The 71,728-nt window shown below is 34.2% G+C and overlaps 2 protein-coding genes across 4 annotated transcripts; one reads left to right on the top strand and one right to left on the bottom strand.

The window, feature by feature from the left end:
- The first annotated feature begins 1,882 nt into the window (after positions 1-1,882).
- Positions 1,883-16,979, top strand: LOC108366522 (ornithine decarboxylase 1-like). 2 transcript variants are annotated; one of them, XM_017620943.1, is made up of 8 exons: positions 1,883-2,109; positions 3,312-3,403; positions 3,471-3,628; positions 11,415-11,538; positions 11,623-11,796; positions 16,313-16,558; positions 16,634-16,702; positions 16,770-16,979. In XM_017620943.1, the coding sequence occupies exons 1-8, from the start codon at positions 1,935-1,937 to the stop codon at positions 16,908-16,910; spliced, it is 1,179 nt and encodes a 392-aa protein (XP_017476432.1). In that variant the 5' UTR covers positions 1,883-1,934; the 3' UTR covers positions 16,911-16,979. The 2 variants fall into 2 exon arrangements, with proteins under 2 accessions (XP_017476432.1, XP_017476433.1); XM_017620944.1 differs by lacking the exon at positions 1,883-2,109 and adding an exon at positions 2,544-2,663.
- An 8,759-nt stretch (positions 16,980-25,738) lies between these two features.
- LOC108366521 (slit homolog 1 protein) lies at positions 25,739-61,949 on the bottom strand. Of its 2 annotated transcripts, XM_017620941.1 has the most exons (9): positions 61,853-61,949; positions 60,794-61,086; positions 46,066-46,596; positions 45,777-45,999; positions 41,194-41,330; positions 40,955-41,107; positions 31,713-31,893; positions 31,515-31,654; positions 25,739-27,597 (listed from the first exon to the last, which is right to left on the bottom strand). In XM_017620941.1, the coding sequence occupies exons 3-9, from the start codon at positions 46,463-46,465 to the stop codon at positions 27,317-27,319; spliced, it is 1,515 nt and encodes a 504-aa protein (XP_017476430.1). In that variant the 5' UTR covers positions 46,466-46,596; positions 60,794-61,086; positions 61,853-61,949; the 3' UTR covers positions 25,739-27,316. The 2 variants fall into 2 exon arrangements, with proteins under 2 accessions (XP_017476430.1, XP_017476431.1); XM_017620942.1 differs by lacking the exon at positions 60,794-61,086.
- Between the last annotated feature and the right edge of the window lie 9,779 nt (positions 61,950-71,728).

Genomic DNA, 71,728 nt, shown 5'->3' with positions numbered 1-71,728 from the left:
CCATAAGTTTCTCGGCAACGGCTCTAAAGTAGCAAAATGAAAAATCGTTTTAAAAAGACTTTCGAAGTTGTATTTCTTCCAATTGTCAAAAACATTTTATTTGTCGGGGGGGAAATACCGTAAAAATTATTTGTATCGTGCGAATATCCATAGAAATTATCAGGGCTTGAAAAACTGTTAGCCAAGCGACAACAGCCAAGCATTTGCTTTTTATAAATTGTTGTTGCTTTGCTAGCCGGCAATTGCAAGTACCTGATGAAGATCTTGCAGAAGCAATGAGCTTAGCCGACAAGATGCAGAAAAAAACTTTCATTTGCTTTTCGAACACGTAGAAGAAGTATGCACCAACCTAGGTACAGAAATCAAAGTACCGCGATACAGCAGTCGCCAAAAGAATCGCTTTAATGTGAAAACCGGAGACGCCGAGTCATACTATCGCATTGCTTTTTACATTCCCTTCATTGATACATATATTGCTCATTTTAAAAGCCGGTTTTAAATAACTTTAGTGTTTTGTTTCCAAAGTATGAATTTACCGAAAAATACTGAAGAATTATTTGCTTTCTATGAAAAAGTAATCGACTGCTCGAAAGNACATTTTATTTGTCGGGGGGGAAATACCGTAAAAATTATTTGTATCGTGCGAATATCCATAGAAATTATCAGGGCTTGAAAAACTGTTAGCCAAGCGACAACAGCCAAGCATTTGCTTTTTATAAATTGTTGTTGCTTTGCTAGCCGGCAATTGCAAGTACCTGATGAAGATCTTGCAGAAGCAATGAGCTTAGCCGACAAGATGCAGAAAAAAACTTTCATTTGCTTTTCGAACACGTAGAAGAAGTATGCACCAACCTAGGTACAGAAATCAAAGTACCGCGATACAGCAGTCGCCAAAAGAATCGCTTTAATGTGAAAACCGGAGACGCCGAGGGATAATATCGCATTGCTTTTTACATTCTCTTCCTTGATACATATATTGCTCATTTTAAAAGCCGGTTCCTAAACCATAAATCAGTTTTAAGTAATTTTAGTGTTTTGTTGTGGAAATGTGGAAAAAACGAGTTTCACACGAACATTTTCGAAATGCTCTCGAAGCAGTACAAGTAGCTAATAGAACGTCTTTTGGGAATGTTTTTAAGATCTTACGTATATTGGCACTCTTGCCCGTTTCAATAGCCACACCTGAACGAAGCTTTTCATGTCTGAAAAGAATTAAACCTACTTCAGAAATACAACATGTCAAGAAAGGCTCAACGGTCTAGCATCTATGAATATTCACAAAGATATAAATTTTTCAGTTGACGAAGTTCTAGAAGATTTTTTCAAAAAACCACGAAAGATTTGAAAATTCTGATTTATAAGTAAAAAGAAAAATTTACTGTGTTTAAAATCATTAAAATGTTTTATAAATAAAGCGAAAAATTGAATATATGATTTTAAAAATTCGTGTTTTGAAACTTTATTACGCATACTTTCTTCTAAAGAGCCTTTTTTTCTAGACCCATATTAGTGAAATATTATTCTTTGACACGAGAGGTGGTGTTAACCCCCAAAATGCCCCCGTGTATCCGCCACTAGTCCGGATCAACTGCTATTAATTTCCGAGATAATTCCGAATTAACGAGTTGACCCGTATTACATTAAGTTACATTTTTAACGCTGCGGTCTCTTTATGTTTTTGTTCTCTTCCTGTTTGAGCCAAATACATTTGTGATGATAATAAATATGTATATACCATTAGTTGAGGCTTTCCAGCTGAACAGATAAACGCTGTTCTTCATGATTCGTAGACTGTACATATGTATGTACATAGATTCAAATATGTGCATATGTAAATGGGGAGATTTAACTGATAAGAACACATGATTCTCAATTAGCAATTCTTAATTAGTTCCCATTCGGATTTTACAAAGAAAAGATTTAACGTACCAATTATGTATAAGTTCGAGGAAATAAATTTGTACCAAGAAAAGCTAGACCTCAAAGAAATCGTTAAGGAGGTCAACATTGAAGAGATGGATGAACCAGTAAATATTTGCGACCTTTCTGTTTTGGCCAAAAAATATACGACTTGGTTAAGGTTCATGCCGCGTGTTAAGCCCTACTATGGTGATTATGCAATAAATAATAATGTATTCCAAGTCGTGTATTGAAATACTACAACAGGTTTACAAACTATTAGTAATAAAGTGATCATAATTTTTCAGCAAATATTTTAGAAAATAGTAGATTTGAACTTTCTTTGCTTTTTTTTAAGCAGTCGCCATGCTGTCGTGTGCGCTGCCATTCGGCAGGGCCGATTTCAAACTCGGTTTATTTGATGCCAATGTCCATTGCATCTAATATGAACATTATATTTGAAAACTTTACAAAGTTATTAAAAAAAAAAACAAATGTGATTTTTTCGAGTGATGATAAAAAAAGAGTGATTTCGGTACTTTTTCACGTATATAAACGTGTTAGAGCTAAAGGGCTGCTTCCAGCTGTAAAGAAAAATTCATATAAAATAAGAATAAAATTGTATTTGATATACGTATTATTGTACCTGTTTCTGGAACTCCATTGATTGAAATAAATGCAAGTAGAAAGCTTTCGCGATTTTATTTCTGCTGAGAGAAGGGAGTAATACTAAAAGAAACCACTCGTGAGATTTGCTCATCTGTGTAAGCGATAATCTATTACTATTATTTTAAAGCTGAATGCACATAAATATTAAAACATGGCATAAAAAATGCATACGTTATACATGCATAGATTGCAACAAATACTATTTATTTATTTATTTTATTTAATAACACACACTAATATAAACTAACGTGGTGGAGGCTTATGCATGGATAATAGCATACCATTTTTATACTTTGTATAAGTCAAATTTTCAAAGTTTGTACAAAAATTAGGAAAATTCGACAATGTTTCAACAAAATGTTGAACTTTTTAACTCGATTCTTCAGAAACATTCTGATTATGCAGTTTTGTAGTCTATTAAATTTTAGTGGTGAAATTATAAACAGGTGAAGTAATAAAACAGCTTTCTCACTTTATTTTCTGTATTTCTTGACATTTGGCTATCTTATTGAAATTTTTCAAGGCAAATTTTCAAATAAGATAGTATCAAATCTTTATTCTGAATCTTATTACTACGCCTGGTATAATTTCACCATGCGATATACCGATAATTTTGGGAAATTTTTGGTCACGTATTTTTTTCCATGCAAGTGTATTCGAAATCTTTTTTGTATGGAAAAATAGCGACACCTTCATATACATATATATGAGCATGTACAAATTATCTTGCACTTTTTTTAAAGCCGTTAAATGTAATGATGATGGAAGAATTGTTAAGGAGTTAGCTAATTTGGGAACTGGATTCGATTGCGCCTCCAAAAACGAAATTAAGCTGGTATGTAAATATATGCATAATCTCAACAAATCAAGCGGACAAATGATTATGGTATTATTTCAAAAAGGCACTAGAAATGGGTGCCAGTCCCGAAAGCATAATTTTTGCAAACCCCTGCAAGCCAGCGAGTCATCTTCGATATGCTAAAGAGAAAAGGATTATGACAAGCACGGTGGATACGGAGTACGAAATTTATAAGATTGCTAAGCACTATCCCGAATCAAAGTAAGTCATCATATAAAAAAATTGTCTTTGCATGCTCTCCAGGTAAGATATTTGATAGAAAAGTTAAATAACTTTAAATTTCTATTAGCGTTCAGCCATCACGGACGATAATACGCCCACCGCTAATGGCGGTGATAGGTATGGGTACAATCGACGGCCCTGAGCTGCTTTATCTCAACTGGCCGATAGTCTTCAATTGGTTATCTTAAAGCAGAGATAGGCAAAGTGGCTCTCAGGAGCCTTCNGGACGATAATACGCCCACCGCTAATGGCGGTGATAGGTATGGGTACAATCGACGGCCCCGAGCTGCTTTATCTCAACTGGCCGATAGTCTTCAATTGGTTATCTTAAAGCAGAGATAGGCAAAGTGGCTCTCAGGAGCCTTTTGCACTTAGGAGCCGGCTTGGCACATTTAGGTGCTAGATGAGGGGTGATATCAAGAGCCAGCATGAATGGGGAAGAAGAGCGTAATAAAATTTCTTTTACTTCAACTGTCCTTACAAATAAATATGATGGTTTTAATATATTTTTTACATACCCTTTACCCTGAGAACTGCTTTACTTCTTGCTGGCTCTGTGATTTCTTTAAGAGGCATCCCTGTCTTAAAGCATAGACAGACGTCAGTGTTGATCGGGATCAACTCGCTAATTCGAAATTATCTCGGGAATTAACTTAACTCGGATCAAGGGAATATTCGATGACAACCAGAGCTGGGTCGTAATGATTCCTTTAGGAATTAAATTACTCCCAATTAAAAATTACGAGGAATTGTAATTAGGAATCAGTTCTTTCAGACCACAGCAAAGGAATCGATTACTTTCTCAATTCCTTGAAGTAATTTCAGTTGCAATTGTTTTTTTTTATCCATTACATTACAAGGAATTTCATATTGTTATTGGAATAAATTACGTATTAGTAATGTATTTTTTTCCCATTCCTTTGAAAGGTATTGAAAATGTAATTGATTTTTTTGTCAATTCCGTTACCTGAAATTGAAATAGTACTTTTAATTTTTTAATTATTCAAGGGCCGCGTAAAAGTAATCGAGAAACTGAAAGTTCACTCACGAATGTAAAATGTGGAATTTTTGTTGTGGTCAAATATTAAATTCGAAAGCACACATTGGCCATCTTCTATCTATATCTATGTATAAAGAGTATGTATATAAACAAGCGCAAGTACCGCTATATGGTAAGCCGGGGTGTATTAATTTTGAGTAAATTGGCATCCTTAAATTTCGAAATATGGAAGTTTCAAGCATTTCTTAAATTTACCGCTATATGAAAAGCGGCCGTAATTAAAGTCCGATTTCAATAATTTTCAACGTTTCGCTTTTACGTGGCAAGCACAATAACCATACTGAGTTTGGTACAAATTGGAAGAACGGTTATCGAGATGCATATATGTGATCATAATTGGACGGTGCCATACCCATTTTCCAAAATTTTATCATAAACGTATTTCTTGGTAAAGAATAGTTGCAAACATCAATTTTGAATAAATTAGCTTTAATATGTAATGATTTATCGAAGATTTCGTATTTCTCTAAATTATATGAGATGTGGGCGTGGTTATTGTCCGTTTTTTTAAATTTTCGGCCATTTGGTATGCTGTAGCAAGGCTAACAATTGTGCCCAGTTTGAAAGAAATTAGTGCAGCGCTTACCAAGATATACACATGTAACCATGTAAGTCGGCGTAGCTACGCCCATTTTACAAAAATTTGTAATATTCTTATTTCTAGTCTAAATAATATTGCAAATATCAATTTTGAGTGAATAATCTTCAGTAGTTACTAAAATATGGCAGTTTTCGTATTTCTGAAAATTACCGTTATATGGGCGGTAGGCGAGGTTATTGTCCGATTTTGCCCATTTTCAATTCCATCCGTCCTACGCCCGAAAGAAGTGCACGTACCAAGTTTCGTTAAGATATCTCAATTTTTACTCGAGTTATCGTGTGCACAGCCGGACGGACGGACAGATAGTCACCGCTTAATCAATTTCTCTTCTCATTCTGTNTCGTATTTCTGAAAATTACCGTTATATGGGCGGTAGGCGAGGTTATTGTCCGATTTTGCCCATTTTCAATTCCATCCGTCCTACGCCCGAAAGAAGTGCACGTACCAAGTTTCGTTAAGATATTTCAATTTTTACTCGAGTTATCGTGTGCACAGCCGGACGGACGGACAGATAGTCACCGCTTAATCAATTTCTCTTCTCATTCTGCGCTCGGGTATAAAAATGGTATACAGATTCGTAACCTACTACCCAAAATTAATTTTACGTGTCTCGGCGTTTTTGTGTAATTTTAACGACCGTACAGTGCTATCATCTATATTTAGCCATAGCAATGCAATTTGTTTATAAAACTCTTAGGAGTTAGGATCTCCAGTCCGACAGGGCTCGTAATTTAAGCGGACTCTATCCTCATTTGTAACGCAGAATACCAGGCCCAGAAGGCACGCCATTTTGGGTAGCATTTAGGGTGCCATAATGTACAGAATTAAGTCAGCGCATTTTTATAGATGCGCAGGGATTAGTCCAAGAGAACAGCAGTGCCCAAGGCAGCAACAGTCCGGACTGTTCTTTACTGAAACGCGAGCATGAAAGTATTCAGGCGGGTTATACCTGCTTCGAAATTTACGGGTTTCATCCATAAACCAACGACTGCAGATCACTTAATCAGCCATCGTTGTATTTGTAATCGATTTTCAGAAAAAAGTTTTCGAAGCGTTTTTGACGTTTTTCGGTTTTGTTTACACCGTTTTCTACCCCTTTTATTTCATATTTATGATATAAAATGAAACGCTGTGTGATCGGAACAACNGCAGCAACAGTCCGGACTGTTCTTTACTGAAACGCGAGCATGAAAGTATTCAGGCGGGTTATACCTGCTTCGAAATTTACGGGTTTCATCCATAAACCAACGACTGCAGATCACTTAATCAGCCATCGTTGTATTTGTAATCGATTTTCAGAAATAAGTTTTCGTAGCGTTTTTGACGTTTTTCGGTTTTGTTTACACCGTTTTCTACCCCTTCGTAGTGATTTTCTAGCGATTGAATGTGTTTTCTGCAGCGATTTTAATTATAAATTTTGGTTTATTTCATATTTATGATATAAAATGAAATGCTGTGTGATCGGAACAAGTTTGTGCGTATTTTTGGTTTGCCAAAAGGCGTAACTATGCGGAAAAGTGGGTGCACGTTTGTGGCCAGAACGTTGGAATTGAAAAATCGACCCGTGGTAATGATATGCGACTGTAAAATACTTTCAATCATGAAAATCATATTTTATGAACTTTTTTTGCTAATTGTCATCAAGTTNAGCGATTTTAATTATAAATTTTGGTTTATTTCATATTTATGATATAAAATGAAATGCTGTGTGATCGGAACAACTTTGTGCGTATTTTTGGTTTGCCAAAAGGCGTAACTATGCGGAAAAGTGGGTGCACGTTTGTGGCCAGAACGTTGGAATTGAAAAATCGACCCGTGGTAATGATATGCGACTGTAAAATACTTTCAATCATGAAAATCATATTTTATGAACTTTTTTTGCTAATTGTCATCAAGTTTCACTGTGTATATTTTATAATAAATACCAATTTAATCGCACTCAATCACTGCACGTTTTTCATTTTCTTTGTTTGTTTTCATTCTTAGGCAGATGTCAAAAACGCTCAGAAATATACTTTTTTCTTGCTTCTTTGATTAGGTGATCTTGTATTTTTGGCTCATGGGTCTCATCATAAACTGAACAGTTACAGTTAAGTTATTCAGCTTTCTTAAAGTCCAATTAGTAATGCTACTTAGGTATAAATTATTTATTCAAGGAAGTTAGCAACCAAGAAATTTTAAAAAGCTATTGCAATTCAACAGTAAATTTTTTTTAAATACATTTTTCGATTACTTTTTAAATTACTTAGAGGAATGGAATCCCAAAAAATCAATTACATTGTCAATTCCTTTCAAAGGAATTAAAAAAAATTACATTTTCAATTCCTTTCAAAGGAATTGAAAAAAAAAAAATTACTAGCACGTAATTTATTCCAATTACAATACGAAATTCCTTGTAATGGAATTAAAAAATAACAATTCCATTACTTCAAGGAATTGAGAAAGTAATCGATTCCTTTGCTGCGAACTGAAGGAATTGATTCCTTATTACAATTACTGAGGAATGTAACTGTAATTGTAATGTAATTGCATCTACCCGGCTCTGATGCCAACTCAGAGAGCGTAGAATACAGAGAAAGTACAAAACTAGCATAGACATATACCCTTTTCATCGGTAATGTAATCACGATACCAATTCTGATACGAATCCAATTAAAATTGAATAAGAACTTATTTTGATTAATACGGTGACTGCATTACCGACGGCAAGGTGGATGTCCATTCTAGTTTTGCATTTTATTTTTGTTCTACGCTCCCTGAGCAGAAGCTAATTTCGGATCTCTTAAGAAAACGGTAAAGAAAAAAATCCCATTAATTCGTGTGCGTGAAGAGTAGTATTCTTGTAATTTTTACATCTGATACTTCACAGTAGAGATGCCGAAGAAATTTTAATTGTAGGCTGGTAGAAAAATATAATGAGGCGCAGTGTCAAGCCTTTTTTCTAACTTGAGAGAGCAAAGACCAAAAAATTCAATGACCAGCCTCTCTTTCTCCTCTGATTAAAAGGCTCCTCAGGGAAGCCTCTTGGAAATAACTCTACATATAAAAAAAATGATGGTTAATACCACAACAAAAACTCCAAAAATTGAAATTCCAAACTTTATGGAAATTTTCATAAAAGTTTTGCACTCCTGAATTACTCCTTTTGGAAAAAATTTGAGTGCGTATGCAGTTTTGCAGCAAATTTTTTCTAAAGAGGGTAAATATAGAGTTAGCGAAAACAAAAAAGAAACTAAAAAGCGTCCGTATTATAAAGGAATTTACATATGTATATATATTTAAGCTCCACTGTATTATACCTACATTTTTTCGTCATCTGTGATCAAAAACCATACAAATTAAAAAATTTAAGCATTTTCTTAATAAAGTTAATGATGAATTTCCACTAAGCACAATTTTGGGTATTACGTTCATAAAAATAGCCACAAGTGCGATTCATCAAACTATTTTTTTGCCGACAATAAAATATTAAAAAATATTTTTAATTTCATATTTTTCTGCACACTGCACTAAATCGAAATTTTCACTAGGGCTTTAGTGGTAGTGCATTTAAAATTTCACTACCACTATATGGTTAGTGGTCGTGATTTCAAATTTCACTACCACTATATGGTTAGTGGTAGTGCATTTCAAATTTCACTACCACTATATGGCTAGTGGTGGTGCATTCAATTTCTAGGTGCTCAGTGTTAGTGAAAATGTATGGTTAGTGGTAGTGACAAATTCTTTTCACTGCCACTATGCCCTTAGTGCTAATGCATTTCAAATTTCACTATGCGCATATTATACGAATAACGCTCCTATTCGCAGAGCTCTAAACGAGATTAACTCAACTTAACGCCCTCAAACTCTTCTGCTATCGAATTTTCTGCTACCAAATCTAATTTCAAATAATTTTTAAGTAGTATGCTAAATTAGTTATTAATTTATATTTTNGCATATTATACGAATAACGCTCCTATTCGCAGAGCTCTAAACGAGATTAACTCAACTTAACGCCCTCAAACTCTTCTGCTATCGATTTTTCTGCTACCAAATCTAATTTCAAATAATTTTTAAGTAGTATGCTAAATTAGTTATTAATTTATATTTGATTTTTTGCCAAATAGTCTATGTGAAATGATTTATTTTCTAGATTAATAATAAATAAATAAATAAATATTCTCGATTTTTTAGTGCATGAGATTCCGAGAACTACATATGTATATATTTTATGATTTTTAGCAATATGCATGAAAAGCCATAAATTAATTAATTTATAATTAAATTTTTACTTTAAAACCAACAGCGTTAGTAATAAATACCCATAAATAGACTAAGTAAATCAGAAAAACTTAAGTAATTTCGAAGTTATTAGGCTATGAGGCTGAATTTCGGGTGAACGGTATTTCAATTTCAATTTTGAGCATACGTACGAGATCTGGTACATTTATAAAAATTTAGCAAATTTTTTGCGGTTTTATCTATGCGAGTGACAGTTATTTTACTGGCGAATACGGTTAATGATAGCGTGAAAATGATTCAAAGTAAACTACTTCGCTTGGTGAGTATTTAACATACAATAGGTGAACTATATGCGCGAAATATGAACGAGTTCACACGAAATTAAAATTCATGATAGGCTGAATAAAACAATATTGTTAAATTTATAAAGGGCAGAAGTCTACCGGATATCCGGCGTTTACACATATTTTAGTGTTTGGCCGAGCTTCTCCTCCGATTTGTGGCGTGCGCCTTGATGTTTTCACACAAAGGGACCTACAATTTTACACCGACTCCGCACGANTTTGGCCGAGCTTCTCCTCCGATTTGTGGCGTGCGCCTTGATGTTTTCACACAAAGGGGAGGGACCTACAATTTTACACCGACTCCGCACGACGATTGTATTTTTATGAGAAGCTGTTTTTCATGGCAGAAATACACTCGGAGGTTTGCCATTGCCTGCCGAGGGCGACCGCTGTTAAGAAAGAGCCTTTTTTCTAAATTTTTTTTTTGATGTTGTTTTGACCAGGGCTTGCGGAGTGGGAGCACGCACTGCTTACTACTACCCATNTACACTCGGAGGTTTGCCATTGCCTGCCGAGGGCGACCGCTGTTAAGAAAGAGCCTTTTTTCTAAATTTTTTTTTATGTTGTTTTGACCAGGGCTTGCGGAGTGGGAGCACGCACTGCTTACTACTACCCACAAAAATAAGGAGTTTAACAACAACAACGTTTTGGTTAATTTCTAAAAATATATGTACGCAGGAAAGTGTATGTTTATAACACAAATGAGTCTTACTTACATACTTTGGTCCACGTTTTTACTTTGACATTATGAAAAACCGAAAAACACTCCACTTTTCCTTTTACTCCGCTCGAAAATTATAAAACGGAAACGCTGGGTTTTTAGTGCTTTCTTTCCGATACATTTCGAGTACGCTTCGGTAAAGGCCAGTATGCAGCTCTCATGAAAACGGTCAACAAAAAAATTGCCATTATTTCGAGTGTGTGTCCAAGGAATTTTGACATCTGATACTTCACAGCCTATTGCTTCACCCTTTCCTCAAGAAATAATGGAACGGGCATATATTTATGTTCCAAATATGGGTTGCCTTGTGCCCTTTTTTCTCAAAGAACTTTAGAAAACCGTATGTATTAGAATACGTAACAAATTTCTTAAGAACTGCCTACAGCCGAAGGAAATTTGACTCAAAAAAATTTCTTTGCCATTTCTTGTGCGTCATTTTATATGGAGTTTTTGCTTTTCTTGAGAGCTGCATACTGGCCTTAATCGTCTTCAGGGAAAATTAATTTACACGTACGCACTGTTTGACGTGGAGTTTGGTAACTTGTGCTTTCAATCATTTTTTTTTTAAATACTAAGGGCCAAATTCACAGTGCCCTGAAAATCTGTAGTTATCTGCCGAATCTGAGTTTACTACGCACTGTGAGTTTGGCCCTAAAAGAAACTTATCTAATTTACGTAACTAAACTCTTTTCTCGGTGCATAAGCAGTATGTAAAATTTGAAAACGATTTTACCCATAATCCGAACTAAAATCGCCAACAAATTTCGCCTCCAAACACTTGCCATTGTACTAACCGTATTTTTTCTTAATTCAAGTTTGGTCATACGATTTCTGTGTGAAGCTAAAGATGCCCAATGCCCGCTTGGAGATAAATTCGGATGTAATGCTGAGGCTGATGCTGCGTCTTTGATGCTCTTGGCTAAAAGTTTAAGTCTTAGTGTAAGTCATCCACTAAAATACAAATGTGTGTATGTAATAACGAAAATATATTTAATTTTAAAACAAATGGCCGGTCTTTTGCAGGTAACAGGAATAAGTTTCCACGTAGGTTCCGGCTGCAACGATTTTCCGGCATATAATCGCGCCATTTCTATTGCTAAGAATTTATTTAAATTTGGTGAAATGATTGGATACAATATGAAAATATTAGATATTGGTGGTGGATTTCCGGGAGCTGATGATGATAAATTTGCAACTGTAAGTATCCACATGCACATGTATTTATTTACATGCATTGTTATGTAATCCAGGAAATTTAAACCTACACTGACAAAATAGTTTAGTTACGTCAACTAAATATATTTTTCTCAACACATGATTTGGTTATTGGTGCTAGTTACAAAATCATGTATTGAGAGAAATATATTTGGCTGAATCTTTTCTGAGTGTAACAAATCATGACGCAACAAGGCTATTATTCGCAAAACAATATTTAAAACAGACTTCATTTAGATATTTTAATTTTGCATACATACGAGTGTGTTGATATGAATGTACAAAAATTAATTTCTACCTAATGAGTGACACTTTTGATGTTCCTGAAAATGAAGAATATAATGATTTTGCTCTTCATCCTTGGAAATCGTTTGGTTATATTTTTGAATAGAAGGAATGCCCCGTTCAACACAGTCGTTCACAACTTTTGTTTTTAAATATGTTTCATAAAGTTCCTTATAAATGCATACAAACGTTCAGTTGGTATATGTATGTATGAAAAAAGCTTTTCCAATATAATATATGGAAAAATCTTAAAAGGCGCAGAAATTGGATGTCATTGTATGGAGTCCTAATCCCAAGCGGACACTCGTTACAGTATTTAGCGTACACAAGACTAACAAACGAAGCCATATTTTTTTAATATATCCCCTCTTCCATGGTTAGCTGAAACTAATGTATAAAAATGAATATATTTAAGTAATATATTGCTTCGGATAGCCAGAGATATTAAGTATTTGAAATACAAGTATTTAAAATACAAATAAAAAATACATAACATTTTGANATTTTTTTAATATATCCCCTCTTCCATGGTTAGCTGAAACTAATGTATAAGAATGAATATATTTAAGTAATATATTGCTTCGGATAGCCAGAGATATTAAGTATTTGAAATACAAGTATTTAAAATACAAATACAAAATACATAACATTTTGGCAAGAGTCAAAAGAAGGTAACACTAAAAGAAGGTAAACTCTCTGCTGCACAGTAGTTCAAAACTGGTATTTAGTATTCGTAATTCACTTGAGCTTTCATTTTTCACTTAATTTGATTAATTTTTATTTTATTTTTTTATGAAAGCTTATAATATTGGCCAGAACCAATTAAGCCTGATTTCTGAATTTTTATTTGATTATATTAATTTTTTTTTGTACAAAATGCAGAAAAATTACCAATTTTGAAGGAAATTTTTTCTCCTGCTCCAGTTAATAAATGTTACATACTAAAAACTAGTTGAAAACAATTGTATGGTTCTCCCAAAACAAAAAAATTACACAAAAAAAAGTTTTGAAATGTTATAAAAAATGTTCACCAAAATAATTATTCTTTTTGTTTTTAGTAAAAAATTGGCTAGGAAATAAAGGCTCCGGTGAATTATGAACATTAAATTCAAATTTTGAACCACTGTGTGCTGACTTCGTCGTGCAGTATGAATTATGGTAAACGCATTTTGGTAGCAAAGGATGGCGAAGTCCTTGAAAAGGATTTGACTAAATTTTTCGCTACAGCAGGGAAACTTGGACAATTAAATAATATAATTAACTGGTAAATATTTGATTTAAATTACGAAATGGGTAAGGTACTTTTATCATACAAGTTGTATGTACATGTTATGTATTTGAATAAGCGGATTGTAGAAAAAATGAAAAGCCGACCTTTTACTTTTTGCTTAAACTTTATTATCGAACAAGTTGTTCTGCACACTTGTACCCTTGCGAACGTCCATAATATCAAGCAATGCAGTCTTAAATAGGCGAATATTAAGTCTTAATGTACCGTAATATGAGGTGACATTATTTAGCAAAATATCAATTCTCAAGTTCAAGGCTACGTACAAAATAATTGTCAAAAAGACAAAAGCTTAATACGGACTCGCTACTACATATGTATATACATGCTAAAACAAACAAACAAATGCTAAAAAGTCACCTTTTTAAATGGGTACTTAAGTTGTCACTTATAGTTTTGTTTTTCATTTAAAATTTCCTTTAATTATTCGAACTTTACAAAAGAAATGCACTTGAAACTTGCAAAATAAACCGGTTGCGCAAACAACGTGTCAATAACGTTTTGAAAGTGTAACTTTGATTTATTGCTTTCTAACGGTGTTTTTATTTTATAAAAATTAAGTCAAGTTTCTGTTATTTTGGAGTATTCCCTACAGAATGGCAACACAAAATAATGTAAAACTGCCCTTACGAAATTGGAATTTCGCACAGCCAAATGAATCATTTGACCTAATGTGCATAGGTAGAATTTGCATCTACTATCACCACATCTCCGCAACAGACTTCTTCACCGCGGTCACTGGGATATGAACCATTAGAAACGGCCTCAAACTCAATAAAAATTTTTGAGATTTTAAAATATTTTGTACCATTATTATATTAAGCCGAATGATGACAAATTTTTATGTATATGTATTCCCTCCAATAGGGTGGGGGTGGGGTTGAACCCCCAAAACCGCCCCTTTCGGCCGGGCCTGTATGTATGAATGTATATTAGGGTGCCCATCGAAAATATTTTTTTATTTTATATTTATATTAAATTTATATTTCAAGACCCTACCCCCTAATTTCATTCGTTTTTATGAGAAATATTATTGCCTATTTTTATAGATTATTTAAAGGTCATTTAGAGGTCGCGACCTCTCGATTTAGGTCAGAAAATACGATTTTGTAGATTTATGAGTTTTTGAATGACTTTTTTGGATTCGATTTCAAAGACCGCATATGATCTGAGAAGAGAATATATAGGCCTTTAAAATGCTATATAATAATATATTGTTGGACTTGGCTTGTTGGGATTTTTTATCGGGTAAATTAAAAACAAAACATATATCTCTTAATTTTTTTAATTTTGGACATCGATAATTTCCACAATTTCAACGTATGTAGCACTATCCAAAATTAAATTTATTTTTAAATAAACTGATAACTCATTTATTGTAATCGCATAAAAATTGTCGAAGTTAGGCGACTTGTCTTAAATACACCCTAATGTGTATACATACATGTATGTATGTTGATTTCCTTACTAGCAATTTTTTGTAAGTAAACTGCAGCCTTCAATCACATTTCGCTCTCTCCTACTTAGCAAGTATTTTGGATACGAGAACGCAACACCTTTGAAAGTTTTCTAAAACTTTACTTTCAGTACGAGTACACTCCTAAAATAAACCTATTTATATACATATATAAAAAGATACTTATGCAATACTGTTTTATTAGGAATTTGGTGCGATTAAACAGCAAATTAATTAGCTCTCTATGAAACTTGCAAACTGCCGCTGGTTTTGCGTTCATGTACTTTTCCGATATTTTATTATTACAAGCTTTTATTTAACTTGCTCTTTATGTATGTAACCCGATGACAATGAAATACGAAAGATATAATTAATCTGATTGGTGGCGCAGGAGTCGAGACATTTGAAAATCACATATTTATAGTCCGATTTGGTTCATATTTGGATCGTACATATATGAATTACATGAAAAGGAATCACCCTACTAAAATTTTGGCGATAGGTGGCGTAGGGGTCGATATATTTGGTTAACCCGCATTTATGGTTATATTTCGTTCATTTTAGAAAGCTTGCCATAAAAATATTTGTTTTTAGTTAACTTGTTACTTGTTAAGTTACTGGAAAGTTGCTGGCAAGTTACTGGATAATTTCTACATGAATAAATCTATTTACGTTATTTAGGTTAAAATGTATAAAGGGTAAGGTAAACTATGTGTGTATGTACATTAGGGTGATTCAAAAAAAGTTAAGTCGGAAAACTTATACCCCTATTTTATTATTTTGAAATCAAAAAATATTTAAAGGTCGCTCAAAGCGCTCAAAGTTATTTATTTTATATGGAAAAAACTATTTTTCGTAGAAATGGTATATAATTCTTGAAAATTACTACTTTTCAATTGGAAAACGCCGTTTCTCTTCAGGAGACTTTTAATAATAATACCCAATAGTTTTTCTAAACCATTTTTTATTACTGGCTATTGTTTATAAGTCCCCTAATACCACAAAAAATGCAAAGGGAGGACCCATTAAAAAACGGTAATATTAAGAAATGTTAAAATAAATAGGTAATTAGGTATTAATATTGGAAGTCTCCTGAAGGGAAACATAGTTTTCCGACTCGGATGAGAGGACCCATTAAAAGTCAGTAAAATTAAGAAAGGGTAAAAGAAAAAATTAGGCATTATTATTGGAAGTCTTCTAAAGAGCAACAGAGTTTTCCGATCGAAGAATATTGATTTTTAAGAACTCTATATCGTTTTTCCGAAAAAATTTTTTCCAATACAAAATACATGCGAAAACTATGATCGCTTTAAATGACCTATACATTTTTTTTATTACGAAATAACAAACGTGTATTTTTTCGATATAGAACAATACTAGGGGGTGAGAGCCTGATCTTAAGTTCACTTTTTTTTACATGATTTATTTATACAAACAATGAAAATACAAAAGTGTGTAATTACTTTTAGATAGCTGAGATTGTCAACACATCTTTGGAGAAGTATTTCCCAGACGAAAATGTTGAAATAATTTCCGAGCCTGGGCGTTTCTTCGTAGCCTCAGCATATACACTAGTTTGTAAAATTCATGCTAAGCGAGATGTTCGCTCTGAAAAGAAAGCTGATTTGAGAATGTACTACATAAATGACGGAGTGTATGGATCTTTTAATTGCATCTTATATGATCATCAGAAAGTAACGGCCGAACACTTCTTGGTAATATACATGTGAAGGTTTTTATTATAAATACATATTTGGTATTAGATTTATTAATTTTATACGCATTTGTAGGAGGAAAATGATAATTTACAAAAGTTCAAAACGTTGATATGGGGCCCCTCCTGCGATGCATTAGACAAGGTGAGCAGCAGTTGTAAAACTAATATTGTTAAATTGTATTCAACATTTTATAACTATTGCAATTTAGATTACCGACGATGCTTATTTGCCAAATCTATCATGTGGAGACCTAATAGCATTTCCAAATATGGGCGCCTATACAGTGCCGATTGCAAGTCCCTTTAACGGTTTCCTGGTTCCCAAAACACTTTACTTCAAAGCGAATTAATGAGGTTTCATATTTTAATAAATAATATTTTCATTTGTTATTCAAAAAAATAATGAATTTATTTAAAGTTTTTAAAATTAGATTTTCGGATATAAACAACATGAATGTTGTGCTTTCAAAAGCTGCACATCTCTCAGTTAAGTGCAATAACCACGTAAGTATTGAGTTAGGCTTGTGAGCAAAAAGAAATTTCGGAGGCAACAAACTGCCGAATGGACACCTTTGGTGCCTGTACTCCCCTGTTCATAAACTAATTGTTTTACTTTTGTTGTAAAGGCGGAATACCATTCGATCCTTCGCATTTATCTTTTTTTTTATTTAACACAAAATGACCAAATACCTTTTTATAAATATTTGAATTTATCGATCGTTGGATAATGCATTTGAATATTGAGCCAACGTGGGAGATTACACAAGGGTTTTCAGACGATAACGCGGTTTCGAGCACATAACCTATAACAGAGCTGGGCACTTTATGATTACGATTACGTTTTGATTACTTAGGATTACGATTACTGTAATTGTTATCCCGAAAATTTTCTGCACTACGATTACTGTAATTGTGATTATAACAAGCGTGATTGAGAATACTTTAACCCTTATCCTATGTTCATAAAAATAAACGTACGTGACTTTAATGGGTCAATATTGCCCAATATGTGAAAGAAAATATTTTGATTATAATTCAAGTTTATAAAGTATTTTTTATTCAACAAATATAAAATTAATTCATGAAAGTAGAAAATTAAGAATTCTTAGCTTTGGTTTAAACAACTAATGCATCTGATCGATGTCTCAGAATGAACTATGCAAATGAATTTTTTGCAGCTAACGCATTTATTGCTATATTTTGTGCTGTTGGATCGATTTGGACAAATGAAGCAACGTCCACGTTTCAAATTTGTAGGTTTTTGAATTGTTTCAGCAGTTTCTGCGGTATTTTGGTAGTTTCTTACGACGGTTTTGGCTAGACTGCTTCGCGGGAGTGTAGTTCTGCGCGATATTTCCTGAGAAAGAAGTTCATTTCCGAGCTCTGGAATATACGACGTTTAAATTTTTTTATTTTTATTCCATTCAGGGTTTATTTCTCCAAAAATTATAAAAGCATTGTATGCGCTTATATCCAGCATATTGTAAAACAAAGACTGTGGCCATCGATTTGTTCTCCGCTTGCAAGTGTATGTCCTGATAACTTGGTCTAGTGTATCAACCCCTGACTTAGTTTTATTGTAAAAGTCTATGATTTCAGGTTTTTTTGTGTTGGCATTGATTTCAACATTATTGTGAAGTGTACTGAGCAAATATACTGCTCGATTCTTTTTAGGCACATACCCAACGATGGTGGTTTTGTTGATGTTATCAAAAAAGAAGTGTGCGTAATTTTCCGGTTTCTTTTTCAACTTTGTAATTTCTGCAGGCAAGAACGTTTTGTTATTTCGGACCGTACCAACTAGGGTTATTTTACGTTTCAATAGTTCAATCCCCAACTCGTGAGATGTAAAAAAATTGTCGCATGTGACGTTGCGGCCTTGCATTTCTTTTACCAGATCGAGTACTGTATATACCTGCAACGACCATGCAAAACTAGTTTGGCTGTCGCACAGTACCCAGATTTTAATACCGTATTTTCCAGGTTTCGATGGAATATATTGCTTGAAAGGGCAACGTCCGCGAAACGTCAACTGTTGTGGATTCTCCAGGATTGTACATTTTTTTTTATATTACCTTCCCATTGATTCCAAACATCTCTGATTGGAGCCAACTTATCGCGAGCTCGCCTCTCATTTCGGTCAGATTTATTGTCGAACCTCAGAACTCGGGAGATATTTTGAAATCTGCGAAGACTCATTGTCGATAAAAAAAATAAAAATAAATAATTGGACGGCCTTTACGATTATCCCACAAACATTCGAGTGCTTCGCCATGTGATCGAAATACACCAGCTAAGAGCAAAAGCCCAAAATATGCTTCCAAAGTAATGCTATCTACTTCGACCCAATTATGACCAAACACGGATTGACCTGAAAGCAATACGCAGATATTGTCATATATATATACATATATATATACATATATCAATTACCTTCTATATTAGTCATTTCAATAACTATCTTCACAATGTCGGGCGGCATGAATAAGAAAAATGATTACTTTATATCATCGGTCTTAGCAATAGCGTATCGTGTAGTACCGTGCGCGGTGTTAATAACGTTTTCTTTAGCACGTCGGCCAGCTCCGCTTAAAACTGGTTTATTAGACCACATATATTAACCATTTTTTGATGGAAAAACTCCTGAAACGTCTTGGTGACGGGCAGAAACTTCCTTTTCTTCATCTGTGCCTTCAGATAAATTCGGGTCATAAACGGATCCAACTTCGGAAATCTCATCTTCTTCATCCTCGCTGACGCTATCGTTTGGTATTTCATCATCCAAATCAGAATTTTCTAAAATGGCTTCAATTTCCTCTCTATTCATATTGGCCCATAAAAAACGCACAACCGCACTAAAAAACTCTTTATGAATTCGCAAAATAATATCAACTTCTCTTTTTTAAAGTGACTTCAATTTATTCTCTATTCATATACGAACAAAGAATACACAACCGGACAGTTCAAAATTTTTTACGAATGAGTGGAAGATTATCAACTTTACATCAGTATGCGCGAAAACTGTTGACGGTAACTTACGGCAGGAATAAACATGAACTCTTCACACTTCTGTTCATATATATACATACATACATATAAAGCAACCGACTTTTGACTTGCTATTGCTCGTAATTTGCACGAACGTGCACTAAGAATTAAATATGTAGCTAAGCACATACTCGTTATCCTATGGGGCAATTTTTACCCACAAATACAGTATACGTAACTATTTTTGCATAGCGCTTACAAAGAAAGATAAATCACAAAATAAATGTTTTTCAAGTTTAGTTTTATTAAATAATAAAAGTAAAAAAGTTTCATCAGATTATAAGAAGCCTATAAAAAAATATTCACTTTTAAAAGTCGTTTGGGCAATTTTGACCCATGAATACAGGATAAGTGTTAATTGTAATCCTTAAAATGTAACGATTACGGATACGGTAATCGTAATCGTACTTTTTATGATAACGATTATAATAATTGTAGCCCTAAAAATTTTGAGATTAAAATTACCTTCAACAATTTTTATTAAGCTTGTCGACCTCTAGCTCAATAACAATTGTTGAATATAATTGTTATAAGGCCATAAAATAACAAAAACAGATTACAATTACCGTAATTGTTATCATGAAAATTAGGATTAAGGGAAAAATTTTTAGGACTGCGATTACTTTAGGATTAAGCTTACAGTGGTCGTAATCGTTAAATTTTTAGGATTACAACTAAAGTAACCGCAATCATGCAATTCATGATTACAATCACAGTAATCGAAAAATTAGGAGTTATTAGGCAAAATATAGATTTTTATACATCAAAATGATTTTAAATTATGAAACGCGTATTTGTTTAAAATTGTTGTAATGGCCCTTATTATGAGTTGCACTCGATTTTGGATCTTCGCTGGCTATCGAAGATCGAAAGCGAAATTTGTATTTTGAGCTATGAGAGCTTGTCGAAATTTTCGTTGAGTTTCGAACTTTCTGTCGAACAGAATTTTGCTTTCGTTCGTTTAAACAATTCTTATTAATTTCATGTAGTTTTAACGTCGTCAATACTAAACACAAGCTCGAAAGGCTGATTTTACTTACGAAAGAAGATCCCAATACTCTGTTGGCACGATCTCTGAGAACAAAATCAGAGAGCTGTTTATCCTACTAATCCTATCCTACTAATATTATAAATGTGAAAGTTTGTATGTTTGGATGTTTGAGAAAAGAAACCATCACGCGGAAACGACTAAACGGATTTGCATGGAATTTTGTACACAGATAGCTTACGGCTAAGATTGGACAATAGGCTGCCTTTTCCAAGAGTTGCCACCTGTTAAAAAAGATAATTAATTTAATACGCGGAAATGACTGAACTGATTTGCATGAAGTTTTGCACACAGATAGCTTATGTCCTAGATTGGTAAATAGGCTACTTTTTTTAAGAGTTACCACCTGCTAAAAAAGTTTAATTATATTAATATGCGGAACCGACTGAACGGATTTGCATGAAAATTTGTACACAGATAGCTTATGACTTAGATTGTAAAATAGGCTACTTTTCTTAAGAGTTGCCACCTTTTAAAGCAGTTGAATTAAATTAATACGCGGAAAGGACTGCACGGATTTGCATGAAATTTTTCACACAGATAGCTTAGACCTACATTGGAAAATAGGCTACTCTTTTAAGAGTTTCCAGGTGTTAAAAGGTTTAAACATATCAAAGCGTGGAAATGATTGAACTGATTCCCGTACAAATTGACTTTTTCTTGCCACATATACCTGAAAGTGTTTGTGGAAGGATACTGGAACTTGGTATGGAGTTGTGTATACAAAAGTTATCAATTGCTCATGGAAAAAATGTGAGTTATTAAAAAAGAGGCATGTCGCCTCACATACATACTAAAACTTTCTTAATACATATCTCTGGAAGGATAGATAATCTCTGGAAGTATTTTAAATTTGTTATGGTGATTATTTATTTTATAAGTGCCGTACTGACAAAAAATTTCATTGAAAATTCAAATGGAAAAAGGAGAGACGGCTTCGCCCATATAATCTAAAGCTCTCATGATGCATACATACCTCTTGAGGCATTTAGCCACAGTACTGAAAAGTGGTATTTTATCAAGGCCAGGTTACTAAATTTGAGTTGGAAATATTAGAACCCACCGTGGCACCTCTCAGAAAGTTACACGTTCACGCGGCGTATCCCTGGAACCATTTTAAGGTAAACTTAGAGGGAGTGACGTCTTTCGTATACCTATCGTGCAGACGAGATTTAATAATTTCATAGTTTTAAACAGCCTCAATACCTTAACTCGCTTAAAAAATATAGAGCTATAACAAAATGGGCACAGAAGTAAAATATAACACCATTAAATTGTATTTCATATTTACATTAAAACGTGGGGGGAAACCCGCGGGTAAAAGCTAGTAGTTTAATATATTTTAAATAGATTTGGTCCCAAAATTTCTGATGGAAAATATCTTCTGACCAAAGATCTCAACAATACCTTTCATTTGATATTCATATTGCGATGTTTTAGATAAATTGTGTAGCATCGAAAGTAAGTGGCAACTTTACACTATTATCCTAAGAGATAACATTTTATAGCAAGGGCAAGCATTGTTTAAAAACCTTCTCTTGGTACCCATGAATAGTACTATTTTACCTTATTTTCAAAACAAAAAATTAAATAAATACGATTCAAAATAGATGGCAACCCTATTAAAAATATTTTTGAATAATATTATTAATAAATATTATAATGTTTTAACTAATTTCGAATAGGTGGCAACCTTACACGATTCTTGCCTATTCAGATAACCTTAAAATCCAAAACGTTATCTGTGTACAAAATTTCATCAAAATCGTTAGAGGCGTTTCCGAGAAGCCTATATGTATTTATATACAAGAATTGCTCGTTTAATGTAATAAGATATTAGGAAAAAATTTTTCATATGCGCATATTTTCGATTTTTTAGTGCATGAGCTTCCTGGATCTAGTTATTTTCAGACTTCTTGGATTTTGCTTAGACCAGGAATCGAACCCGGGTACCATCAATCATATCCCTCCACTCGGATATAAGGTCGGCCACAACAATTTCTGAGAAAAAATAAGTATTTTTGTTTACTTTATTTTCATAAAAGGTATATAAATAAAGTGGCCGTCCAGTATAACGAATGATATCATGTCTGGGGTCATACGCTATATCGAACCAAAATTTTATTATGAGAATTTAATAAAATCCGACTCTACATTACAGATCGTACACCGTCTTCAAAAGAGTCACAACTCAAAATAATACGTTCGTCAGAAAATGCGAAGAACTATTTCGTAGCACAGGGGTGGGAAAGCCTGTCGTAGCACATGCTCACATCATATGGGCAAGGGCGACTTTACCTTAGGTTTTTTTTAAACAAATTATAACAAAAAGTTGCTCCATCTTATGCTGAAAGGTAAATAAAAGCTCTGTGTACATTTTTAGCGCATAATTTCAAAAATGCCAAATTTTGAGTTGTGACTCTTTTGAAGACGGTGTGCGATATGAGCATCATAGAATGCCTGCTCTACAAAAATATAAAGCAATTTGTAAAACAAAATGTATGAATACATATGTAGATGCTTAATTCTTATTAGAAACAAAAAAAAAACAGCCATTAGTGATCGCTTCTTCGCTCGTATAACGCTGAAATTAACAGCTTTTTCCTGCAAACTTCTTAAAACAAATATTCTGGAGAGTTCAATATCGTTTTGTTCAGAGCGTTTGATGGATTTATTAAACCTTTGCATAAGTAGGCTTTACCTTTTACAGTTATGGGGTCATTATTATTATCTTCATATTCAATACCGTCAATTTCAATCATCAATCACAGCACTGATTTGAGATAGATTAGAATGTGTATGTGGTGTGAGAAATTCAGTTTGTATGGGAGGTGCCACGCCCTCTTTTTCAATAACTCCCATTTTTCCATGAGTTTGGCGTTGATATTATATATCTCTGTACTAAATTGCAGCACTCTACGATGAATACTTCCAGAGATATGTTGTGTGAAAACTTCAGTTTGTATGGGAGGTGCCACGCCCCTTTGATATATCGAAATTATTTTTCTTCTATTATCATCCTTTGAGGGTCTAGAGTCGATGTCCAAAATTTCAGTAATATCTGTACAGCTGTTCTCGAGTTTTTCGATTAGAAAAAAGCGAAAAAACGGCTTAAATACATTTTTTTAATTAAATGTATCCTATGGAAAAATATTTATGAACATTTATTTAAATAATAGCAGACATTTGAAATTAATTTCAAGCATTTTCCCAAAAAGTGGAAGCATTCAAACGTGAATTGTTTTTCTTTCATTTTTCAACATAAATAAATAAAAAACCAGAACTTTTTTAAAAAATCGCCACGGATAGATCGACGCGAAATTTAATTAACTATTATTACAAAAAAAAAAGCTTGAAATCGGTTCATATTTGGGCACTCAAAATTCATTTGTCCACGGCAACCTTTTTTGCCCCACTGTGCACCGTTAGCAGTTTTCAAACACTTCGGGATTTTTTCGCGAGACTTTATAAGGATGCATACACTTGACTTCGGAATTCCAAATTTCATTCCAAACTCCCTTAATGATTTTTTGTTTATAAAGTCCTCAATAATTTAAAATGTTAATTACAATTACGCGACGAAGGCGTTTTTCCAGTTCAATAAACCGGATCACTTGTAAGAAGATATTCTTTTGAAACGATGGTATTTGCACGTACGCAAAAGTAAATAAAAAATCATGCCAAATCATGTAAAGTTTTTCTTTTGAACTAGTCGTTATTCCACCCACGCAATAATTATGCAAAATCATCTCATTCAAGCACGCAAAGAAAACAACCGTTCGTTATGTAGAATACTGCTTTTTTCAACCGTTCGTTATTTAGAGTAATCAATAGATTTCAAAAACGCATTCGTTATATGGAGCGTTCGTTATATAGACATCCGTTATACTGGACGACCACTGTATGTAACTCAAAATTGTGCTTTTAATATTGCATAAGTAATACTTAACAAGTATACGGCGAGATCGGATTCATTATATGCTTTGTCTGTTAGACGATGAATACCACAAACATACTATAAAAGCACAATACAAATCCATGGTAGAGCTAAAGATAATAAAGAGTTTACTATAATAATACACAATTCGTTTTGTGTAATTCTTACACCCGTTTTCCAACAATTTTTTGTTGGCACTCGAGACCCCATGCGAATAATTGTGTTATTTTCTTTATGCGCCTAATAAAGAATTAATTTGTATATCAATATAAAGAGGTTGAATAAAACGATCAATATTGTTGTTTTTTGACTAACCTGGCTGTTCTTTATTTCCGTTAAACTTAATACAAATATTTGCTATAAATATCCCTATTTTAAAAACTTATTCTCTATATAAAGGAACGGAAAAGGAACGACATTTCACTGACCTCTTTTAAACCAAGTGCCGCCACAATCTGACCCTTTGATAAAGCTGCTCGTTGGTTTAAAGAGAAACTAATTTTGTAAACATTTAAAATAGAATAAATAAACATGTATACATATAAAAATTGCTATGTGTGTTATAAATACTATACTCAAAATAAATATTTCAAAGACCACAATTTTCGCTAATGTACATTTACTTTAATTGGTTTGTGTAAAAATTCAGTTTCTGAGTATAAACATACAACCTTTGATTACTGACCCATTTTGAAAATATTTGCACATTTTCATTTTTCAAAGATTCCATGCTGTTACTCATTACCTTCGATTTGATTGATTTACGTACTCTAATATTCGTTTGTATACATATGTTTGTATATACGTACATATGTATGTATGCATTTACATAATCTCAAATTGTCAACAAAATTTTTTTATCCTAATTAAACACATTTAACTGGAAAGTTTTTATAAAAATTTGTGTCTGCCTTTAATCTCTACCTTACACATGACTGGCACATGTTCATATGTATGTGTTATATATGTATGCACGTATTTAGGTCTATCGGTTTGCCCGATTAAACACTATAGCTTAGCGTGATATGTGCGATATTATGCGAAGCTACTGCAATAGACTCTCCTAATATTAGTTAATGCGACGAGTCGAATATTAACATTTTTAGGTATTGTTGTTTAAGCTTTCGCGAGAAATAAATTCAACCAAGCATTTGTTCAATAATATGCTTCATCTGTTTAAGTAGTTCTGTCCTCTACCTTTGCTCGGGAAGCACAACAAAATGAAACTGATCTGTTTGGAGTTATGTAAAATGTAAATGTTTGTCGTAGTGAAGTAAACTAGTCAAATAAAGGTAGAAGTTATCTGTCATGAGTCATATTGCGCACTTTTTGTATCATGTGTACTCTCTTTTAAGTGTAGCTTAAAAATTCACCACAGGTTAACTTTCACTGAAAAAGTAGTTTTCAAGTACGTAGTTAACTATTCATCCCATCTGAAATTATTGGGGATTTAGCATTGCTCTCATTGAATCTGTGCATATGTATGTGTGTCTTGATCAATCAAAAGCTTCATATTTTAACTAGCCAAATTTGTACACATAGTAATCATAATACGGTTAAAAAAAATTTTGTTTGCTCACATTATTTACGAGTACAAACTACTTATTCCATAATCAGTTCTTGTGACTTTCGTGGGGGTGTGTCTATATTTGGAGTTCGGTAATACTTTCCCTTTTTGCAATCGATTAAAGAATGTCTAAGACAGATAAGCTGCAACTCACATTCTAATCCTCTACCTAGCCTGCGGTAGCCTCTTCCGCATTCCAATTCAAATAAGTCCCGCTTTAATTCCTGTTCCTGTCACGCGTTAATATTGGGTAACAGAGCAACCAGCTACATATTTTGCTTTACACGTCCTTTGGATACAATTTAAAATAAAATGTTTTAGTAAGCGTTTACCATTTTCGAACGCATTTACTATTTTTTTGTAATGTTTTTGTTTTCATTGTTGCATTTTTGCAGTTGACTTCACTCTTTTTTGTTTAATTTATTCAAACCCAAAAATGATTGTATCTCACAACGACGACATTTATTTTGCATTAGTAGCTTCCCTTTGAATTTGCGTTATTTATCAATAGTGTATATAAAAAGAAAGTATAAATAAATAGTTTTAACAAACATTTAGAAAATACCTTTTAGCAAATATTTGAATAGGAATACATATAGTAGATGTATAATTTCAATAAATATACTTGCACGTAAGCTTCATACAAACATAGCTGCTTAGTTTCAAAGTTATTTTCTTACACTAGGTACTCTCAGCAAAAAATCTTTCAAAAAAAAGGCTAATCTTTTAGTGTACATATACTTACATATGTATATGTGTATAGAACAATCTTAATACAATTCTCTCAGATTTTTTTTTAAATTGTCACAAAACCTTAATACCTACATATTAAATATATAAATGTTTGTGTAAGAATTTAATGGCATCTTTCATGATATGTATGTTTGTTGAATTTTGAACAGTTATATATTGGCGCGTATCTATGACTCTCTCTCTCTACCGTTACGCGTACGTGTCGACATATGTAGATATGTACATATATATTTTGTTTCTGCCCACAATCCGAAGGCATCCGTTCACAGTTCTCCATTTTATAATTCCTTCAAATAGTTGAATTCGATTTGATAGCTGAACACATTCGCTTACAAATGGCATTCAGAGCGAGCCAATATACCGAAGTAATTGCTCATTTGTTTACTGCCGTTGCGGTGAGTTTTTAAAATATATGCATTAACGCAAATATGCTAACGGCCACGTTGGTGACCATGCTCAAATGCGGCACACGTAACTGCATCCCATTGTAGATGGATGTGCCGGCGCTTATGCCGCCACAGTGCATCTTTTCCAATGGCATTGCTTGTACGTAGTATTGTCGGTTTTCGATAGGCATGTGACAAACGGGCTTTTTCTTCTGCGCCATCTCGTCATCTCGATTCTTCAGGTCCTGTAAAAGCTTTGGGAACCATGTAAGCTCACATGAACATATCAACGGATTATCTGCAAAAAGACCGAAGTTTTTGAATTTCTCTATTTATTTAAGTATGTTTGTATGTATGTATGCAATACTAGCTTGCTAGTACCTCGATGCGGGTACTTAAGCGAACATAATTATTGAAGTTAATCTTCTTGTTAACTTACATAAATAAGTTCTTAAATAAAACATGTACATATAATGAAGTGTACGTAGTTTAAAACCAAGATCGATTATTTAAACCAGGGGCGTGAACCGGTTTTGAACCGAACCGGTTTTTAACCGGAAACCCGACTTTTTCTATTAATTAACTGAACCATTAACCGAATCGAAATTTTCCACAAATGTTTGATCCGAACCGAAAACCGAACCACTTTTCATAAAGGTTTAAAGGTTCGTTTAAACCTATTTTCAATAGATAAATTTACACGCTTTTGTTTCTTTTCGTTAAATATGGAATTACATACTAGAGATGGGCACGGGCCTAAATTTTCAGGCCCGGCCCGGCACGAGTGCAAAATCAACTTTAAAAAACACGCACGAGCCCGCACGTTAAGAATTTTAGTGGGGCCCGGCACGACGGGAGACGTCCAAGCCCGGAAATAAAAAGCCAATTTTTATTATATGTATACATATGTATGTACATATTTTTAATTTTGTGTTTATGTATGTATATTTACTTAACCGAATCAATTTTTTACATCAAAGATTTTTAAAATATATTTTTTGGGAAGTAGAAAAAGTGGAAGGTGTTTTATGTACAGATATGTAAACAAAACTACTAAGTATCTTATTTTTGCTATCGGTTTCCAAATATTTCTTTTTTTCCTTTTCTCTTATCAAAAGAGTTTTAAATATGTACTATTTTTATTTTGTACTAGCAGACCCGGCGAACTTCGTCCCGCCCAAAATTTGTATATATTTTATTGAAACTTTTTGGTCCAACATTTTAACCAACAATTCACGTTTACGATTTTCATTGGCACATTCGTCTACTAAGATTATGGCTTGGTGGTCATTTGCCGCTTAAGGAAAGTGTTATATCCGGGAAGAAGTTCTCGAAATTCTCCAGTTGTGCGGCATTTCATAGCACGGTTATTCGCAAAGCGAAATAAATTTGTCCCNAGAAAATCGGACCGTAAATACGATTTTTTCGAATAGATCGGTCCCTGGTCCACTTTTCGGAAAAAATGGATCATATATGCTAACAAGCTACTTACGTACCAAATTTTAAGCGAATCGGACCGTAATACGATTTTTTCGAATAGGTCGGTCCCTGGTCCACTTCTCGAAAAAAATGGACCACATATGCTAATATATGCTAAAAAGCTACCTACGTACCGAATTTTTAGCAAATCGGATCGGTAATTCGACTTTTTNCCTGGCGGCAACAATGACCCGGTTCCATAGTGAATGTCCTAGAAGCTTTATAGTATAGTTGGTTGCAATTTCAAAGTNATCGGTAATTCGACTTTTTCGAATAGATCGGTCCCTGGTCCTCCTACCCGAAAAAAGTAAATTTTTTTAGCCTAAAACATGGTGGTTACTGAAAGCTATTTATATACAAAATTTTATGAAAATCGAACCATCCGTTCGCGAGATTACCTGTTACAAAAAAAAGGGACTTCTCTTTATATAATTAGTATAGATTTTTATTTGTTTATCTAAATTTATAGTATTAGCAACGGGCTTTTTCGTNTAGTAATAACTCAACTACAGCGCCAACTGTCGGATTACATTGTGAAACTAAACCATCCAGAGACCCACTCAAACACACAACAAGNATAATTAGTATAGATTTTTATTTGTTTATCTAAATTTATAGTATTAGCAACGGGCTTTTTCGTGCTTATTCGTGAAATTTTTTTATTTTTATGAAATTTTACTGAACGCCCATGCACGCACGAGCTCGTGCTGATAGCAAATATTCCGGCCCGTACCCGCGGGCTTCCGCAGGGGCCAAAAGCCCGGCCCGTGCCCATCTCTATTTCATACCATGTTTGTTTACCATGTGGCAGNTGCGATTGATTTCGTATATCTCCATACCTAGTTCCAGAACTCTACCATGCACACTTTCAGAGATATGTAGCATGAGAAATTCGGTTTGTATGGGAGGCGCCACGCCCCCTTTACATATAGATTTTTGTTTACCCTAAAACTATCCTTGGGACACTTGCGGCAGGTGGCAGTTTCAAAAGACNTCGGACCGTAATACGATTTTTTCGAATAGGTCGGTCCCTGGTCCACTTCTCGAAAAAAATGGACCACATATGCTAATATATGCTAAAAAGCTACCTACGTACCGAATTTTTAGCAAATCGGATCGGTAATTCGACTTTTTCGAATAGATCGGTCCCTGGTCCTCCTACCCGAAAAAAGTAAATTTTTTTAGCCTAAAACATGGTGGTTACTGAAAGCTATTTATATACAAAATTTTATGAAAATCGAACCATCCGTTCGCGAGATTACCTGTTACAAAAAAAAGGGACTTCTCTTTATATAATTAGTATAGATTTTTATTTGTTTATCTAAATTTATAGTATTAGCAACGGGCTTTTTCGTGCTTATTCGTGAAATTTTTTTATTTTTATGAAATTTTACTGAACGCCCATGCACGCACGAGCTCGTGCTGATAGCAAATATTCCGGCCCGTACCCGCGGGCTTCCGCAGGGGCCAAAAGCCCGGCCCGTGCCCATCTCTATTTCATACCATGTTTGTTTACCATGTGGCAGTATCAAATGTAAAGGCAACTCATCTCATTTAACATACACTTGAAATTTAACCTTGCGCGTTGCTGCACTTGACACTTTACACTTAGACTTGCGCATTATTTTTTTTATTTCCGAACCGTTGAACCGAACCAAAACCCCGGTTCACAGACTAAAAAACCGCTTTGTCGAACCAATCCAAAAGTGCAAAAACGGTTCGAACCGCTAAACCGAACCGACCAAATTTTTCATCCGGTTCACGTCCCTGATTTAAACACATAAACAAAAACTTTATAAAAAAAATCGATAAAGCAATGTTATGTAATTTTTACAAGAATTTAATTCTATAAAGTCATTGATTATATATATTTATACATACATACAGTGTTGGACATATCTGTCATTTCGGACCAAATTCAAAAGGATGTTGTTTGCCACTTATTATTATTTATTAATTTTTAAAATTCTTCAATTCATTCCCTAAGAAATACCATATAAACCTAAGCTTAAAGTTTTTTAGAACACTGAAAAAAGTCATCAAGTTTTCATCAAAATATCAAACTTTTTTCTCAGAGGTGTTTATAGCCTATTCAATTTTAGTGTAATGCCGTACAGCACTCGGCATAAGTAAAAAAAGTAAGTTCTCCGTTTTTCGAAGTTAGCCTCCGAAATCGAGTTATGGGCCTTCGAAGTTCGAAATTGGACTTTTGGTAAAAAATTATTTTTAATTATTGCATGTACAAAGCGAAAAAAGTAAAAATACAGAGGTGGTTCACCTTTTTCTCTTATTTAAACGGTATATAACTTTTTTTGTGCAAACTTTTATTACAGATGCTTTAGTTTCTATATATAGAGGGTCAAAAGTCAGATCTTAGAAAACTAAGACCGCCATTGTAGGTATGCACACTAGAGTGGTCCAAAAATGCATGTGGAAAAAGTAAAGTCGGAATTTTTATGCTATGTATTAAAAATGGTTAAATAAACAATTGGGTATTGTTATTGATTCAAAATAAAAAAAGTTTGGGGTATTTTTTCGATATAGAACCCCCTAGGGGTGAGAGCAATAAAATTCACTAATGTACACCCTTTACACTTAGAATTTGCTATATTTTTATAAAGTAAGTTAGTGGATATTAAACGAACAAAAGGAAAACTGTACATACTGATGATTATAAGGGTGTGTTATTCAAATGTCTGGGAGCGTATGATTGTATATTAGTAAAGATGAAATTACCTGTGATATCGATTATGCGCAACGTATCAGTAATTGGCTCCATTATATCCAGTGGAATGCGTGATAATTTGTTATTTTGAATGTTGAGCGTTTCAAGAGAGTTGAGATTTTCGAAAATCATACTCGGCAATACTTTTATGCTAGAATAATAATAAATATTAAATCATTTTACGGTGGAGGTATTCAATGAGGACATACTCATTCTTCTGGAAATCGAGGAATGCGAGCGAGTCTCCAAAACCGGTGAAAGCATCCTCTTGTATAAAACTTATGTTGTTATTCCTTAAATCTAGGTGACGCAAACGATGTAATGGACGTAAGGCATCGCTAGGTATGGATTGAATCTTGTTGTCACCCAAGCGGAGATATTGAAGATTTTCTGAAATTCGATTTTAGTTATACTACGATAAAGTTTTTTAAGTGAAGCCTTTTATATTTAGATTTAAATTAAAAAAATACAGTTTGAGAGCGAAATACATACATATACACATTTTATGTATGTTTGTGATCAGGGTTGCCACTTTGATAACTTAGTACCAAAAGTGGTGAAAACAAGTTCGCAAGGCGAACTTAGCACAGTGAGTAGGCAACTGGCTGAATCAAGTGGATGGTCGGTTCGAATCCTACTGAAAGAAGTCTGATGAGGAAATGTGGTGATTTCCGAAAAGCTATCACCTCTACCATTTTTTTAAATTATTGTTGCTTTCCCGCGGTAAGTTTTTCATTAAAACGGCCTCAAGCTCAATAAAAATTGTTGAATATAATTGTTATAAGGACATAAAATAACAAACACAAAGTAGTTAAATATCTTTACTTTATCAATTTCTTTCCAAAAACGTAGTATACTTTATTGCATTAATTTTCGAACGCTTTAATGCATACTTTTTATATGGGAAAATCTAAAAAGTAGACACACTTTCCAAAAAAAATATTAATTTTTAAATTTGTGAGCACACGTTTGTTTTATATACCATTTTATTCGTAATCTTTTAGTTAATCGATTGGCTCCGGTTTTGGAGATAACGGTACTTGAAAGTTTAATTAAATTTTAACTATTTTATAAATAACTCCCTCAGTTTTGAAGTTATTTTACTAAAATTTTGCACATAACGGGTTTTAGTATTACCTTAATTATTTCTTAAAATCATCGAAATGGGTTCACTTTAACATATAGCTCCAATACAACTGATTACGCAGATATGTGTTTGTGCGCAATAACTCTAACTTCATATCTGAATAATAAATTATATGCGTGCTATATGTTAAAGTGACTATAATAAATTTTTACCTGCTTAATTGGAGGAGTTATAACGCAAAACAACGTACCTGAACAATCAGTTGTATGTGGGAGCAAGATGTTACCGATTCGATGATTTTAGGAGATTAAATAATATTGTTAATATTAAAATACAAGCGTGTGCAAAATTTTAGTAAAATATCTTCAAAACTGAGGGAGTTTTTTTTTTATATAATAGTTAAAATTTAAACAAAATTTCAAGTACGGCTATCTCCAAAAGTGGAGCCAATCGCGCAGAACTGGGGACGGCAATGAATTTAGAAGGCTCCTATTAAGTAAGAGCAACTATCAGCACCTTTGTCGAATAAATTGGATTTGATACCGCGCTCGAATTATTCTGACTACAGGAAGGAGCATAATTAAAAGTACTAAATCAAGGTTTTTACATACTTCTAGAGACACATTTTGACGTAGAATACGTCTTACCTTAAGGTATGGGGGCTATGTTCAAATGTTGTAGTTGTAATTTTTAGAGCTTCACAAAAACGCTTATTGCACGAGAACTAATAAAGCGATTTCAAAGAAAAGTATGGCGTTTCAAAGATAAAATTGCAAACCTGTCGACAGATTCATTTTTGTAAATAACCAATTCGGTTTCTGTCGTAAAAACAACGGTAAACATTGCCTTATTTTGGGGTCAATTTTGAGCCTTTAAAGTGCTCTAGCAACTTATTGTTGGCATATATAACTTTCATTTTCGGGATATAGGTTCTTTGGAGCAGTAGAAATATTATCGGGTACAAATTTTATATAAATTTAACAAATATTGAGCATTTTAAGGCAAAAAATTGTTGAAAAAATTTGCAAATTTTTTTCATTACCAAAATGCTCGAAAACCGCTCGAATGATTTTGTTTTTGTTTTCTTTAATCAAAAATTCAAGAGTTTTCCTTTCGTTTGGTATATGGGAAGTATTGGTTGATATCTTCTATATATGTTTATTTTATTCAAATATATGGGCATAAATGATTTTCCATACAAAATCACCTCGTCATCATTTTGCAAACACGTGCATATGTTGGAAGTGTGGGAAGGAGACAAAAAGTATGTATGCGTATGTAATGCGGCTTTTGATAAACAGAGGCGCGCTATTTATAACCTAATCGCAGCGTGTGTACATATGTAAATACATACATACGTACATATGTTGATTGCAGTTAATGTGGATCTGTTTCTATTTTTAGTAATCTATGTATGTCTATACATACATATGTACATACATATTATATATGTACATACATATATGAACACATGTATGCATAATACGCGAAGACTTTTCGAAGTGAAACAACATTTAGAAAAAGTCCAATCCAAGAATAAAAGTAAAGGTGAGGACGTACATAGATAAAGAAAAGGATAAAGGCCAAGGTAAAAATAAACACAAAAAACAATGGTATAAAATAAAAATAAAAATAGGGCTTTCGCTTATATTCCCATTGAGTTCTTTTCACTTAGAAGTATGTAAATTTGTAAAATTTTGGAAAAACCCTTTTTTTCTTAGTGTGTGATTTCGTTTTTGACTTGGATATGCTCTTAACCATACCACGTATTCTACGTTTAAATGTAGCGGCTGTATCTCCGATACAGCCTGCAGACCAATACGAAGGCGCTGGACTGTTCCTTTTTTGTAGCATTTTATGTAATATTATAAGGACTAGTAGTTATAGAAAGATTAAGACCGTTTCGACGTATTTTCCAAATGTGCCTTCAGTTAACATGTTTTTGGAATAAAAATTACTCTCAAGATCGCAGACAAATTTAAAAAAATCAATGCCAGTTTTTATAAATTGCAATTATTAAGTAAAAAAAAAACATAAAAGACCGGCGCAAAAAAAAATAAAAATGTGAACGTGAATTTCTGGCGGCCTATTGTTGGTTATTCTTAAATTCCTTGGGTCATAAAACTGCTTACCCAAAAATGTTCAAAAAATTCAGAGTAAAAGGTTCGACACAACAATTTTTGGAGTCAAACTATTTCCTTTCTGTTTAAATTAAGGCATACTTATGAACCATACTTTTAGCTTCATCGTGCTTCAACAACTATATAATAATAATAATACATAGGCGCTTACACATATGTTAGTGTTTGGCCGAGCTTCTCCTCTGATTTGTGGCGTGCGCCTTGATGTTGTCACACAAAGCGGAGGGACCTACAGTTTTACGCTGACTCCGAACGGCGATTGTATTTTTATGAGAAGCTATTTTTCATGGCAGAAATACACTCGGAGGTTTGCCATTGCCTGCCGACGGACGACCGCTGTTAAAAAAAAACCTTTTTTCTATATTTTTTGCGATGTTGCTTTGACCAGGGTTTGAACCCAGGCGTTGCGTACTACTACAAATCTTGTTCATTATTAATTTAGTGGATTAAGGATTAATTAGGTGGATTAAGGTAACGATAGAATTTTTAAATTAAAATTAGTCTACTACGGCACATTCCATTTAGCTGCCTATTTCGAAAGGAGTTTTATTCATTGTGAATGAACACTTTTCGTTTAATAGCATCGCGGGATCAAAAAAACGATTTAATCTTTCCATTTCGAAATGGTCTAAGGACTGTAAGGCTAAAAAAAACACACAGTTTTAAATATCCGAGTAATCTAATAGATCCCCTTTTACAAACTTATTTATATATACTTTACACTAAATACCTCCCAAATACATATATGTCTGCATACCAAATTTCAAGTTCATTTGACTTATGGATCCCAATTTATGGCTGTTTAAATATTCCTCACCTATGCTCCACGTTCCCTTTTACAAGCTCATGTATACAAACCTTACTATGGATATGTATTCATACCAAAGTTCATATTCTGGTAAATTATGATTCCGGAGTTGTAGCTGATACAAAATTGTACGCCTGTGGAATGTGCCACGTCCCCTTCGAAAAAAAAAAAATTATATATGCCTTACTATAGACATTTATCATATATCTTCACTCCAAATTTCAAGTTCATGTGACCTGTGGTTCCGAAGTTATATCTGTTTGAAAACTTCACGCCCATGGGATGTTCCACGCCTTCTTGTACAAACTCATTTATATATACCCTACTATAAGAACCCATCATAGATATATCTGCATGCCAAATTCAATCTTATGTGACTTATGGTTCCGGAGTTATAGCTGGTAAACAATTTCACGCCTATGGAATGTGCCACGCCCCCTCTTACAAACTCATATACATATATATAGCCTACTATAAGCACCCACCATAGATATGTCTGCATACCAAATTTGAAGTTCATGTGACTTATGGCTCCGAAGTTATAACTGATAAAAATTTCCACCCTATGGGATGTCCCACTCCTCCTTATCGAAACTAATTTATATATACCTTATTATATACTACTTGTTTTTTGTTATTTTATGGCCTTATAACAATTATATTCAACAATTTTTATGAGCTTGGGGCCGTTTTCCACAATAAGTTTTCACTTAAAATGGCCTCCAGCTCATAAAAATTGTTGAATATAATTTTAGAGTACCGTTAATTTCTTCATGATCAAATCATCGGATCTAAACCCAATTAGTATGGGACTACCTCGGAGGTACCACTTTTCCTTAAAAAAAAAAAAAAACTTTATATAAATCGATGAACGTGGTCCAAAGTTATAGGGTAACATACATAAAAAGCAAAGAAAAAAATATCCCGACGAATTTATAACCTCCTCGTTTTTTTTAAGTCAGTTACAAACTAAACAATAATATTTAATTCATAAATAGATGTACAAATTATGAGTAAGTTTAATATGAAGTGTGTTTTATATAAATTTATCTTAAAATAATATAATTGTATCAAATAATCAAAAAAAAATCCATAAGCGCGTAAGCTGTAAATGGCCAATTAGCTGATCATAATAGCAAAGTAGCGTTACCGAGTTAACAAATACCGATGAAAACTTTAACGAATTTGTGTGAAAGTCCTTTGACCACATCGTATCTTGTAGCTATTTTGCTGCTGAATCCAAATATGGCCGCGGAATTGCTTTAGCACGTGAGATATCCAAACCTCAAAGTGCCAAAAACACGGTTTTTGGCGATATTTGAGGTTATATTATGAAAACAATAATTTATCATTTAGAATTACTCTTCCCCTTTAAAATTCATTTTAGTTTGTTGCGATTCGATTTTTCTTTTCGCGAGATAGGTATACCAGTTTTAAGGTGGCTGTTCAATCGTTATGAAATCGATATATTCTTTTATACTTGTAAATATTGTTTATTTTTTTTTACTTTTGTTAAATACAAACTGTTATGAAAACAAGTAAATTTTAGCAAAAAAAAACCGACTTCAACTCTCATATAAAAAAAAAATATATATATATATATCTCATGATCCGCTGATCGGATCTTAACCAGATTAGTATGGGACCACCTCTGAGACACTACCTTTCCGATGCAAAAAGAATTATCGAAATCGGTTGACGTGGTCCAAAGTTNTCGGTTAAAAAGTATCCTTTGACTCAAAAAAAATTTAGTGCTTTTAGTGTGGTAAAACGCTTTTTTCCAAGTTTTGGTTCATTTTGAAATTCAAAAGTTGGAAACACTGCGATTTACATATAAGACCTTTTTATCTTATCTATATATTATTAAACCGTGCAACAGTAAATTTTGCACACACAAAAATAAATATATTCGCGAAACTAAGGGTAAATTATTGTAAAACTGCGTACTTAGTTTTTCTCTCTGACGTTAGGATTTATTTTAAAAGGACTTTGAAATTTAAAAAATATGATTGTTTCCAAAACTTATTTAAAAAATTCGGTGTAATGTAGGATAACACGATACGTGTATCATATATATAAGAAAAAAATTTTTAGAATTATAACAGATTAATTTTTTTGGTATATAAGGACGAATGGGTATGGAAAATGTCCTTTACAATTTTTGTGCTTTAATATCCTGGAAAATTTGCGATATATTTTCTTTTTGAAAAAATTATTGTTTGAGGACGACCACCTCATCATCGAATTTCGTCCTGCAAACTTTATTAACTTAAAAAGATAAAATTTATTAAAAGCGCATTTTAAATACCTATTCGTCCTTGTAAACCAAAAAGCGTTTTGATTTTAAACTCTACAGAATTTTCTGTCTCATTTGATACCCATATTGTTATTATACATTGCACTGATTTTTTAAATATTTTTTTTTAATTAATCATATCTTTAAAATTTCAAAGCCTTTGAAAAATTAAAAACGCTTTTTTAGGTTCATTCACGTATTGATAGTTTTTGATCACTATCAGGTTTTGCTGTTCGCGTACACAAAAATCCAGCAAAGTAGGAGAAATTGAGAAACGAAACTGACATTTCATTTTGATGAGAACCTGCTAGTTTCTGCTGGAAATTTTTTTACCAGAAGAACACGCGAATACACCTTTTATTATAGAGAATTTTTATGTGTTCTCTCTCAAGCAGTGAAATGTTTCAGGAACAGCTGATCGGAAGTTTGTTTACATACAAAAGTACAAATAAGAAAACATGAAAAGAAAATAAACTAAAAGTTTGCCTGAAGCAATTTACTAAGCAAACGTAAAAAAATTAGTATTTGCATTTTTTTTTCAAACATTTGGAGTTCTAATAAGTTATTTTAAAAGCAAAAACCATCAAAATAAATTGCATTATGTTCATAACTTGCGAACGGATTATATTGATCAGCTATTTTTCTTGCTGGCAAGTTGCTGCTGGCAAAAAATTTTTCAACAGAAACTAGCAGATTCTCTTCAAAATGAAATGTCAGTTTGGTATCTCAATTTCCCCTACTTTGCTGAATTTTTGTGTACGCGAACAGCAAAACCTGATAGTTTTGGATAGCTATGAAGAACATCAATACGCGAATGCACCTTATATTTGGCCCATAGTTTCGTGAGTATATCGATTCTTTCGTGTGCCTTGACATTTTTTGTTTTTGTCGCACCGTTATTGTTATTACAAGCGGAACAAGAATGATATCTACAAAAGGAATGATTACGGGTCACGGGTACCAGAGTCCACTTCTCTAATATTACTAATGCGACGCTTAGACAAGCTTGTATTTATTTGTATCCTCTCCTCTCTTGTTTATTGCCGTCCATAGAGTCCGACCGATACCCAATTTTTGGCCGATGCCGAATAATCGGCCTTGGGGCAAAAAATCGGCCGATATCGATGCCGTTTCTTAAAAAAAAAACTACCTGGATATAAATTTCATGATACAAAAATTTGAAGGTGAAACCGCTGAGAGGCAGCCTGAACATTTTTGAAGTTCGCTAACACAACCAAAATGTTTTCAAATTTTCAATTTCACAAATACGTTCTCACTTTCAGTCTCAAATAAAAGAAAATTTGGATATATTCATATATTTGTTTTTTGTTTTACTTTTATTTGGCATTTGACTTGTTCTGAAAATTTCAGTTTTATAAAGTAGACAAACTTCAAAAAATAAATGACAACGACATTTTATAATTTTTTATTTAATGTTTCTTATTTTTTTTTATGAAAGTGTAGCTCGTTATCTAACTAAACCCATGTTAGTAAAAATTTTAAACTTTTTCTTTAAACATTCTGAGTATGAAGTTTTGTAGCCCATTTAATTTTACTTTAATGAAGTGCAAATTTTAGGTAACTGCGAAATTACCAATTATCATACCCAGTTATTAGCAATTAAGTGGAAGGTGTTGCGGATTTTCTCCACACAAACAAATTTTCGAACATACTTCATTTCGAAGAAAATCGTGAACAAAAATTGTCAAAAATCAACACTTAGACTATGTTCAAACAGGCCACAATTAGCTCAGGCAATTAAGCTTTAAATTGCGGCATAGAGTTTGGTGTTCACACATACGTCAGTTGCGCAATTAGCGATACGAAATCTGCTGTTGGATTACCTACAGTGATAGAAAAGTTGGTACAATCGTACCTCTATTTAGTTTGAAAGCGCATTCGTTACAAACACACAATTTTAGGTACATTTGGAATGTAGCCAAATAACTTATCAGGAAATCAGTTCTTATTTTTATTGACATTTCAATGCATTTTCTGGTGGGTAACTGGTCTAATAGCTTCCCTCCTTTGTGAAGAGGCATACAAATGATGCACAAGGGTGGTCAAAGTAACGAATCTGTAGTTGATTTCGCCAGATAGACGAAGAATATTTCTTTTAATATGAGTACAGAAGTTGACATGGTATCGATGGGAATTGTTATCCTCATATTTTTTTTTGTATAGAAATACATATTTACTTTTTAGGTATATCTATCTACTTTAGTTTTTCGTAAATTAGGTACAATTTTATGATTAAATTTTCCATACCTGATGGCATATCAGCTGTAAAGGCTCTGTTATGCATACTTGGTATTGCATGCACTGCTATACCATTTTTACGTAGAAACCAAAAACCAACAGACTTCTACGTGTGAAGTGCAATGCGTTGGGTAACCGCTTACATGCAAAGCTCATTTAACAGATTCCTTCAGACTCAGAGTTGTCACACTCTCAAGCAACGCCAAGTATGCATAACTGAGCTATAAAAGAGGACTAGAAACAAACAGCTGATTGCTCTTTATTCAATAAACATACCTCCAAGTCAAAATTAAACATAGCTAGCAGGGTTGCATAGAGAGTCTGACACAAATTAATTGTTAATTTTAATTGGCAATTAATAATTTTAAGCAATTAAGGCTTGAATTGGTGAAAAGGTTCTTAATTACCAATTAGGTGCCTGTTTGAACATAGTCTTACTTAGCTACTTAAAATTTGCCCTTTATTATACTACAATTTAAAAAAGTGCGTACTCAAAAAAAATCTAAGAATCTGATTTAACAGTTTAAAATTTTGATTAACACTTGTTAAAATTGCGGAAAAAGTTAAAAGAAGCGGCTAAGAATTGGCCAAAAATGGCCGATGCCGATTAATCGGTCGGACTCTAGCCGTCCACCACACTAGTATACCATAAAGCAATATTAGCTTGATGAATGCATTATAGTATAAGCTCCTACAAAATAAATGTGTCTATCTACTACATTATTAAAAAAATCTTGAAATACATAATTAGAAAATTTTGCTCTCATAATCAAATGATGCATCAGATAGCTGTAATTAATTGCTTAGAATTGACCTAAAAAGTGTTTCATATTGATTTAATGTTTTTTATATGGTTTTACCTTCCAATCCCTTAAACGCATCTTTGTCAATCGTGCTGATCTTATTTCCTTCCAGTTCTAGTGAGTTCAAAAGTCTTAGCTGAGAAAACACATTGGCAGGAACGGTATTGATCATATTATGAGCCAAAATTAGTGAGTCCAAACTCTCCATTCCTAAAATGTAACCAGTTAATAATTTGTGTGTTTTTATAGTAGTTAATGCAAGGAACAAATATTACAACTTTTTGATTTTTTCTTACCAGCAAAGTCACCTTCATTTATACTGCTGATTTTGTTTTCTTGTACTTCCAATTTTTTTAGAGCGTCAAGTATAGAGAGAGCTTGTTGTGGAATCGTTGTGAGTTCATTACCGCCAAGATTTAAGCGTTTAAGTTTTCTTAGAAATAAAGTACAATATGTATATAGTTTTGGGTTATTGAAGCAAAATAAATGCAGTATCTAGTTTAAATTAAGTTCCTTGTATGTATTTAGGTATTCTTCAAATTTATATCAGAACATAATTTTCAATAGTTTAGTTTTGTGGGAAAATCATATCAGATTTGATTCATGTAGGCTTAAAAAATTTTTCGCACTATTGAACTATTTACCGCTTGAAGGAAAGAACCAATAGAGGAAGCATAATGCCACTTAGAATTTTGTTGCTGTAATAATAATTCATACCTCTCAGGTTTTCAATTGAAATCGATATAATTTCAAATAGCTACTGTAGAAATGCTTTTTACCACCAAGAGGCATTTTTTATACGGATAATTAAACAAGTAATTTTTAGCAAAAAAAAACCGACTTCAACTCTCATATAAAAAAAATATATTTATATCTGATGATCCACTGATCGGATCTTAACCAGATTAGTATGGGACCACATCTGAGACACGACACTACCTTTCCGATGCAAAAAGAAATATCGAAATCGGATGACGGGGTCCAAAGTTATGCGGTAGCATACATAAAAATAAAATATTCCGACGAACTGATATCCTCCTCCTTTTTTGGAAGTCGGTTAAAAAAGGGCAATCAAAACCATTCTTAACCGACTTCAAAAAAAGGGAGGTTATCAATTCGTGAGAATAAGTCTATAAGTTTTTTTTTTTTTTAAGGAAAGGAGGTACCTAAGAGGTGGTCCCATAAATTTGGCTTAGATCCTATCATTAGATCATGAAAAAAAATAAATAATAATAATTAAAAAAAAAAAGCTTATGCATATTAAACCAAGCCTATATATCCCTATGTTATTCGACGCGCTGAATGCGAATCCGAAGCCCGTTAGTCTCCACCACGTCAGGTTCGTGGTCAGTTGAAGGTCAAGTAGGGAAAAATTCATTGAATAAATCTGAAAATTCATATACATAAGGTTTTACATTCGCTGAACCCGAATCCGAGGTCCGTTAACCTCCATAATGTCAGCTTCGAGGTCATTTGAAGGTCAAGTAGGACATAAAATTTATTCAATAAAAATTAAAAAAAAAATTAGTTTTTGTTGTCGCTGAAACCGAGTATGGAGGTCCCTTGATTCCTTAAGGTCATCTGCAGGTCATGCCAAGGTCATCCCAAGGTCAAATTCCGATGAATTTCGTTGAATTTTCAGGTTTATTAAATGAATTTTTCCCTACTTGACCTTCAAATGACCACGAACCTGACGTGATGGAGGCTAACGGACCTCGGATTCGTATTCAGCATGTCGAATAATATAGGGATATATAGGTTTGGTTTAATATGCATACACTTCTTTTTTTTTGTAAACCTGTGTAATAGATTGGCGCTTACACATATGTTAGTGTTTGGCCGAGCTTCACCTCCGACTTGTGGCGTGCGCCTTGATGTTTTCACACAAAGCGGAGGGACCTACAGTTTTACGCAGACTCCGATCGGCGATTGTATTTTTATGAGAAGCTGTTTTTCATGGCAGAAATACACTCGGACATTTGCCATTAGGTGCGTTCGTTTAAAATCTCCAGTTAAAACCAACCAACTGCCAAACTCCGGCGAAATGTCATTTTTTCTCTCACAAGAGAAAAATGTCCCAAATAGTACGCGAACAGAAAATTTGCAGAAACTTGCAAGTTAGACGAACAGCTGATTGAAATTTTGTTTACATTCAAAAGTGTAAAATTTAAAACGTACGAAAAGTCATCACAAAGTGTCATACTGACACAGTTTATTGATTAAACAAATAACTANCAAAGTGTTATACTGACACAGTTTATTGATTAAACAAATAACTACTTATTTCTTACAAGTTTAATTAGTCGCATTTTGTGATTTTTAACTTCCAAACCATCAAACTCANAACCATCAAATTCAATTTTGTGATTTGCGTAAATGCCAACCAGCTGTTTTTGATCAGCTGTTTTCCTGTTGGCAAATTGCTGTTGGCAAAAATTTTTCCAGCAGAAACCAGCAGCTTCCCCTCAAAATGAAATGTCAATTTGCTCTCTCAATTTCGCCTACTTTGCAGGTTTTTTGCGTACGCGAACGCAAAAACTTGTAAGTTTTGGTTAAATATGAACAATTAACAGCTACGCGAACGCAACTATTGCCTGCCGAGGGACAACCGCTGTTAAGAAAAAACGTTTTTTCTAAATTTGTTTGCGATGTTGCCACGACAACTGGTAGCAGTTACTAACTCAATGTTTATACACGTGATCTGGTACTTTATTTTGACTCTGATATTTTTTTTTTATACATACCATCATTTATAAAAATTTGTGTTTGGGCATCGACCTGTATGAAGCGGCCACAGTGTACACCGGCAGAAAGTAATTTAAAAAATTTCATAAAATCTTTTCGTTTATAAGCATTGCTTCCAGTCTCGTTTTGAACTCATTCGCCGAACTAACTACAGTATATTTTGCTTTGCTGTCTCTGTGCTTAAGTGCACATTTAAGATACCTACCCCAAAATGCGCATCAGAGGCATTATTTTTAACATTTATAAGGAAACGGCTCCGATAGATGCATTTAGCATACCTGCACATTGGCGATACCTGCCTTAAAAATTGTGCGACTAGTATCAATTATCAAAGAAAGTATTACGTTTACCTGCACTGGCCCTACAATTACCTAATTTTACAACTTTTTATTTATTTTGTTCATCTCGCAGAACAACGAAAATGGCTATAAATTTATGTAGTTATATAGATAATTAGATACAAATCGGTAAAAATTTCGCTTGCAGTAATTTCTACGTGGTAAGTGCTCCGCCACTATTTGGTTTCGTAGGTATTCGGATACCTTCCTCATTGAAGTAGTAAAGAAAATTCGCTTAGGTGCCTTTTTCGGTTAAGTGCACAAGTTTTTCGTGCAAAGAAGGATGTGCAGCTAAGCAAAATATACTGTATTTACGTGAAGAAACTTCAAAATTTGCAATTCAAAATTATGCTTTGTAAAAAAAAGTTTAAACTAAGTCCTAGTATTCCTAGTATCTATACCAATGTCCAGATCGCCTAATCGTTTCAATCGTTGTTGCCAAACTCTACTAACGGTCTGGCTGGAAAAAGTGTCATTTAATCTGCTACAGATCGTAATTGTACAACGATAACACGGACCTCTCGGCCCTGCACTGTAACGGGTAGTGGTTCAACTCCGGCTGCGACATTCACAAGGTGAAATTTAATATAAATTGAAGTAGCAGCAGTTCTGTCACAACCTTTTGTCTAGGGTAGGGACTTTTCGGCTGGCCAAAGTTTACTCAAGCTAGAAAGGTATGTTACAGGTCTGCAGGTTCTATTCTCACTTTTTCTGATTATGTTCCCGGGATCTACCTGGCCACGATGGTCACGCTCTTTCGCTAGTACTGCTGACTAAGTCGGAAATCGGGGCGAATTGTTCATGCTACCAATTATCCGATCGTCTATCTGGGCAGGTGGCAGGGGTATGTATGTATATGTATATATGTAAATACAATGAACATAGAGAAGTACCATAATGTCTACATCGAAAAGGCGATGCTGCACGAGCTCGTTGCATCCGACGCAACTCTTTTATCGCAGCTATGAAGACCTTACTTAAAAGTCCGCTGTAGTTCAGTTGGAGTTCTGCTGCAGTTAGGCCCTCATATGGAGATTGGAGCAGGTGGAAGATTGTATAAAGAAGAAGGAAGGGAGGGTTGTGTTGTTCAGCTAAGCTCCGCAGAGGGCACCAACACCTTGCCCGAGTTGTTAGCCGTGGAGATTGTGAGTACCGTTTGACTCGGGCAGCCTTTTCCACCTAACTAAAGTTGGGTTTAGATGATGGGAAAGAGTACATGGTGCGAGTTGCCTTACCGCGAGCTCTAGCTCAGGGAACGAACAACAATTGGTAAGAACAGGCATTGGTAAGCCTCGAATAAATCAGGTGGGACAGGCTTTCGTGGGAGTGTGTGCGAATATACATGGAGTACTCTTTGCTGTGAAAGTGTGTTTTTCCGGGTGACCACCTATTAATCCTTTTTGCAAAAATTAAACTTCCAAAGCGTGCCCCCAACTAAAATAGTGCAAATATTTAGCTTTCAAAAATTTTAGTTTGCTCGTGTTGCACTGCAAATCTATTTACTTTGATGAAGGTACTATCTAATCAATTTATTTGCGAATTTATGCGAATTAATAAACAAAATATCGATTATCGAAATTTCAAAACTGCTTTCGAAAGTCACTTCTCAAGCATAATCTGACTGCACCTGCAATAATTTTCCGAAATTGTTGAGCTTAACAGACTTTTCGAAATAACTTTACTTGCATTGCCAGGTCTGACTGGACTGTGAATTTGACAGATTTTTCAATATAACTTCAATTGCCACATTTAGCAGCACTTTTAGAAAGGTAAAGTGGAAGATTTAACGAACTTACTTCTCAACTCCTCTGAACGCTTCCGGTTCAATTGTAGTAATTTTGTTCTCATACAATGTAAGTATCTCCAATGTGTCCAAGCCCTCGAAAGCATTATTGTGGATAACGCTAATTTTGTTATGATTCAAATTTAGGATCAACAAATGGAAGAGATGCTTTAATGCAGCTGATGGCACCGTTTTCATTTGATTTAGCGAAACATCCAACTGCGTGAGTCCATTACCTGTAATGACAATTTTCAAATTAGTGAACTGGATGGTTTTCTTCGGTCTTCGAAAAAGATGCATACCCAATGAGCTGAGCGCATTCTCTTCTATGGCAGCCAAACTGCTATTGTGAATTGTTAAATGGCGGATATCCAATGCCAAGAAAACAAAGCCTTGCAATTTGGGAAGGTTGTTGTGGCGCAATTTCAAATAGAATATGATGGGACTCTGGCCTTTCAAAGTACCCATTGATTTTGTTATATGTGCCAAGTCGGTTGTTTCACACAAAATGTCCAATCCGTTTTTCTTCAACGTACAAACACAAGGTGCTATATCATTTTGTTCCGGACAAACTTGTTGCTGCGGCGGATTTTGAGCGCCAATATGCTGCAATCCATAAACAAGCGCCATGAGTACAATCGCCCCGCCATAGCCAAGGCTACTGGTAACGAAATGCATTTTGCTTGACCTCTCCACAGCCATTTTACACTATCACTGTTTACCGCTATTCTATCCACTCGATCTCGCCGCTTACTTGTTCCTCTATTTCGATTCTGGTCTAATGTTCGTCGAACCAACTGCCAGCAGCTAATTTACTCACTCCTATTGTACGCCTGTAAATTAAAAGCGGAGGAGACTATTATCAACCAAACAAATATATGTACATACATATGTATATGTATAGATATAATGTAAGTATGTAAGACATCAATCAGAGAAAAATCATTGCGAAATTATATACATACATATCGTCGTTTAAAGTACAAAACCGCGTATCGTCATTCTGCAAAGCCGCGTAAGAGCTTAAACAGACGGCAGCGTTGATCCGGATCAACTCGGGAATTAACTGCAGTTGATCCGGATTAAGTCCCAGTTAATCCCGATCAACGCTGCCGTTTGTTTAAGCTTTAACCGACATTTGCTGTCAAAAATTGGTTTTGCTCACACAAGCTCTTGGCTCAATCCTTATCCATTCGTCCTGAAATATACTAGCCAGAAATACGATTGCTTTATAAAAAAGAGAACCATTTTGAAATGCGAATGTTTTTACTCTCTAGAAAATAATTTATGCAACCTCACATACGCGGTTTTGCATTATCTTGATACGCGGTTTTGCATTTTGTTGATACGCCGTTAGGTACTTCATAGATACATACATACATATGTATGTATGTATATTAGGGTGGTCCAAAAAAAAGTAAAGTAGGAATTTTAATGCTCTATATAGAAAAAAACACCCCTATTTTTTAATCAAAAATTATTAGAGGTCGCTCAAAAGTGTGATAACATCAAGGCGCACGTCACAAATCGGAGCAGAAGCTCGGCCAAACACTTATTTACATATGTGTAAGCGCCAATCTATTATTATTATTATATTATAAAGAGTTAAAAGATTTTTTATTGAAAGTCTTGAAAAATATTTTTTTATTTTTGTTTTGAAAGGTAAAAGTGTACAAAGGAAACATCGACAGTCGCCATCAACCATCTATGTTAAGCAAAAATGCAAAAACATCGATGCATCGATAGTGCCACGATTCTCCACCTCTATTTTATAGTCTACTTTTTAAACCAGTCAATAGTTTTAAGCAATTTTTAATATATTCTGGTTTAAATTTTAGTCTAGCAGCCGAGAAAATGATGTTTTGCTATTAGTGGTTTAAAAATCAAACCAAAATACTTTAATTCTAGTTTCTAGGTTTCATATTTAGAAAATTTTGTTTAAAATCTAAACCGGAATAGAAAATGTTTGCCTCAATATGCCTTATTTTATATGTCTCTCAGAGAGAGAGAGAGAGAGCAAATCTTATGAACTGACGGCATCAACACAGCGAAATGTGGTGTTGATTCAAACTCAACATATGAAAGGACATTTACATGCATGGCTGTAGCTGAGTGAGCAAAGATGCTTAATACAATTGGTTGCTACCAAAGGTAGTCTGGGTTCAATCCCCATCAGACGGAGCTGAAATTTAAGATTTTATTTTTTTATTCTTAATTATGAAAATGTTTGCGTTTAAAATTAACACCGAACAGTTTAAATTCTAGACCCAACATATGTGCTCTCTTTTTTTAAAACTTGGAAGGTTTGTATTTGAAACTGAATTCAGTTTGGTCATATATGTAGTCAAAAAGTTTAAAATTTAAACCGAAATTTTTAACCGTGTAATGCAAATATTTATGCACATAGCCAGGAATATTTATATCATCAGAGTGCATTGATGCATACACACATTGTCGCACAGTAGTTTAAAATCTTCATATTATGTCGTTCTGCATAAATTCAGATTAAACTAAATTAAATAAAATAATCCCACAAAGCCTGTTATATCAACAACAATACTACAGTACAATGCGATAAAAATATGTACAAAACTATTCACTAAGCATGAGCTTAATCATGACGGCAGCAAATAAATTGTGTGAATATATATGTATGCATGTATGTATGTATACATGTGTTATGTACATACATATACATATGTATGCATATATATATAATCAAATCTCACGAATTGTTTTTTTTTTTGGTGTCACTCCCTTCTCTCGGCAGACAAAAATTGCTAAAGCATTCTCTTTGCATTTATTTCAATCAATCGGGTTCCAAAAATAAGTAAAATAAAACGTAAATCAAGTATTTGAACAATTTTATCCTTAAAACGTTTATTTAGGTGAGATAGTACCGAAATTACTAATTTTTTCATTTTCACTCGAAAAAATAATAATTGTTTTTTTTTATAATAACTTTGCGAAGTTTTCAAATAGAATGCTCATACCGATGGCTGAGTGGAAGATCGACCTATCTCAGCAGCAAGTCCGAAAACGCCATATCTTAGAAAATTTGTCAACAACGCCCTATTTTAGGATTTGATTGAAACACGCCCTATCTCAGAAATCGATTCAAAAACGCCCTATCTCAGCACATTTTCAATATATTTTCGTTTAATGTAGGGCACCGAATTCTAAGATAGGGCGTTCGTCAACCAAGTTCTGAGATAAGGTTTTTTCCTAAAAATTCTGAAATAGGGCGTTCTTGAAAAGTTTTCTGAGATAGGGCGTTCTCGAACTGACTGCCGAGATAGGTCGATCTTCTACTCAGCCATCGATATTTTCTGAGATAGGGCGTCCTCGAACTGACTGCCGAGATAGGTCGATCTTCTACTCAGCCATCGATAAGTATTAAAGGAAATGAGTAAAATATGACGATGGTTTGAGAAACTAAAATTCCATTTTTAAGAACTTTTATTGGAAAATTCGAAAATCAATTGTGAAATACATGAATAAAGTACTTAAACATATGAGCATTACGAATAATGCGTAAAAATCCCCCACGCCAATATTTTATTACTTTTAAATAATATGGCTTTTAAGTTAAGGCGTGCGAGTAAACGTGTTAGATGACTGCGTATGGTGCAACGGGGCGTATACGCTACATACGCAAGTACGGGTATATGAGCATCAGTGGTTATTTTTTTACTTTTTTTCTGTATGTATATAATTTCGAAATTTTCATTCATATATAATTTCGAGTTGGAATCTTGTTCTTTATACCAAACTGAAGACACCGCATTTTGTCAGAAAAATGTAACAACTATTGAGATTGCTCATATACCCTTGCGGAATTGTGGAAATTATTAATTATTATTATTATTATTATTATTATTATTATTATTATTAAATAAATAAATAAATAACAGCGGCCACGTGAAGTATACCAACCACGCAAATTTCGCCAAGTCACGGGTATTTGAAAAAAGTAATTATATTTCTTGTGTTGAGATATAAATATCTTGAAATATGCTGGTCCAAGTTATTGACAGTTATATTTTAAAGTATGATAAAATTTAAAAATGAATTTCATCCAGACTACAACCATGTTAAAAAAATTGTAAGGTAAAACCGCTGAGAGGCAGCAAATTTTCAATCTCACAAATATGTACATTCTCACTTTCAGTCATGGTACAATAATTACTGGCATTGTCTTCCCAGAGAGTTTTGCTTCACATCGAAATTCGTGCTCCCTTATATGGCTTTGTTTTTGTTTACTCTCAATTTCATTTTTATAGTTTTTCAAAACAAAAGAAAAAAACTTTGAAATGAAGTGAGCCATATAAATTTTGAATTTATTTACCAAGCAAATGTTTTTTTCGGCTTTTGCAAATTAAATAAGTCCTCTGCAAGAAGGTTTGTTTAAGAAATACGCTCTCTGGGAAGACAAAACCTGTACCATGACTTTCAGTGTAAAATAAAAGAAAATTTGAATATTTTCATTATTTGTTTTTTTTGTTTTACTTTTATTTGGCATTTGAGTTGCCGACGAATTGAGCGAGCGGTTTTACCTTTGAATATTTGTATCCTATGGCCTACAACATGTAGATAGCTAGGGTAACCACATTTTCAGATGCCCAGACTACAAGATTGAAAAACAGAATTTTTAAGTTTCACTTTTGTTGGTTTTTTTTATTAACATTTCTTAACAAAACTTAAACTCAACCCTGGAAGAACACAGCATAAGTGAAAACCTTCGAAGAAACGTGACTTTCCTAGGCTATAAGCTCAGAAGTTACTAGATAAACACACATTACTGAAAAAATAATTTGAGAAATACTAGGGCATTCGCACGGGGCGGTTTTTCAGACAACTTTTGCATTCAACTCACGCAGGGTTTCACGACAAAAAAACTGAATGGCTAAAAATATCAAAATATAAAAAAATATCAAAATATTCGCCATAAAAAGTCCTTTGCATTGTTCAACTTTGCATTCTACTTTTGGTTGAATGGCCTTTCAACTAATAGCTTTCAACAAAGTTGGTCGCCAGCCAACATTTAGCCATTGAATTTTTTTTTCGTGCAACCCTGCATGAGTTGAAAGCAAAAGTTGAACGCAAAATCGCGAACACCTTTTACAAGTGTGTAGTATATGCACATGGGGCATTCCAACGTGACGAGTGGGACATTTTAACTCATTTTTGCTCAAACTTTAAGTAATTTCTCTTGAACCAATGATTTGACAAGTGTCAAACTGTTAATATTTGATATGAGATATCAATTTATTACGAAACCGATCAAGTATAAAACTTCAGGGATTTGTTTCGCAATTTTAGACAAACTATAAATACTTCTTCATAGCGCCTTTCTCATATGTAAATAGTTAACAGAATGTTAAGGTCCCTTTTATGCTTTGATGGCATTAATACTCTGTGCAACAGCAGTCAATTTTACACACGAAAAAATCAATATATTCACAAAACTGGAGGCCAAGTATAGTAAAACTGCGTTTTTAGTTTTTTTAGTTGGTTAGTTTTAGTTCTGACGTCAGGATTTTTTTTAAAGGACTTTGGAATTTCTAGAATTTGATTGCATAAAAAAATTATTCAAAAGATTCGGTGCATTGTAGAATAACAATATGGGTATCAACTAAAAGGAAAAATCCTGTAGATTAGAAAAAAAATTGGTTTTTGGTACACCAGGACGATTAAGTATTGAAAATGTCCTTTTAAAACTTTATTCTTGAATATTTTTGTAAATTTCCAATATTAATTTTTATGTCAAGGACTAATATGTTCTACCATATCCTCGAATTTCGTCCTTCTAACATTATTAGTTTTAGATACAAAAAATTCACACTTCTCTTTATAAGATATTGATAGTTACAATACACATATGTAAATGAAGATACTCTAGAAATTTCAAAGTCCTTTAAAAAAATCTTGACGTCAGAGAGAAAAACGAAAAACGCAGTTATACTATATTTGGCTCCTAGTTTTGTGAATATATTGATATTTTTGTGTGTTTTAAAAATTGTTGGTTTTTGTCGCACGGTGTTATATTTGAAATTAAAAAAAAAAAACCTCTTTAGCTCATCACTATTGTGATTTCTGGTGCGCCGCAAAATTGGTCACAAAAATTAGATTTTAACTGCTAAAGAAATTTACAAAAACTGAAAACTTTGCGGCAAACTTTGAGGCGCAGTAGAAATCACAACCAGGGATGCCGTTTGGATCTAAATAGATCCAATTGGATACATTTTTAGACGAATTTTTACGGGATACTTATTTTTTCCGATCAGTATAAATGTGGATACTTTTTTAAATAGGCCAAAATGTTATAATTTCTGTAAAGTTTTTTTCGTTAAAAACTCGATTTTCATTAATGACGTTTTTTAAATGTTTTAAAGATCGCTACTTAAGCGTGAAATTAGAGCATTTTATTTTTTTGTGAACGAAGCAATGAACATACGAAGAGATCTCACCAAAGCAGTGTAAGGCGCAATTGTTTAGTTAGCTAAAAAAGATGCTTTAAGCAAGATCTTAATATATACATATATGAAGTAAATATATCTCTTTCATATCACATATTTTCATTTGTTAATTTAAAAAGAAAGAAGATCTCAATGTAGTTTAAATGCACTGTTTAAAAAACAAAATTTGATTTATTTAAGGAAATTTTTATGAATTTTACTGAAAATACTATAAATACACCCCTTAATTTTTTTTTTGTTTATTTGCGCATATTAAGGGCCAGTTTTTCAGTGCACGGCCGTGGTTTACACTAAGTTTAAACGCCCGATCTGGCTGGTTTAAACAAAGATCAGCCAATCAAATGCCAGCCAGATGTTCAATTTAAACTCAGTTTACTTAATCTAAGTTTAAACTGCCACTGAAAAACCGGACCTAAGAGAGGTAACAATTTTCCTCTTTTAATGTGTGCAAATTGGCACACCGCGTAATAAAATTAAACACTGCCTGTTTACTTTAACATACCAAATTTGTCGCAGAGAGCAAAATAACACATAAAATGTTTAAAATAGAGTAAATGTAAGCCTCTCATGTTTATTATTTGTAGGAAATGTATTTTTAGTTTAAAAATTTTTGCAACTTTAAACATTTCATGTGTATATTTTAAAGATCTCAAGTTCAAAATCCAATCCTGAACATCTTACACGTATGTATATTTATACAGATTCCTGTTGAAAAATAGATACTTTTCAGTAGTAGTTTTACACACACTTTTTAGAGTGTACAGGTACAAATGTAACATATTAATTACTATTTATTGTACTTACTTTGCAAAATACTTATGCATAAAAAATATTATTTATAAATTGAAATAACAAATATTTGATTTTATGAAATATAAAAATATATATACACGTATCCCAAGTCCTTAGGATGGGTTAAATTATGTCTTTTTCTTGAAAATGTTTGGTTTTCTTACAAATTATGAGATGGATATGTAAAAAAAGAAAAATGGATACATTTGGATACATTTTTGGCTTGGTCGGTGATACATTTTCTTGGGACGGCGCGGCAACACTGGTCACAACAGTGATGGGCTGAGTTTTGTGACTTTCTTAGAATACAGTTTACACCAGTGATGCCAATAAATTTTAGAAAAATCCCTACCGCATCTCAATAAAATCCTTACTTTTCCCTACGCAAATATAATTTTTCCCTTCAAGTTTCCCTAAATACCTTTTTCATACATCGAAATGAAACAAACAATCTTTTGCAGATTCATCCTTTATTTTAAATATTAGCAGCAAATTACAATCTTCGCTCCTTTATTCAGACTTTGATTTTGTGTTATTTATAACCAGGGAACGGATTTTATGGAAATTGCCTTTTTTCTGCTAAAAAGATAGAGTATATCCGATTAAGAATGTCCACGATTTAGCTTTGCCTGATTCCATATATACACATTTGATGTTGCCTTTTTTTGCCTATTTTAAGATATTTGCCTTTTTTGTCTTTTCTACCTTTAAAAAAGTGATTATAGCACATACAATTTTTTTTAAGATTAAAAAATATACACATGCCCATGCGGCTTATAGAAGCGCAGGGACCTCTTGCCAAATTGGTGTTGGAAAAATGCAAAGCCCTTTTCTCAGCTAACGGGTGTGGATAAAATTGAAAAGGGCGAGGAAAACGCCCTTATTCCTGATATTATGAACGTTTCAAACGTTCCATATTTAAATTGGGCTCCACTTGTATCAACTTACGTCAAGCGCACATTTAGTACATTCAAGGCTTTTCTTCGCGAAAATCGAATGAAAATGCTGCCTGAAAACTTCAAAATGCATCTTGTGGTTCAATGTTACTACAACTATACAGATTAAAGTTTTATGAGTTAGAAACTCGAAAGGATAAAATAGTCAAAGATTCAAAGTACAAATTTTTCATATAATGAAACTAGTTCATAGTTTTTCTCGTTTTACTTGTAATATAAACATTTCTAAAATAAATGTATTTTTTGATGGGTCTTCGTATTTTATGTCTTTTTTAGTGCCTTATTTTGCTTTTTTTGCAATACCTAGTGCCTTTTCCTGCCTTTTGCGCTATTTTGTTTTGGCTTGTTTTGCCTTTTTTGCAATACCTAGTGCATTTTTAGCTATTTTATTTTGCCTTTTTCAGCCTATTTCGTTATTTTATTTTGCCTTTTTTATAGGTTTTTAGGTCCTAAAAATCCGTTCCCTGTTTATAACATTACAATCGCGTAAATTGTACCTCGCTGTGGAAAAATGTAGATGAATACGCGGTAAAAATTCAAGCGCAGACAAAACACATACTTTAAAAGTCTTGCTTTCAGTGGGTGTGTTCAAGTACATATCGGCGCTGCGCCAACAAAAACAGCTATGTGTTTTTTAATAGCTTTTCAGGAGAGCAAAAAAACTGATTACTGCTGCCAATAGGCAATATTTTGCAAATGTCGTATTAAAAAAAAATATATTAAAAATATGTAATTGATTAATGAAAAAAAATCATCATCAAAAAACATTTGCGCCGCTTTAAAGCACATAGTTGTTTTTATACACGATTTAAATTTGCTTTTGGCGGTATGCAATTTGTACATAATACTGCGGTGTGGCCTAGATTAGTTAACTACCCGTTGCTCCTGTTATGTAATGAAAAATGGTCAGAAACGATTTTATTGGATTTTTGTAATAAAAATTAATGCAAAGTGGTGAGTGGACACATATTTTGTATAAACCATGAAATTGCCAGAGATGAGAACTATTTTCTTCGGTCAGCGTTTTAACTTGACCCAATGGCTGTTTCAAAGTTTCGATGGGTGTTATCCACTGAAAGCTCGTATATACAAGAAATAATTTCAATATAAATATAATTGAATTTTTATTAAATGCTTTCACATTTGTATATATTAAGCAAATTTGCATAACTTAGTAAATTTCATAAAAATGTAAAACTAAATATTTATTGAGGTAGATTATCATAAAACGAATGGAAATCTTTGTTTATATATTGCTTTAAAGTTTGAAGGCTGTTGTGTTTAGATTGATAAATTTTTTGGACCATCGTACAATATTTCCGTTTCGTATTGCTATAATAACAGAGGTCGTTTTTGTGGCAATGATGTCCAGCAGTCGGTATGGCGCAACTTCAATTTGACTTTACCATTTACATAAAGCAATCCTCTGATCCTGCTTACCGGTGCTTCTCCAGGTTTTTTACCTGGCCTTAAAGTTGTAAAGTTACCAGAAACACTCTCATAATTTAAAAAAGTTGTATACTCTAAATAATTAAAAATATAAGGACGCGACGATTTTTTGGATTTTCAGACGTTTTCATATGGAATGAATCGAAACTTAATTTTGAGTCATTGATTACGAATCTGTATTGTTTTCTACATGACACAATAATTTTTAGAAGGTAGTTTCACTACTTCTTCTTATCCGCCATGTTAGCTATCTGACAGTAAACGTGTTTCGTATTTTTTGTTGTACCAACTTTTTCAAAAAAAAAATCCAGCTTTTGACGTTGGAAAAATAAAAAAAGGAAAGCCGAAATAAAAAATTAGCTGCTGCTTCCGTGGATATTGCAACACACGAAATAGATGTAAGGATACAGCTATAATATCCACCGCACACCACAGACTTTATCGGCCGCCTATTTAAATAGTAGCTTGAAATATGTACATGAAGATGTATGGAGGTGCGCGCACTACACCAGCTTAATCGCTCCGACCAATTAGTTGTGGTGCAATGGAAAGAATAGCGAGCCCAACTAAATCGGCGGCCGATAAAGTCTGTGGTGAGCGATGGATCTAAAACATTTTAAACAAGAAATTTTACCGTTATATTTTCATTTTTATGATTTTTATTCATGTGATTAGCAGTGGCAAAAAAGTATGTATTAAATACGTATACGTATGTATATTAAAAATGAAGTGATTATTATGAAACATATAAATCTTTACATGTTCTATTAAAAAATATCTAAAATAACAAGCGAAAATACCCAAGTACTATATCGGAGTAGTTTGTTTGTGCGTGCTTGTCACGGACACGCTTTATGTAAAAAAAAATTGAAGTGAAACTACCTTCTAAAAATTATTGTATCATGATTTTCTAGATCAAGTCATTTTCCCAAGATATTTTCATTTTTATGGAAAAAAATCCAATTTTTACAGATAAACAATTAAAAAATAACAGATTTATTGTAAATTTTTTTTTCGTTTGTATTAAGGCCTTTTACAAAAAAATCAAGCTACTAACTATAGATAAATAAAAATGTGTGAATGGTTAAAGGAAAATACGTAATTTGTTTATGAAATAGTATGAACATAGTATGAATAGTATGGAAAGAATGTTACTCATACGCCATGTATGTATGTACTTGAGAGTGGTCCAAAAACAGTAAAGTCGGAATTTTATTGCCGCCACCGCCTAGGATTGTTCTATACGGAAAAAAATATATATTCCAATTTTTTCATTTTGAAATCAAAAAATATTTAGGGAGTGCTGAAAGCGCTCAAAGTTTTCCATGTATTTTATATGCGGAAAAAAAACTTTTCGTAGAAATGGTATAGAATTCTTGAAAATCGATATTTTTCGATCGGAAAACTCTAGTTCTCTTCAGGAGACTTCCGGTACTAATATATAATTCTTTATTTAACCATTTTTCAATACTAAAGATTTTTTATTCGTCCTCCTATTGCATTTTCTGGCGGTTTCGGCGGACCTATAAAATATAGTAACAATGAAAAAATGGTTGAAGAAAACATTGCGTATTATTATTGAGAATCTGAGGGAAACTGAGCTTTCCGATCGATAAATTATTGATTTTCAAGCATTCTATACCATTTATACGAAAAGTTGTTTTTCCCTATATAAAATACGTGGAAAACTCCAGTGCACGGACTTCGAAAAAATTTATATTGGTAGATTTTACTTACAAAAAATGGTGGAAGTTGGTTGATTTTTTAAAAGAAACAATATCAGAAAGTTTTTACTAATTAGGATAAAACATTGCGAAAACATAAAATATTGTGTTACCAGAGCAGATAGATTTTCGACTCGGTGGCTTTTAATGTCAAAGTGATTCTGTAATCTTTACGGGCATTGTGCGTAAAATTGTTTAGTGTACTTTTTGGTTTTTGTACTCCTGCTATTATTTTTATATAAAACAACAAAAATGTATTTCACGCAAATAAATTATTCAACAAAAAACCTATACATAAACCTATAAAATGACAGCTGTTTTTTTCTTGTATTCAATTTTAATCGAAAAAGCGAGCTCCTATCGAATGCCCAAAAAGAAATTTCGTATACAATTTAGTTCAATCACGGATTCCCTGATTTGGTCCCTGTATTAATGTAATAGGAGGGAAGCGTCTATAAAAAAAAAAATGTATGCATATTAAACCAAACCTATATACATATGTCTATGTTATTGGACACGCTGAATGCGAATACGAAGTTCTTTAGCCCCCAACACGTCCAAGTTCGTGGTCAGTTGAAGGTCAAGTAGGGAAAAATTCGTTGAATAAACCTGAAAATTCAATACAATTCTTCTGAATTTAACCTTGGGATGACCTTGGAATGACCTCTAAATGGCCTTGAGGAATCATGGGAGCCCCATATTCGGATTCAGCGACAACAAAAACATTTTTTTTTTTTTATTGAATAAATTTTTGGTCCTATTGATGGCCTCGAACCTGACATTATGGAGGTTAACGGTTTCAGAGTACATGTAAAAATAGGAAAAGCTCTGCGAATCCCGTCAGGTTTTCCTTTCATAAGCATTCTTTAAATAAAGTCAAATTACGGACCATTACAACCAATTCATTTTTAATCAGAAGCAATTCGTTGTTGATTTAATTTTTAATTAAAATTTGCAAACGGACGTGACAGATTTTTCCCCCATACATTATTTTTATTAGTAATACATATGTATGTATGTATATAATTTAAGCTTCTCAGTTCTTCTTTCCACCGTTTCGCGTTTTCATAACATTATTTCGCCATCTGAAAACGCTATTTTAAGTTATAAAGCCGTTAGAACTCCCCTGCAGGGAAACCGCGGACTAGTGAATCAAATTTCTAGTTCCGTACTAGGTCTTTATCGCCAAAAAGGAACTAGGCCGATAGGAACTAGATCCCAACCAGTCCAAAATCGGCGAAAAGTGTAAAAGTACCACTTATCTACCAAAACTATTTTTTTTCATTTTTTTCACTAGAAATCTATATCTAAAGTGACGAATTTAGAAATGGTTCGGAACTATAGAAAAAGGGATGCAGAACGAACTAGGTCTTATTTGTCCAATTTAGAACTAGTTCGGAACTATCGAATAAGGGATGCAGCTTGGGGGCTTGTTTACTTTACATAGATATGTGTTCGGCGGCTTTTTCGTTCCAATACGCTTCTATTCTGTGCTTCGCAGATGCTTTTTCATAGCTTGGTAGCATTTCAACATCTTGGGACCGTCTGGAATCTAAGAAATAACAGCGAGCACCTCTGTAAACTCAGCTACAGCTAAAGGTATGTAAACGTACATTTCTTACAATCATTCAAACAAATTTGATTTCAAATTGAAAACACATTTCTTCCAAAATAACTTAAAATCGCACACACGGAAAAACCAAAAAGATTGAAAAATCATGATACTTTTTTCTTTCGTCTGTCGATTTTAGAACTGGTTCGGAACTATAGAATTTAGGACTAGTTCGGAACTATCGAAAAAGGGATGCAGGGGGGGGCAATTGACACTTCCTAGGACATCGCCATGTTAAATTCGCCAGTTGCTTGCATGCAAAAGAGATTTATCGCGAACCAGTACTGGGTCTAAATGTACTAGAAGCGCACCAGTTCAGAACTAGAGATTTTCCCCACAGGGTCATTTACTTGTATTTACATTTTTATAGAAACAATGTGGTGGCTATGTGGCTTGCAACATCTAAAATATAAAAGGTTTTCTGCTAACAGAGGTCCTCCCCGGCAGGTAATGGCAAACCTCTGAGTGTTTAGTTTTTGTCTAGCTGAGTTTTGAGAAAGTATCGAGCTCTCCGTACTGCTCGATATGCGGGTATCTAGAGCACTAGCATGCATGATAAAAAAATAGGAAGGTAGAACCGCTGAGAGGAAATTTTTAAATTCTTGACGTTTGCAAGCAATTTAATTTTAAAATTTTACACACAAACTCACACACACATTCTCATTTTCAATCTCAAACAACAACAACTTTGAACAATTCCTTTTCTTTACTCTCAATTTTATATAATTTTAAAATGTTGGCAAACTTCAAAAAAAAAATCATGGCCGACGAATTGAGAGAACGGCTTTACCTTACTATGCTTTTATCGTGATAGCATGTATATTTTTCCAATTTTAACTCAAGAAAATATTAAACACTTAAAATTTTTAAATTTACCATATTTGAAGCGATACCTAAGGCAAATTGAGCTTATTTTCTCATTTGTGCTACTACTAGAATTTGAATTTATTAGGCAGTGTTCCGGGACGTATGAGTAACATTTAAACCGAATAAGAAACGAAAGTTACCTGATCCGGAATATCGGGAAGACACATACACATAAATAACTTAATTTTAGCCATATTTGCAGAATATATGTATAGATTTGAAAGTCAGGGTACTTATTTTACCCAAAGAGACTATTTTTTTTAATTCTCAATCTCAAAATCTTTAAATACAGTTACATCTATTTCGCAGACAGGCTGATTGATATCGCTACGAAACGGAACAATGAGTGTCTGGTATGTGGAGACTCCCCGCACGACACTAACCACCTCTTCAAATGCCAGCTCAGGCCCACTCAACTAACATCCCTCTCCCTTTGGTCCGACCCTGTTGAAACTGCCCGTTTTCTGGGCCTACCGCTAATTGAACTCGAGGACAATGTTTGATGGACAAACCGAAACTGGCGAGGCGTAGTGCTTTCGAGTTTGGAGTGGTGGCCAATAACAACATAAGATAACTCAAAAGAGTTACGACGTACGCCAACATTTATAGTTATAACTTTGAAGTAGCGAAGGCCTCTGTTTACTAGTACCTCCGATAGTGAGAGCCCGTTGATCAAGCGATGTATATCGCTCGCCAACAGCTGGTATTCTATGCAGATAAACAGAAATCACGCACACATCATGCAATGCCTTTCATATAGCGCCAAAGAAGATTGAATCGTATGAGATAGGAGTGCAGTGGTTATATGGTATGTAAGAATGTTGGTGTCGTACGTAAAGGCGAGAAGATTAAGTATTTTAGAATGAATTTCCGTCATTCCTTATCAAGTTTGGCCTGGAAACAAATCGATTTCGGCGTCGTAACGACTTTCTAATATGTCTAAGATATCCACATTGAGGAGATTACAAAGTTTTATATCGGTTCAAAATGATTTGTAGTTGGCTCCATGATTCGTTATACATATGTACATATATACATAACTCCCTGTGAATCCCTCAATAGTTTTTTAAGTATTCTGCTTGAAAGTGTGAACATTTAAATAAATACTGGTGTTTGAGATATTTGAAAGCATTCGCATAGCTAACACTCACCAAAATTAAGAGTCGTCCTCCCACGCAGCAATACCGACTTTATCATACCTTCAGGCTCAGTTGCATTAAAGGCAGACGCTTTTACATACATGCATGCGAATTTAGTCCACTTGAACTCGAAGCTCTGTGTCATGAATGGCGGATTTGTTGATTCCTTGTTGCAATTAATGATGTGTACTACTTTCCTGTCTGCAGTGCAAGTAAGTACATACGAAATCGTTTACATATATGCCCATAACTATATCTATGTATGTATATATGCGCATTCGCCAATTCGAAGCCTATTTGAAAAACTGAAAAATGGAAAACATTTCTAATAACTTTATCCAAATCAATAAGAAACGGATGCAGTAGTGTAACATTAGTGCCACGAAACTCAATACATATAACCGTTCAAATATGATCGTAGTTTTGTTTGATTTATTTAATTTGTTTGTTTTCCACAGTCGCTTAATTTGTGGTACTCTTTTTGGAGCACCAATTGTATTGTATTGTATAGATGTATTTACTACATGCATGCTCCACAATGTTTATTTGTGTATGTATAACAGTGACCTAAGAAAATCGATATCCTGACAACACAAACTGAAACTAGGCGAACTACAAACACACGGACGCTCGTTAATGTTTGAATAAAGTACGGGCTCCTGTCATGTATCCACTTGCTCAACTACAACCCCAAACTCCAGTTATATAAACACACACATATGTATATTTAAATGTACATATATATGTACATATGTTGTATTCCTTTTGTGAAAAGTGAAATTAATTGTTGCTTCTTGGAGTATGCATGCATATCTAAAGGTATTTGATTTTTTCGAACGTACAGTACGTATATGTAAATCTCACATTAATTAAAGGGGAAGCGAACATATCGACGTATGTGTGTATGTAATTAAATAATGAAACTGAATTGTAGTTGTTTTATTGTTTCTAAAATTAACTTCTCATTTTTCTTAATGAATATGTTAGCAATTGTCCCCATTGCCCATTTTACTCCTTCAAAATTAAGTATGTATTTGAAAAAAAGGTTTTATATAATTTAATTTTCATTACGTCTACCACAACGTTCCAATAATTCACTGCGACTTGCTGCGCTCGCTCAACGCTTAACAAACATACGGAAATTACCGCGCGCGCGTTCTCACTGTAACACCGACAATCAGAGACTGAAAGAGATTCAAATGAGAAAAAAGCGTTGTAATAAGTCTACATCAAGTCAGGGATGAAAAAATGGGTACAATTGTACGTTTTCCGGAGTTTGATGACTTAAAGGTACATTAGGTACCGTCACTATATTTAAGGTACAATCTTTTGATCAGATGCATTTCTAATTTTTTTTTCTTTTTCCTTTACCGTGCTAATTAATAACTTTGCTTGTAGGTACGGGAGAAATTTCGCTTTCATTTTAAAGAATAAACAATTCTAAAATAAAGTGGTCAAAAGGAAGAAATTAAAAAAGTCATATTATGTATTTTCTTAAACATTTTGCATTTAGAGCAGCCCATATGAAAAATTAACACTTTACTTAGCTATCCTCAAATTCGTAATTTTTGCTATCAATTTTGACGCTTATTTTCACTAAGTCAAATTCAATGGCATTTGCGGTCAAATGAGTGAAAACAAATTGTCAAATGGGACTAAAAAATGGTTTTTTGATTGATTTAGATCGGCGTGTACATGCGCTGCTAAAGCGGCTATTTGTAACTTTTTGGCCCATAATATCATCGATAAAGGTAGGGAATATCATCGGTAAAGGAAAGAAAGATGAGAACTATAGCTTTTTGACCCATATTCGCTTTTTGATTTCTGGAAATATATTTAAAATATTGTAGGTGTTCTGAGAGGGCTCTGCTTTTCAATTGCCCACCGAGCCCAAAGTAGCACCTGTTGGCGAGAGTTATTCTTCGTTTGATCTCCAGGCTGACGTTGTTTGTGGTGTTTTTCGGGATCCTAGGTAGAAAAAGTCCTTCACTACTTCAAGGTATATCTGCCAACAGTGACGTGTGTCCCGAAACGCGTGGACTCCTTATATGTTGCCAGGAGGTACTTTGTCTTGCCCTCGTTCACCGCTGGACCAACCTCTTTAGCTTCTTTTTCTAAACTGGAAAATGCTGNGACCAACCTCTGTAGCTTCTTTTTCTAAACTGGAAAATGCTGCGGTTACGTCCCTTTGTTTCAGACCTACGATATCGATATCATCTGCATACGCTAGCAGCATCGTTCTTTTGCGATATATGGTGCCGCTCAGATTGGCAGCTTGGCAGCCATACATACAGTGGTCAAAAAATTATAGCCGAACCGCTTTTTGCCAAGTTTTAACGTATTATTTTTGTTTTTATTGAACTTTTGTTATTTTTTTTATAAAAATATAGTTCATTCTTTAACAAAACCCGTGTTAATCCAAGTTTCCAAATTTGTGCAGTATTAAAAAAAAAATCAATAAACTTTCGTACAAGTTTCGAACGTTTTAAAAATTCTAAAAAATAAATCGAATTTTTTAGCCATTTGAAATTGTACTTTATTCCATTAGAATTCAATGGGCTACAAAACTGCATACTCAGAATTTAATTAAAAACCGCGAAATTTTAACGAAAATTTGTTGATTTTTTTTTTTTAATTGAATAAATTTTTAAGGCTGTGATTGGTTCATGTGTACATTTTTATATCGGGCTAGTGGTAAAAATAATTAAATAACAGCAAAAGTAATATTTTAAAACTTGTGAAAATTTGGTGCGGCTATAATTTGTTCCACTACTGTACATAAGTTTACAATGATTACTCGGCCGTGCTATCATAGTAGCACAATGCCACTAAGCGCATTTTAAAATTTTCAGGCAATAGCCCCATGCGATTGTCGATTATATTTTTTGTTGTTTGTGTGAAATATTTTGTTTTTATCGGTATTCTTCTTTTAATCAAAATATGTTGAAATAAGTGAAACTAAAAAAAAAATTCCAGAACCCCCCCTCCCCCCACCACCCAAAAAAAAATCCTGGCTACGGGCCTGGATATAGGCTCAGGTAAAAAAAAAACCTAATCATGTTTAAAGTACAACCGTCTTTTGTATTCACGTTTTAAATAAGATTAGAAAAAAAACTACAAATGAAGGATGTAACTTTTTTTAGGTACAATTTGTCTCATTTAGGTACATTTATTTTATGGTATTTGGTACAATCTGATATTTCCATTTTTCATCCCAGCATCAAGTCTGCATTGTATTCGGAACGGAAGCGAGGGGGGTTTGTTCGACAAAGTACACTTTGATGGCAGTTAACTTTTTCACCACTCTGCGTGAACATAAAATATATTTATTTACTTAACGCCAATTGGCTTGGCCAATAAAGAGCGAAAAAGCAATGAACACAAAAATATCATAACATAGGTATAATTAATTAACAATTGCATGGAAATAAGTAGGAACCAACTAACAACATGCATGCTCCAACAACATGCATGGGGGGACTAGACAAAAAAAAAATTCAAAACCAATAACTTATTTACTAAAAAATTGTTTATTAAAGTTTAAAATTATTGTAACCAATAGAGCTAAATACGTTGTATAAAAACACATAATCAGAAGTTCACAAAAGTTGATATAAAACCATTCGTCGATTTAAATAGTTAACTTTTTACTGCGTATGTTTATTTTACGAGGAATCATCGAAAGCCCAAGAATGATAGAATACAATATTGCGCCAATCGAGCTGAGAGAAACTGGGTGTGACGTCACATTATTTTGAGAATGAGAGTGTAAAGAATAATTTTGAAGAAGAAGAAGCGAACAAGTGGTGCGAAATAGTGATGTAAAACTAGGTTGAATTGTACCTACTCTTCAGCTTCTTAAATTTGAACGTACATTCGGTACAAGCACATTATTTTAGGTACATTTGGAACGTAGTAAAATATTGTTTCATGTAAGTAGAAAAATTGTTATGGTACAAAAGGAAGATGTAGTCCACCAACTACCAAAAATATGTGCACATAAAAATACATGTTCACTGTTTAGGTACGTGTATCCTCCTTTAGGTACAATATGAAACTTTAGTATTCATCACTAGTGTGAAAAAATAATAATGTGACGTCAGCGAGAGGGTGGATGCTGTCAAATCGGGAAAGAGAGGACTAGCGGTCCGCGGAAGGCGCCACCTTTGTTTCGCTGCATCGTGTCGAAAGCCTAACCCCGTCAGTGTGAGACTTTAACCCATACTAAACTTCCTACCGTTCCCCTCCCGGTACCACAGTTAAAGATTTCGTCTGGATTATAACACTGTGTGACTGATAAGATTATAGTTCTATTCTCTTCTTATTTGGCGCCAAAGCGATTTTGGCCGAGTTCAACAAAGCACGCTAGTCGTTTTTCTTCTGTGCCATACACCAGCACGGCCATGATGAGTGTCTTATAGAGTGTGGTTTTCGTACGTCGAGAGAGGACTTTACTCCTGAATTGCCTACTCAGTCCAAAGTAGTGATTCTGCGTTGGATTTCCATGCTGACATTATTATCGTTGGTAATGCTGGTTCCCAAGTAAACTAAATTCTCTACTTTCTCGAAATTGTAACTGTCAACAGTGACGTGGGTGCCAAGGCGCGAATGTGCTGACTGTTTGTTTGATGACAGGAGATACTTCGTCTTGTCCTCGTTTACCACCAGATCCCTTCGCTTTGCTTCCTTATCCAACTTGGAAAAGGCATAAGAGACTTCNGCTTTGCTTCCCTATCCAACTTGGAAAAGGCAGAACAGACTTCGCGGTTTTTGTTACCGATGATGTCGATGTCATCGGCATAAGCCAGCAATTGCACGCTCTTGTAGTAAATTGTTCCTGAGCGGTTCAGTTCTGCAGTTCTTATTATCTTCTCCAACATCAGATTAAAGAAGTCACATGAAAGGGAGTCGCCCTGTCTGAAACCCCGTTTTGAGGTGAACGGCACGGAGAGATCTTTCCCAATTCAGACGGAGCTGGTGGTATTGCTCAACGTCATTTTACACAGCCGTATGAGTTTTGAGGGGATGCCAAATTCAGGCATAGCGGCGTATAGGTAGCTCCTTTTAGTGCTGTCAAAAGCGGCTTGAAAGTCGACAAATAGGTGGTGAGTGTCGATCCCTTTCTCGCGGGTCTTTTCCAAGATTTGGCGTATTGTGAATACCTGGTCTATGGTGGATTTGCCAGATCTAAAGCCACACTGATAAGGTCCAATCAGTTCATTGACGGTGGTATTTAGTCTTTCACACAATACATTCGATAAGACCGTGCAAGCTAAATATGCTTAGAAGGCTGATCCCACGGTAGTTGGCACGCATGGCGGGGTCGCCTTTCTTGTGGATTGGGCAGAGCGCACTTGAATTCCGGTCGTCGGGCATGCACCTTATTAGCTCCCTGCCATCGTAATTGAATAGATCAGTTGACAGGCTGTCATCTCAAGCAGCTTTGTTACCTTTCATCAGCATAATCGCTATTCGTACCTCGTCATAGTCAGGCGCTGGGATATCGACTCCATTGTCATCGACTGGGGACTCGGGTTCATCTTCTCAATTTCTTTAGTGCTTCTGCCATTCAAAAGTGTCGAAAAGTTTTTCCTCCATTATTTGAGTACATTCTGGACATCGGTCGCTAGGTCGCCATGGTTGTTCTTACAGGAGTCTTGAAACCAGTCGTAAGTCGCTCAACTCTGCTAAAAATTTCGGGTGTGTTTTCTGTCGGCCAGCATTTCAAGCATTTTTGTCTGCAGCTTTTTGACAATCCTCGGTCCTCCTGTCGGTTTGTTGAAGATTGCTCTCTCACAGCAGGTGTGAGGTTTGATTGGAGATTTTCGACCTTTCAACTGCATTGTTGGGGGCCCTTTTTTGCTGCACCGAGGTGTATTGGCTGCATCAATATAGTGGTGCGAGTCGATGTTTAGCCCTAGGAGTGTACGTGTGTACATCTAAAACACTGGAAGCATGCCTTCCGTCTATCACAACATGCTCGATTTGGTTTCCCATTTTTCGATCTGGAGACACCCATGTAGCTTGATGAATCCTTTTATGCTAGAACCCAGTACTACATACTGCCATGTTTCGGGATACCTCGTCCTTGTTTTCCATCGGGGCATCGGCACATATGAGCGAGATGTTAAAGAATCTCGCTTTGATGAGGATTGTGGCTAGACTTTCGTCCACTAGAGTGAACGCCGGTCTCTCTCCCACCACAAATTCAACACGCTTCACGCTTAACTACCTCGCCCCGTCCATCGCATTTCTGTCAGCCTTTATTTTCCCTAGGATATCAACCAGCCGGGCAGAGGCACCTTCGCGATTAAGGGTTCGGATATTCCAGGTGCATACCCTCAAATCATAGTCCCTCCCATGTTTGCCGTGATCGTCGTAAAAGAGTATCATCCGAGGCATGTGTTTTTTTTTTCATTGGGCAGGGTTTTAACGTGGCGGGACCCAAACCCAGCGCACGCGGGGTGTTACGCCCTCCTACTTTAGCTCGCTCCCAAACTGGTGTTCGGTCGCTACCCAGAGGATTCATGGATATACATAAATATCCGCACGTAGTGAGCTGCGATTTGAACCGTAAGCACATGAATCACTTCTGACCATTGCCAGGTGAAAGGCAGTCAAAAGCTTTGCAGTACTGGGAAATGTACAAAAAATATTGGTCAAAGGCGAATATCTCAACTAAACCCTGATGTATTTTTTTAATTCGTAGCTCTACATACCTGTATACTAAACAAAGTAGCCGGACCAGACGTTATTCAAAATAAAAAATGTAAACAAAATTAACTTTTCCGTATACTCTGTAATACTCCTCCGCAATTTTGTAAGGTAAACTAACAATTTATAATCGTTGATTTGCAGCGAAATATCTTCTGTTAAATTATATACATATGTATGTATGTGTAAATATGAGGATGTATTGAACATTTTGAGTACGCGGATTTTTTTATGCTGGTATACTCATTTATGCTAAATATATTACTTGATTTTGTTTTGTCGCACCGTGTAATAAATAAAAAAATTATCGAGCAAGCATTTCCTGGTACTATTTTTGAATATCTAAGCCCCATGTACTGCTCTCTTAATTTTATATAAGAATGAATTGAGTGCAGCACCAATAAGGTCTACTGCAAAACAATGTTCGTTGCGCTACCCTATTACAGGGATCATTAAGGGCATAGTTTTTTGATGATTTCGTCGTGAGGAGTAGACGGTTCCTTCTCAGGCGTGGAAAAGGGCAGACTATACTAAATTTTTCAAGTACCTCCGGAGAGTCAATGAACCCATTGATCACCTTGAAGATGAATGTTAGGTCGTATATCTATATTCGGCAAGTCAAACTCTTTAAGTTGAAGTTCCATGGCTGCATTTGCATTGGTTTCTCGCCGTTGCGACGTTCGAAGGCAGATACAAATTTACAACACTTATGTATATTGAATATTTTCAATTTGGTTACAAGCGTATCAGAGCATACAACTGAACAGTGTTCCAGTGACGGCCGTTGAGTATAAGTTAATGAGTGTAGCTGTATTGCTGAAATCTTTGCTCGATCTGATGATAAAGCTCACAGCCCGATAGGCTTTTACAACTATATTGTCAACGTGGCTACTAAAGGTTAGCTTGCTGTCCATAATTACACCGAGGTCTCTCATAGTAGATACATTTCCTAGTAAATTGCGGCCTAGTGTATATTCAAAGCGACTTGGGTTCAGTGAGCGAGGAAATAACATTACGGTACATTTTTATACCCGAGCGCACTTGTGCACAAGGGTATATTAATTTGTTCACATAACGGTTGTTTATAACAACCAAAACGAATCGAGACAGACATAGACAAATGTTGGTATTGAAAATGGGCGAAATCGGACTGTAACCACGCCCACTTCCCATATAACGGTAATATTCAGAAATACGAAAACTGCGATATTTTAGTAACTACTGGAGATTATTCACTCAAAATTGATATTCACAATAAGTCTTAGACGAAAAATAAGAATATTATAAATTTTTTGGAAAATGGGCGTAGCCACGCCCACTTATGGTTACATGTGTATAACTTGGTAACCGCTTTACCAATTTTTTCCAAAGTTGGCACAGTTGTTGGCCTTCGCACATCATACCAGATGGCCGAAAATTTTTAAAATCGGACAATAACCACGCCCACATAAATGAGTAAATATTAAAGCTAATTTATTCAAAATTGATGCTTACAATTCTTAACTAAGAAATATGTTTGTGATAAAATTTTGGAAAATGAGCGTGGCACCGCCCACTAATGATCACATATATTTATCTCGGTAACCGTTCGACCAATTTGTACCAAACTCGGTATGGTTATTGTGCTTGCAACATAGAAGCAAAGCGTAGACAATTATTGAAATCGGACTAAAATTGAGTGCGCTTTTCATATAACGGTAAATTGCAGAACTGCTTGAAACTTCAAAATTTCGAAATTTAAGGACTCTAATTTACTCAAAATTGATACGCCCCAGCTTACCATGTAGCGGTAGGTTTCGGAAAGGTAAAAAACATATATTTAATACTTGCGCCGGGTATTTAATGTTCGGCTCAGCCCGAACTTAGACTTTCTTACTTGTTTTATATTAAAGTTTAGTTTGTTGACCATGCACCAGTCATAAAGGTGGTTAAGTCCGATTGTAAAGCCTTACAGTTGTGGGAAAATTCTTAAGTCATCAGCATACATTAAAAAAATATAACTTCCACAAAGATGTTGAAAAGCGCAGGGCCACGGTGCGAGGCCGGAGGTAGTCCTGAAATAACAGAGATCTCGTCGGTCGAGTTGATTATGTGGCTGACATACAAAAGCTAGTTCGTTGTGGTAGTTTCCACCGATGAAGCCATGTTGATTGGATGAGAGTACAAGTAGAGAAGATAATTTGGATAGTACAATCTTCTCTAGCAGTTTTACTAATGGTGATTGCACACATATCGGTCTATAATTATCTGCTTCCGATCTTGAGCCGGACTTGTGTATGAGGCATATAAAGGACTTGTTGAAAATATGTGTAATAGGCTCACATAGCCGCGAAGCGCAATATTTTAATAGTTGGTTAGGCAGACCATCCGGACCAGCCCGTTTTTTTTTGTATCTACAGCCAAAAGGTTATCAAATACTTCGTCGAATATTACCTCCAAGCTGGACAAACTAAGAACGTTACAATCAGTAATTATAGCATTATACACCGAGGCGGTAGTTTGGTCAGTCGAATAAACACTCCTAAAAGAGGCAAAGAGATGGCTAATTCAGGACCGCGCTTCGCCGTAGGTTTTTCCCAGGTTATCGTCGATGGTATGTCGAGATCGTAATTTTTCTTATTTTTAATGAAATTCCAGAATTCTGACGGAGTAGATTTCAAAACATTTTCAGCATTTGATATGTAATTTTTGTAACACCTTGCACTAAGTTGTTTGGCCTCGAACCTTAAACAACGAAACGTTTCGTATCAGTGTCTGGTCTGTTGCCGCTTGTAGTTATGGTGGGCTTCTTTCTTGCGTTTGGTAACCTGTATTAAATCCCTGGAAAACCAACAAGGATAGTTATTACCAGGGGCGTGAACCAGATGAAAAATTTGGTCGGTTCGGTTCAGCGGTTCGAACCGTTTTTGCACTTTTGGATTGGTTCGGTTGAAGCGGTGGAAGCGGTTTTTTTGGTCTTTGAACCGGAGTTTCGGTTCGGTTCAACGGTTCGAAAAACAAAAAAATAACGCGCAAGTTTAAGTGTCAAGTGTCAAGTGCAACAACGCGCAAGGTTAAGGGTCAAGTGTGTATCAAATGGGATGGGTTGCCTTTACATTTGATATTGTCACATGGTAAACAAATATGGTAGGTGTTACCATGTTTAACAAAAAGAAAAAAAGTGGGTACATTTATCTATTGAAAATTGGTTGAAACGAACCTTTAAACACCAACAACGAAAATGAGAACCTTTAAACCTTTAGGAAAGTGGTTCGGTTTTCGGTTCGGATCAAACATTTGTAGAAAATTTCGGTTCGGTTAATGGTTCAGTTAATTAATAGAAAAAAAGCGGTTTTCCGGTTCAAAACCGGTTCACGTCCCTGGTTATTACCAGAGAACGGATTTTATGGAAATTTTTTTTCTGCTAAAGAGATAGAGTATATTCGATTAAGAATGTCCACGATTTAGCTTTCCCTGATTCCATACATACACATTTGATGTTGCCTTTTTTTGTCTTTTTTAAGATATTTGCCTTTTTGGCCTTTTTTAAGATATATGCCTTTTTTTGCCTTTTCTACCTTTAAAAAAGTGATTATAGCATTTAAATTATTTTTTAAAGATTAAAAAATATACACATGCCCATGCGGATTATAGAAGCGTCTCTTGCCAAATTGGTGTTGGAAAAATTCAAAGCCGTTTTCTCAGCTAACGTAGGCTTGGAGACAATAAGGCGTGTGGATAAAATTGTAAAGGGAGAGGAAAACGCCCTTATTCCTGATAATATGAACGTTTCAAACGTTCCATATTTAAATTGGGCTCCACTTGTATCAACTTACGTCGAGCGCACATTTAGTACATTCAAGGCTTTTCTTCGCGAAAATCGAATGAAAATGCTGCCTGAAAACTTCAAAATGCATCTTGTGGTTCAATGTTACTACAACTATACAGATTAAAGTTTTATGAGTCAGAAACTCGAAAGGATAAAATAGTCAAAGATTCAAAGTACAAATTTTTCATATAATGAAACTAGTTCATAGTTTTTATCTTTTTACTTGTAATATAAACTTTCTAAAATAAATGTATTTTTTGATGGATCTTCGTATTTTCTGTCTTTTTTTAGTGCCTTATTTTGCTTTTTTTGTAATACCTAGTGCCTTTTCCTGCCTTATTCGCTATTTTATGTTGCCTTTTCCAGTCTATTTCGTTATTTTATTTTGCCTTTTTTATAGGTTTTTAGGTCCTAAAAATCCGTTC

The sequence above is a fragment of the Rhagoletis zephyria genome, unplaced genomic scaffold (assembly GCF_001687245.7).
Source record: "Rhagoletis zephyria isolate East Lansing unplaced genomic scaffold, Rhagoletis_zephyria_1.1 Rzeph_scaffold_02303, whole genome shotgun sequence".
NCBI lineage: Eukaryota > Metazoa > Arthropoda > Insecta > Diptera > Tephritidae > Rhagoletis > Rhagoletis zephyria.
The sequence above is the reverse complement of the archived record's forward strand: the minus strand, read 5'-3'. Positions and strand labels throughout refer to the sequence as shown.

Excerpts from the sequence above, each read along its gene's own strand:
- LOC108366521 (XM_017620941.1), bottom strand. The coding sequence starts at position 46,465 with ATGGCTGTGGAGAGGTCAAGCAAAATGCATTTCGTTACCAGTAGCCTT. Across the intron at positions 46,000-46,065 it reads GAATGCGCTCAGCTCATTGG|GTAATGGACTCACGCAGTTG; the intron begins GTATGCATCTTT and ends TTGTCATTACAG. Across the intron at positions 31,655-31,712 it reads CTCGATTTCCAGAAGAATGA|CATAAAAGTATTGCCGAGTA; the intron begins GTATGTCCTCAT and ends TTATTATTCTAG.
- LOC108366522 (XM_017620943.1), top strand. The coding sequence starts at position 1,935 with ATGTATAAGTTCGAGGAAATAAATTTGTACCAAGAAAAGCTAGACCTC. Across the intron at positions 11,539-11,622 it reads CTAAAAGTTTAAGTCTTAGT|GTAACAGGAATAAGTTTCCA; the intron begins GTAAGTCATCCA and ends GGTCTTTTGCAG. Across the intron at positions 11,797-16,312 it reads ATGATGATAAATTTGCAACT|ATAGCTGAGATTGTCAACAC; the intron begins GTAAGTATCCAC and ends AATTACTTTTAG.